The following is a 72,089-nucleotide window of genomic DNA, read 5'->3' as shown; positions in this document are numbered from 1 at the left end:
AATAGCAAAATATCAAGATTTGCAAGTTAAAGATTTTGAAAGAAAAAGCCAACTATAATATCAATAGTAATCAAAGATCTTGCAACCACACCGAAGGGATTTACCAAATATTTGGAAGTTGTCATTTTACTGGACTTGATATCACTGACTTTGCAAATACTCATCTGAGTTTGGTGTATTGGTTCAGGGTACTGAATTAAAAACCTATAGGCTATGAATTTCTAATTTTCTCTTGAGCATGAAGGCCAGGTGTCTAATGTTGAGTCAATCACCTTCTCTCAGTCCAATTCATCTCAGGTTGTTGTGGGGAAAATAGAAGGCAGGGATACATGTATGTGTTATTGCACACTGCCCAGATTCATGTGGGCAGCTATATAAATATTATAAATTAATTAATTAATTAATACCAACTTGAGTAGATACCGTCATGAGATGGGCAGTTATATAAATGGTATAAACAAATATCACCTTGAGTTGATTAAAACAAAGCTGGGATGAAAAGAAACAAACTTCTTGCTTGTTTTTGGGGGGACTTCTAACTTTTGCCACAAAGTTATCGTGGTTCCTAAGCTAAGTTAGAATTCAGATCTTAGAAAATAAGTAGTTTAAAGACTGAATGAATAATAGCAGTAGTAATGAACATCATCCTTCATTTTCAAGCAATGTAGGTAAAGAAAAACCAAACCTCTAAAATTTCTCAGAAAAATGTATTGTTTTAGATTGGTTATAATTTTAATTACAATTAACTTATTTACAGGTTACTTAAATCTTTCCCAATGGGATGACATTGCAATATTACATTAACCACTGGGCTTTTGCCTGCGTGCCATCTATTTATGCCTCTCAATCAATCAATCAAAATTATTGGTAGAAAAACACATCAGAACACCCAATTACTTCATTATGCTATCTGATATTGCAAATTTGAAAGATATACTCCATATACAAAGGGTTGTTTTTTTTAAAGAAAAAAAATATCTTGCTTTCACATTTCACAATACATCTTTTGAACACAATGTGTATAACGCTCTCATTTGTGACTCACCCATCTCTGGATTTTGAATAGGTAAGATCTCTGTGCTATCGGGTATTTGCAGGAGAAAGCAGATTCAGCTGGCAAAAGTGGCTTACGGATCATCCCAATCTCTTGTAGCTGTCACAGGTTTTTAGAGTACTTCTTTATGTTAGTATCTCCTGGGCTGTGGACCAAGAAAGGAAAGTTGAGGCTGAGACAGAAATCTTGTTGAGGCTATCTTATGAGTTCTTGGTAGATGCAGGATACCAAGGGGCTTGTGTAGCTGAGCCGCTGCACTGTATCAGCTGAAGCCCAGTCCAGTCTCTGGATCTATGATGTTGCAGTAGCTTCAGAAAAGGGAAAGGACAGGCAGTACCAAATCTTTAAATTATCGGAGGTGATGGGATTTTCATCTGTCTAAAACCGTGTCTGTTCTGTTTCTCCATCCTTCTTAATAGGTTACTTAAGGCAAATGCCATTTCAGGAAGTTCCATGGAAACATTTATATGACTGATTGCCCTTACTGAATAATTGAATTCCTCCTATTTTTTTTTAAAAAAATCCTTATTACATCTGTGATGAATTTTTATGAATTTCCCTCAACAGCATAAAAACAGAGGACAAATGGGAATCAAATATATAAATCACATAGTTTTCATATGACCGTGCAATTTGTTGGCATCGTGAATCAGTGAGTAATGCAAGAGGAAGAACAAGTGTTTCATTTAATGTATTGAGCAACATGTTATATCACATATATAGTGAAGCTACAATTATCACTTTTGAGGTTGTTTGAGGAACACTAACCTGAATGGTGCTGCTCTCTGGTGGTTTATCAGTGGAATGACACCAAGTAAGAAAACTAGATTCCCCCCACCCCCCACTAGCTTCTCTGCTTTGATAAGCTTATCTTTTTTAAAAAGATGCCACTTCATTTATGCACATCCATTTGTCTTTGTGAATTGTATTTCATCAACATCTAAATCTATGTTTGAAGAAGCTATAAGATATGTGGACTTCAACTCCCATAATTCCCCAGCCAGCTTGAATTCTGGGAGTTGAAGTCCACATATTTTGAAGTTGCCAAGGTTGAAAAACATTGATCTAGATCAAGGGTGTCAAACTGGATTTCTTCAAGGGATGGATCAGCATTGTAGTTCTCCATGGGCTGGCTGGACGGGAGGGGTGAGATGGGACAGAGATTGCACCTTGCTGGCCAAAACAGGGTACAGCCTCCCCTCTCTGTTTTCAGACTGGACCACCTCCTTTAGTACTTTTCCAGCCAAAACAGGGCATGGGGGAGCAGATCCAGCCCACGGGCCTTTATTTTGACACCCCTGATCTAGATTGTTGCAGGCTGCTTAATTGATGTGCACCTTCCTGGACCTCAGGGAGCAGTAGACAGAGCAGCTCATCTCCCAGAGATTGTAATGGGAAGAAGGAACCACCTTGAGGAAAGGAGGAAGAGTTGTAACCAAGACAATGATTAGATAAAAGAAATCTGAATCTGAATCTGAATCTGAACCAGAACCAGAACTGTAATCTGTAACCTGAGACTCAGGCAAGACTCTCCCTAGTTGTCATGAAGATAAAGGCAGAGAGGACTGGAGGTTATTCAGACTTGCAAAAATCTGTTACTATAACCTAAAAATACAAATAGTATTAGTATGTATTACATTGATTTCCTAATCACGTCTACCTGGAAGGACTGACAGATATTAACAGATGGGCATAATCATATACAAGTAAATAGAACGTGGCATCATAGTTCAAAGGCCTCAATTCTTTGGCGCTCAGCCTTTCTTATGGTCCAACTTTCATAGCCATACATTGCAATTGGGAAAACCATAGCCTTGACTATATGCACTTTTGTTGGCAGGGTGCTTTTTAATATGCTGTCTATATTTGCCATAGCTTTCTTCCCCAGGAGCAAGAGTCTTTTAATTTCTTGGCTGCAGTCCCTATCTGTGGTGATCTCGGAATTCAGGAAAATAAAATCTGTCACTATCTCCATTTCTTCCCCATCTATTTGCCAGAAATTGAGAGGGCCGGATGCCATGATCTTATTTTTCTTAATGTTGAGTTTCAAGCCAACTTTTGCACTCTCCTTCTTCATCTGCATCAAGAGGCTCTTTAGTTCCTCTTCACTTTCTGCCATTAAAGTGGTATCAATCCTAGAAGAGATCGACCCTGACTGCTCTTTAGAAGGCCAGATTCTGAAGTTGAAACTCAAATACTTTGGCCACCTAATGAGAACGAAGGACTCACTGGAGAAGAACCTATCGCTGGGAAAGATTGAGGGCAATAGAAGAAGGGGACGACAGAATGAGGTGGCTAGATGGAGTCACTGAAGCAGTAGGTGTGAACTTAAATGGACTCCAGACGATGGTAGAGGACAGGAAGGCCTGGAGGAATGTTGTCCATGGGGTTGCAATCAGAGGTGGTATTCAGCAGGTTCTGACCAGTTCTGGAGAACTGGTAGCAGAAATTTTGAATAGTTTGGAGAACTGGCAAATGCCACCTCTGACTGGAGATTTTACTGTACCCTTGCCACACCCACCAAGCCACGCCCACAGAACCGGTAGTAAAAAAATTTGAACCCCACCACTGGTAGCGATGGGTCGGGCACGACTTCGCAACTAACAAAAAAAATAGAACAGATGCAGAATTCTTGTTGGAAATGCTGAGTTGTCTCCTTTTCTATGTTATGCTATGAATGGAGGGACCTCTAGTTTAGTAAATATGAGATATAAACTCAAAATCTAAAATTGATGGAAATAGGCAGAAGCAGTCAGAAGGCCTGGGGAACTGATTTGAACATCTCTGGCAATTAGAGATGGCATATTCTCATCAACTACAGAATATTCCAGTTTAGACAAAATTGCTGAGGAAGTTACCTGCTCAGAAAAAATTATTGAGAATCTTCTACTTTCATGGGACATAGTCCAGCAAGGGAGATATTTATCCAGGATTTCTTGATTGCTGACCATTAGACCAGGCTGGCTCTTTTTATACTGCACTGCTATGGTGTAAACAAAAAACTAGTACTGAAATTACATGTTGTTTCTAATTATATGAATACTATGCCAGGGGTCTTTCTGAGTTTCACAGAAGACCAAGCACTCTTTCATGATCATAGAGGGCATTCATTTGTGAAGATCATATTTGGTTATAGGATGCAGACAGGAAAGGATCAGCTTCTTAAGAGTTTCAGAATAAGCAAAGATACCATAAGCTCTTTAATTTTAACTGCAATCATATTATTTATGTTTCATTACAGTTTGGTTTACTCTTATAATTGCAGGAAGTATATCATTATAAATTGATGAATCTACAGAGACAGGCATACAAAAAAAAAAAAAATAAGGAGATTGTCAGCTAGTGCTCCATTCAAAATCCAAGAAAGAATACTTAGACTCCATTACTTAGAGAAAATATATCTTTTACTGGAAATCAAGTGATAGCAACAAAAGAATTCTGAATCTGAAAAAATGGGTGCGTAAATCACATATACAAAGTAATGGCAATGTTCCCACCCCCAATAGTTCAATTGGCTCATCCAATTAAAAGTTGTGTATATCATCATGTGGGCATCTCCAGGTGGTGATGAGGCCTCTGTCTGTTGACCTTGACATATTTTGGTAAAGAGTTGGAGCTGCGCATAGCATAGGATAGAAGCCTCAGCAAGAATCTACCCCCCAACTGTTTTGTAACACCTCCAGCTCACTTCCCATAACCATATTTATTTATTTATTTATTTGATTTGTCAATTGCTTACAAGATATTAGGTATAAGTATATACATAGTTATGAATACATGAAATGGGTACAAAAATAAAAATAAAAGAAACAATAGGACAGGGACGGTAGGCATGTTGGTGCACTTATGCATGCCCCCTACAGACCTCTTAGGAAAGGGGTGAGGTCAATAGTAGACAGTCTAAGGTTAAAGTTTTGAGGGTTTGGGGAAGAAAGTACAGAGTCAGGTAGAGTATTCCAGACATTGACCAAGAAGTAGGCACATATTTCATCCGGTCCAATAGATAGAGATGGTTTTAGATTGTGTAGTGCTTTTTCAACATTGTCTTCTGTAAAATCAATATGTATTAGATCATTGTAGTTGTCAGTGGTTTGGCTAGGAAATACTGGGCATGATCCATTGCTGTTTACAAATACAGAGCTGAAGAATGTGTTAAAGATGTTGGGTTTAATGGTGTCGTCGTTGCAGTCTTTACCATGAGGTCCTATCAGGGGTGGGATGGACCTTGAGTCTTTTAGTTTGTTGTTTACAAAATTGTAAAATTTTTATAAACAGGTGGAATTGGTGCATAGAAGGTTTTCATCTTATTTAATGTGATAATTGGTGCATTCAGTCTTTATCTGGTGGCATAAATTTTTGTATCGGCTTTTGAAATTGGCAACGTGACCAGATTTGTTTTTCTGCCAGTTTTTCCCCCTCTTCCCCCCGTTACTTATGACAGCCGAAAGATGCAAAGCAAAGGGAGAAAATCTTGAAGGCTGACATTCGGTCCTCCTGCAAAAGAGACGTTAGTCCTATAAAAGATAAAAATAGAAGGTAACAGAAAATATACATAATACTATTTTTTAGGGTTTATCAGGATATTTAGTATGAAATGTCTTGATAAGCTTAGGAACTCTAACGTCCTTCTTATTCACCCATTCAGATTGGGAAGGAGGAAAATGTTTCCAAATAATCAAATATTGGAGTCGACCCCTTTGTTTTTGAGAATCCAAAATATCTTTAACTTCAAAATGTTGTTCACCTTCAATTAGCAATGGCACAGGGGGATCGACTTGAGTTGGTCTCATGTCGGAGGTTCAGGTTTCATGTTGGAGGTTCAGGTTTTAATAAACTAATATGGAAAACAGGGTGGATCCGTCAGAGGATTTTAGGTAATTTCAGTTGGACTGCCACAGGGTTCACAATTCGTTCAATTGAGAAAGGTCCAACATACTTAGGTCCAAGCTTTTTTGACTTTTGTGTGGTCTGCAAATATCTGGTGGATAAAAAGACCTTGTCACCAACTTGATATGGTTTTTGTGGAGTTCTCTTTTTATCTGCAATTTTTTTATGGGCTTGATGAGCATCATCTAATGCTTTACGGGTAACCGGCCCGGTAAGCTGGAGCTGTGTTATCCATTCATCTAATGACTGAATGTTAGGTTTCTCCTGTGGAAGCTCGGGTATGGGTACAAAGTCTTGTCCCAAAGCCACTTTAAATGGAGTAAACCCAGTACTACTATGTACCGAATTGTTATATGCCACCGCAGCGAATGGCAATAGGTCAGCCCAATTATCTTGCTGATAATTTATATAACATCGAAGATACTGGTCCAATACCGAGGTAGTTCTCTCACAAGCCCCATTGGTTTGTGAGTGGTGGGCGAAGCTGAAGCCCTGGGCGGAGCCCAATAACTTCAGGAACTCCTTCCAAAAGTTTGAGGTAAACTGGACACCCCTGTCTGAGATTATGCATTCAGGAACCCCATGTAACCTGTAGATATGTAAAATAAACAGTTTAGCCAATGTTTTTGCAGATGGGATTTTCGGACAAGGTATGAAATGTACCTGTTTGGAAAACAAATCAGTTACTACCCAAATAACTGTATTCCCCCCACTTTCAGATAATTCCAATATAAAATCCATAGAAATTTCCTTCCATGGAGCAGTTGGTCTAGCCACATTTTGTAGTAAGCCTGCTGGTTTACCAGGAGGCCATTTGGTTGAGGCACAGATAGGACAGCTAGCCACATAAGTCTCAATGTCCTTTTTCAAGGTAGGCCACCCAAATTGCCTTTTAGCCAAGTGTAAGGTCTTCACAAATCCAAAATGTCCAGCAGCTTTAGAGTCATGAGCTTGCTGTAATAGTTGGTTTCTCAGCTTTTCTGGCACATATAATTTGGCCCCCCACCCATGCCAATCCATCTCTAACCGTACAGTTATTTGAGTGAGCAAGGAACCAATCATCAAGTTTTAGAGCTTCTTTTAATTGTGCAGTTAAATCATTTGATAAATCAACTTCCTTCTTTTTCTGGGCTCTGGTAACCACTGGAGCTGCCAACTGTTTGGTTGGGACAATTGGCCATACCACTTCTTGGCAAGCACTATTATATTGAGGTAATCTAGATAAAGCATCCGTCATGAAGTTCTCCCCCCCCGGAATGTACTTCAATGAAAAATTAAAGCGCTTAAAGTACTGCACCCAGCGAACTTGCTTGGGAGACAGCTTCCAAGGTGCTTTCAAAGCCTCCAAATTTTTATGATCCGTCCACACCTCAAATGGGTGTTTTGCCCATTCTAAGAAATGCCTCCAGGCTAACAGAGCCCAGTGAACTGCAAAAGCTTATTTTTCCCAGATGGCCCATCTTCTTTCGGTTTCAGTTAGTTTATGGGAAGTATATGCACACGGTTGCAGAGTCCCCATCTCGTTTGCTTGTAGTAACACCACCCCGACTGCTACGTCACTCGCATTGGCTTGGATTACAAAAGGAGTGTCCATGTCTGGGTGCTTGAGTACTGGTTCAGCAGCAAACAGTCGTTTCAGCTTCTCAAAAGCGGCTTGACATCCCATGGACCACTCGGCTTTGGTTTCACCTCCCCTTTGGTTTTTAGGAGATTTGTGATAGGCATTGCAATCTTCACAAAAGCCAGGATAAACTGACAGGAAAAATTAGCAAATCCCAAGAAACTTTGAAGTTGTTTCCTGGTGCGGGGAGGGGCCCATTCCAAAACAGCACGAACTTTCCCCAGATCCATTTCTATGCCATCATGTGATATGCGATAGCCTAAATAGTCATTTTTTTCCTGGTGGAATTCACACTTGGACAACTTTGTGTACAGCTCAGCAGCTCGAACTTTTTCCAGAACTGACTGCACTAGTTTCACATGTTCATCACGAGTCTCCATGTAGATAAGAATATCATCAAGATAAACCAACACCCCTTTGTATAAATGTTCATGCAACACCTGATTGATCATTTGCATGAATACTGCAGGGGCCCCCTGTAGGCCAAATGGAAGAACGTTGAATTGGAAACAGCCCATTGGACAGTTAAAAGCACTTTTCCATTCATCCCCTTCCTTAATTCAAAGTCGGTAGTATGCTTCTCTCAGGTCAAGTTTTGTAAAAAATTTCCCTTTGGCCATGTGGGCCAACATATCTTTCATCAAGGGGAGGGGGTACATGTTCTCCACCGAAAAAGCGTTGAGGTTTCTGTAATCCACACATAAACGAAGAGAGCCATCTTTCTTCTCATGGAACAATACTGGGGCTGCTACTTGGGGTCTAGCAGGTTGGATAAAACCACATTCCAAATGTTTATTGATAAATGACCACAGCTCTTCTAGCTCCCATGGTGTCATCGAGTACAGTTTCGGTTTTGGGAGTTTCACTCCTGGCAAAATTTCAATGCTGCAATCTGTTGAGCGATGGGGGAGAAGCTCGTCCGAGGCCTTTTCACTGAATACCTCCTTTAAGTCCCAATATTCCTCTGGAATTTTCTCCTCCCCCCTCAGGCTCTCAGTGCCAGTGGAGGCTAGCTCAGTGGGATTCTTGAGTTTCAGTTGAGATTGCCCCTCCCCTTCTGGGCAATGATCCCCTCCTCCAATCGACATGGGGGTTCCATTTCCAGACCCAGGGCAAACCCAGTATTAGGGGGCGCTCCATCCCAGGAGCCACAATAAAACACAAAGTCTCTCTATGCTTCCCCATTGTCATTTCTACTGGTTCTGTTAAGAAATGTGCAGGGCCGCCCCCAGCTACTGATCCATCCAGTTGGCAAAAGGCTATGGGCATTTTTAAAGTCTTTAGCCTTAAGCCCATTTTCTCTACTATCTCCGAGCTGATTACGCACCTTGTGTGCCCAGAGTCTAACAAGGCCAACATTTCCCCTTTGGCTCCCGACGTGGGTACCCTTAATCTCACTGGAATGGTCATAGGGCCCTTGTTTGGACTTACCAGTGAGTCGTCTTCTGATTCGGATTCACTCTCTTCAGAAAAGGTTGGAGTTCCCAGCTCCTCTCCTTTCAGAGGGGCGATCTCTACAACCTCCTCCGCTTTAAGCGCTGTTTCGCGAGGCTTTGCTGGGGTGTTTTTCAGGTTTATAATATATATGAATGATTTAAAAAGCATTTCAAAGGAAGGAGAGGAGAAATATATGCTATTGGGAAGCAATTAGTTATAACTCTGTTGAGTTCCATTTTATTTCTGAAAATCAGTTCTCTATCTTTCTTGTGTCTCTGTGAGATACATATACACCTTTTAAAGACTAAATAGATGAGAAAGGGTGAGATCATAATAAGGATATAAATAAGGGATGATTTGGAGGCATGATACTCTTGTTTTTTTCCCCAGAAAGTGAAAGATTAAGGCCAGATGGGGCCTCACGTCTATCTAAACTGATTTACTACCTAGCATCATAGTCAATCTCACCCTTCAGTTTCTGCATCAGCCCCAGATGTTCTGGCTAAACTACAATATGTGCATTAGGAAAGCATCCAGTTTTCCTTCACAGGCTTCAAGGGGGGAAAAATGGGCGGAGGAGAGCCCCAGAGTGACCCCATTGTCTGTCAGCTGCAAAGGGTCAGGGCTAATGCCATGCAACTGTTCCTTTAAACTCAGTCCAAAAGACATAAGCATGATGTCCATGGCTAGTCAAATCCTTGGGCTTTTCTTCTTTTATTTTCACTTGATGCCAGTCCATAAGAAGAGTTTCTGTTGCATCTTTTTGGCCATCTATTGGAAGAATCTGGTTCAGCTACAACAAAAGGAACATGGGAACAGAAACATAAAAATAAAGTATACTTATATTGAATTAAATATTGATCACATAATATCATCAACACCAACTGGCTGAGGTTTTCCAGAATTACAGCAAGGTGTTATTCCCCAGCCTTAATTAGAGATGCCATTGACTTTACATGAGTGAAATGTGTGTTCTGATCATTGAATTATTCAAGAAGTGTCAAGTTACAAATCTTAATGTTAACAGATCTATAGGTTTCTAAAACACAAAGCCATGGTACTAGGCTTCTTGTGGAAGCTGGATTTGAAACAGATACAAGGCATTCAGGGATACAAGAGTTTCTGATAAGCGTGTTTATTGTAAAAATGTAATTGTGAAAGCCACTGTGAAAAAAATTGCAATTGCTGCTGTATGTTAAATGTAATCCCTATTTATAGGAAAATCAAGGTTCAAAGTCTTACACTTCTTTCTCCCATTTGTGCAGGTAATCAGCTAGAAGGTATATCAAGAGAAATGAATTACATCTGCTTCTTGTCCTGGCAATGGCCTGATCTGGTTTAAGTCTGTTTGCTTATGACTATGTGAGGATTTTCTATCACATATGGGAAGAAAAATATTCTTCACCTATTGCTCTGGAAAGCACAATTAAAGACTACTTTCCAGACTTGCATGATAGCTATCAGTTCATACTTCTAGGTATGGGTAGCCACCAATTTTTACTTCTAAGCATGATCACTGAGCGGGCAAACATCACTGTTGAAACACATTGGCATCGACTTTCACAACTGGCATCAATGAACTGATCAGTGATGAGTTCTTGGGTTGAATGGCGATAGTGTACTTCTGAAGATGTCAGCCTCAGGTGCTGGCAAAAGAAGAAAACAAAACTAGAGCACAGCTATTTAGCTAAAAGCTCATCACTGAATCATTGATGAATCCTTCTAGAGGGTTACAAACAGGATAGTACAATTAATCATCTCTTAAGAAATAATGAACAAAGACTTCCTACATAATTCAATTCACACTTTAACTCCAAATTTACTCCCCCTTTTCAATGTACAATTCAGTTCAGGATTTGTATTTCTCCCAATTTTTGAACAATTAATATGATTTGTTTTTTAAAAAGGTACACATTAAGGATTTGTACAACTAAAATGTGTAGATTAATGGGGGAAGGTACATAAAAATTGCAAATAACATGGACAGATATTATCACATTCTTTCCTGCTACAATTTTCCTGCTACAATTTTGTTATAGTATAATATATAATAATAAAGTGTTCTTAATGGAGATTTCTACTGAATTCCAAGTAGTAGCCTCAGATATTTTTCTAAAACATTGTTAGAGTTTAAAAGATTATTAAAGGTAAAATTCTGTTAAAAAGATTAGCTAAACTTGATTTGGTCAACAGCATAGAGTATTTCTTTTTGTGTTGAACTAATGTTTTATATAACTGATTCCTTCTGGAGTAACAAATTCATATAATTTTCCCAAGTAGCATTAAAATTGAAAGTCTGCACTACAAAACATTGCTCAATTATCTAATATGAGATAGCATTTGAGGTTAAAGGAAAGTTCTGATGATGACTTGAAGCTATGACCAATTAAGAATAAAGATTATAAATTATTTTGAACAATGATCACTACAAAATTCAATCTAGTAAAATTATTATTTTATATATTTTTATTGAATGTTTGCCTGCTGCCTAGAATTGCCTTTGGTGAGATAGGTGGCATATAAGTATAAATAAAAAGGGTAATATAGATTTTTATACTGATCATACTACATGATGGTTGATGACTGCAAGTGAAAGAGTTAGTTCTGTTAGCTACAAGCTGAGGTAGAACTTGCAGTTATAAGATTATGGCATACCTACTCTCAAGTGGCTCCTATGCTGTGTTTATGCCATTTTGATTCAACAAAATCCTTTCCATTCGAAGTTATTTTGGCAACAGGTATTCAGTCCAGACAGCAGAATATCATATCATTTATCTGGATAATTCCCCTACACTTCTCACCTTTCTATTCCAGCAGAGCAATGGCCATTAGCTTTTCTCTCTGTAGGCATGCCTTATGAGGTGTTTATTTGTTTATGTGCATGCATGAAAAAGCATGCACATACAATAAGCTTTTTTTGTTTTTTTGTTTCTTTCTAAATTGCCATGTTAGTCCCCTGAAATTATCCGAAAAATAATGAAATTGTGCATGGCTGAATCTTTTCTTCTTTTATTAAGTATAGGGCGAAGTAGATAGTTCAAAGAAATAAAAGCACTTTAAAAAGTTCCTGGTGGACTTCAAGCCAGAAACTTTTTAAGTTTCCTACTTTTGTTTACTAGGAAGCTATTATAACCACTGTGTTACTATAACATTTCTGGTAAGGGGAGCTCTGTAATATATTGGAAACACTTTTCTTTTATTCCCAAAAGCACTGTAATGCAGACTAGGTTGTTATATCATGACTGCTTTAAAGTCACCGTGTGTCCACCTAACAAAGTAGACCAGACTAAAAAATAAATGCTGTATAGAGCAAGAGTACTTTTATTCTAACAGTAACAAACTCTTGCAAACCTGAATGTGCCCCCTCTCCCCCCGTTTATTTTTGTATGAACTAAGAAGGGACTGTCTGATGTGTTTATTCACACTAATTTCTTGGCCCAGATTCAAACCCTTCTTACCTGACCATTGGTACCATATCACCTTGGTAGTAGCTCTTTGTCCTGTCTTTCAAATCCATTCCCTCTGTTCTTTACACCAAGGGAGCCCAGGGGCTAACTAGTTGCTTGAGTCTCAGTCTCCTCATTTCCTATCTGATGCTTCAATCACAACACTACACAGATTTCTCTTCTAGCCACATCCTCTCAGTGTCCTTGGCACAGTATTTAGCATTCATTATTCAGTTTTTCCGGCTATGAAGTTAATAGGCATTTCCCCAAAGGTATGGAACTAAGATGCCCAGATACAATTACCTCTCTTTTTACATTCTAAACAAATATTCACTTCTGTTGTTTGTCTTGACTTTTCTTGTCTCTGTTGGCTTGCTTACCCTGACAATCAATACGACAGAAGAGAATCTTTATTTCACCCTATGTGCTTTTAGTACACTTGCTGTCACACTAAAGGATCATTAAGGAAAGTATAGGATAAGTTAGTAACTTAGCACAAGTAACTTTGCTTCTCTTGGCCCTGACAATGGTATGAGAAAGGGAGTTCATGCAGTACGTCCCCAAGTCTATATACAATGGCACTTTTTCTTTCCCTTACCTACACTATATCAGGTATTGATTGACACATCTGACCTATCTAATATATTGACAGGCTGTTGAGAATATCATTAATGGACAGCCATGTTAAGAGTGCATCTTAGAATAAATAAATAAGAAGTAAATAAGTAAGTAAGTAAGTAAGTAAGTAAGTAAGTAACTATCCTGTAATATAATTCAGAGGATATGTGGCATGGTTAATACTCATACACACATGTGTCTAATTCACGCTAAAGTCATTAACTTCTTTTGCTGATGCACATATGCAGACACACAATCTTAAACTTTGGCTGCCCTTACCTAGAGTTCTTGCAACCTTTCCTGTTTGAAAACAGGAATGGTCCTCCATCTGTCATCTCCCCGAATCATTTTTTTCCATCTGTTCAAAAGTGTGTGGTTAAGGCATATGCAAAGTCACATTTTTTTTCAAGAGCGTCATTTTCCAACTGCATTTAGCTTCCACCTCCTGAGGATAGTCTTCTATCAACCCTCTCTGGAGTGGGAGGAAAAGAGGAGAGCCAAACAAAAGTGGAGTTTTAAAACATGTCTTCCTGGCAAACACTTCACTTGAGCAAATTCAACCTCATCCTTGCCATTGGTTTGTTCTTCAGAGAACAGATCAGATAAGGAAGAACAAGGAGTTGGATAGTGAAAAAAAAAACCTCTAGAAACCAAGTTGCTGAAAAAAATGAACAGGCCAGTTTTATAGAGTTGTAATCACTGAATCTAGTTCATAATATAGTTCAGAATGCAATTGTTAACAGAATTTATTTTCTTTCAGTGATTACAGCTACAGAGACAGAGTAAAGTATTCTTCCACATGTTACTGAACCACACCACTAGCATTTTTCAACAAGGGGTCCTGAAAAATGTAGTTTGCCAATATCTCACTACGAGTTCTCCATTCCTCAGTTATATACATTCCAAAAATTCAGCAATAGGGCTCCAGGATCTGGGTTGGAAGACTATCATTAGATTAGAACTAAATAAAAACTATGCAACATAAATACTAGGGCAATGACCACTAATCAGCCAGAAATTTGAAATTCAGAAATGGCAGGAAAGGGTTAAATCTACAAAAGGTTAAATAAGGCATCAAAAATACTACAACAAAAATCTCAAAGAGATTAAAATAATTAGTACCTTAAAAACTGAATGTGCAAAGCAAACCCATCATCTCTCCCCGCCCCTGCATCCAGCTTTGAAATACATGCTTGAAAGTTTTAGATCTGGAGAGAGGTTTTAAAGAATTAGCTTTGAGAAAAATGCCTTATTTGGATTTCTAGAAATAGAACATCTTATTGACCAAAACAAAAATAGTAGTGTTGCCTGAGTGAGGTCAAACATTTCCGACCTGTTGAATGAAGAAAAGCAGGTTGCAAATTTTTTCTTTAGTGCCTTTATTTGTACAAAATGCACAAGCTTTAGAAACCTAATTCTTGCAGCCTTTTGTATTTCATGCGGGTCATGTGGTTTAAGATATTATTTCAAGAAAGCATTTGGCAAGTGTTTGCCAAGTTTGATTGTTAAGGTACCAGGCTAGAAACCCGAAGACTGAATTCTATGCCTTTAAAAAAAATGAAAGCCAGCTGAGTGGCTATGGACCAGACACTCTCTCTTAGCCCAACTCATCTGACAAGGTTGTTATGGGGAATATAGTAAGAGAAGGAAGGATTATTAAGTATGCTTGCTATTCAGTGGAATGTGCAAACCAGAAAATGGCTTGCTTCAGTAACCAGGTTAAGTATGTTGTGGGAATATAGACTACAATACTTTTGATCTCAAATTTCTTTGCTTCAGAATAGCAACCATTGGACAGAAAAGGAAAACAGTGACAATCATAGTTAGTCCTATAAATCAGTGATTCTCAATCTCAGCAACTTAAAGATGTGTGAATGTCAATTCCCAGAATTCCCCAGGCAGCATGTTGTCTCATATATCTTAAAGTTGCTCTGGCTAAGAATCACTGCTATAGATACCTGGGAGTGAAATAAATACTTGAATATAATTTTATTCAGAATATAAATATGACTATGATGTATTTAATATATTCCTGAATAAACATAGTTCCATTATTAAAGAGTATAATTATTAAAAGATAAAACAAAACATGAAAAATTTTCAGTTGTGGCATCAGAGAAAAGTCATGGTCTAAGTTTGCTACTATTCATATAATGATAAAAAAAGTTTTTGACTATAAGTTCTGAGAGCTGCAAACATACCATAGAGCTATTTAGAGGAAAGCTGCAAGCAGCTTTTGTTATTGTTGTTTCTGTGTGTAATCAAGATAGCAAATGAAAAGTTCTCCCAAATCAACCCAAGGTCATCATGTGATGGTTAATTCAAGATCTATTTGGCAGCTAAAAGCAAATAACTTCCATTAAATACATCCAGCCCTACTAATGAGGCCAGCAGGAGACATCAAAGCCAGAATGAGCTTTCACTAGCCTCTTCTGAAATTCTTGAGGTAAATTAAATTAATAGACAATTTGAAAGGGGGAAAATTGTGGCGACTGGGGAAATCTTACACAACCTGTCCTTGAAATAAGAACACTTTAATGACAAAAGTGCTTTTGCTGAGCATCTTTAAACAACAAGCAATTATTTGAATTCATGCTGCATATTCTATATACCTTTTAGCTCAAAGTAAACACCATTTATCAAATTAAGATTTATAACTAAGTAACCAAATAAAAATTAGCACTATCTAAAAGGCTTTTGTAATTGTTACAATTTGAATTTTTTATATATAAAAGAAGATATATGTTGCTGTTCTTATTGCTTCATGGTCTAAATAGCCTCTTCCAGCTGTAATTCTGATTAATTGTTTTTTTTTAACTCAATGCTTAATGGTTTTATATAATAGTCTAGAAACAGTATTATTGACATAGTACTCATAAAATCACAAGAATCAGCTATTATCAGTGTTTCTCAACCTCAAGAACTTTAAGATGAATTCAAGTCCATTTGATCTGCTGTATAACAAAGAATAAACTTTTCATGATAGTTCTTTATGAATCAAGACAATTAGACAATTTTTAATAAGTTTTATATAACTTCTATTGGAGTCATACTGTGCTGTCCAGACAGTATATGGTTAATTAGGAATTGTCCTAATTAAGGGAATGTCCCCTTAAGGGAATGCCTCAGGGTAAATGCCTCATGGGAAATGTAGTCCATGTCATGTGATCACATCTGTAATCCTCATTGGTCACTGAACTGACCCTTGGTTGGGTTGGGAGAGTTTCCTTTATTCTTGCTTGGACCCCAGCATTGTACTGGTATCTTTCCCTTTGCTCCATCATTATGGGATGAAGATAACTATATTTTCACACCATGAAGATGACTGCAAAGATTGGACATTAGATGAATCTCTGTGAGTTATACCTTGAGGATGCCTATTTCAATCCAATAAAGAAACTTTGCATGGAAGCCTTTGTAGAGTTCATCTAACTGTCTTTATATTTAGCCAGAAAGTTAAGTTAAAGACAGAACACATACTAATCTGCCCCAATTGGATGGATACGAATAGGGATAGAGCTCTTTGCTAAAATGCAGGATTCTGTACTATCCTTAGGTTTGTTCTTTTCTTGAAGAAAAGCCTCATGTAGATAATACTGTAATCATATAAATTAAGGGTATCTAAGTATGAGTGACAGTTACAATTTTTGCTTTGAAGAAACAATAGTTGATATTGAAAGCTAATAAAATATTATTATTTTATATCCTCCTTTCTTGTAGAAGAAATCCCACCTCTATACAAAAGAGACTAGTGCAGACATATTCCTATTGTCATTGTAATTTGAAAAACTAAGGAGATCATTCTATCCATTTCCAGCATAGCTGACACTGTGGGGAATCACAGAGATCTGGAACTGTTTTTGAACAGAGACAAGATCTGGAGGCACCCATAGTGAGAATGTGGTACATAACAGGTTATTCCTATTGTATAGTGACAGTGGTTGGCATTAGAAAGGGCATGGTGTCAACTGGTAGGGCATCTATTCTGCATGCTAAATTCTCCAAGTTTAGTTTTAATATATTCATGTGGATTAGCAGAGCTGTTGATTCAATCCTGAGAAAGTCCTGATAGATCTCCATCATTGTTGGCTCTTGCTTGAATGCTAGGACAGCCAGTTCTTTGGGGAGATTTTCTTCCTTGAATCTAGTTCTGAGAAAGAAAAGAAAAACAAAAGGAAGAAAGGAAGTATTTGAATTTTCTGAACCAAAGAAAGTGAATAAACAATGCATTTGTAGAAAAGCAAATGTTAATGACAGAACTATGAATTATTCCAAAACACAGAGGCAAGATAGGTTTCAGATCCTTAAGAAACACAAAATACAAAAATGTCACTGTATTTGATGGGCACATATTTCAAGATGTGTATGCAGTCACTTATCCAAAGTCACTTTTTCCCCATTCAAAAGTGAATGTTCTATATCAGGGCTGTCAAACACCCAGCCCTTGGGCCAGATGTGTCACGTGCTGGCCCCGCCCACGCCTAGTTTAGCAAAGAAGAAAAAAGTCCCGATACGTCACATGATGCCGCCATGATGACGTGAGTTTGACACCCCTTCTATATGGTAAAACTTTTCATGCCATCTCCCATGCTACTTGCAAGATCTCTCAATTGTTTCTGACTGGTATTCTGTAACTGGAACAGAAGGATTAAGGCTATCACAAAGAGAATAAAGAGAACTCCATTTAAAGGATCTCTACATATAAACGTGAAAAGTCTCTGTGCTATTGTTTTATTCTCAAAATGTCCATGTCTTTGATTATGACCAAATTAGAGGATTTGAGAATAATACCACAGTGCTAGCTTTGTTTTTTCTAAAATTTTGATAACACTTGTCTTTCCCCTCCTATTGGGGATCAAGGTCAAACTTCACAGGAAAGCCCTTGATGAATTAAAATGTGAAAAATAATAACGATAATGTGCATTTCAAGAAATAATTGCCAAAATGCCCAGGCACTAGGAAATAAGACGGTAAGAAATGCAGTATCAGAAAGCTGAAGAATTAATGGCCATAGGTTTGTAGAAAGGTATAGCAGTAGCAATAGCACTTTGTTGTATATCCATAGAGCTATACAGCAGTGGTCCCCAACCTTTTTGTACCAGGGACCGGTTTCAAGCAGAAAATTTTTGCAAGGACCGGGTGGGGGAGAGAGAAGAGAAGGAGGCTTGGCTCTCTCTCGCTGCTCCACCAGCCCAGGAAGAAACTGCTTCAAAGAAGCGGGGGGGCTTTTCCTGTCGCAGCTATTCGGAAGCAATTGCTTTCACCCCACCATCCCACCGCCGCGCGCACGCGCCGCTCAATCCACAGTGTCCTGCGCTTGCCTGCCTGCCTGCCTGCCTTAGTTTCTGGTTGTTTGGGAGCAGCTTCGGGCCTGAGAATAATAACTATTCGCTCTTTTACTCAGCCGATAGCTGTTCCGATTCAACCATTAACGAAGGCAGGCAGGCAGGCAGAACGGAGCACTGGTTGAACCCTGCACACACGGGCGGGCGGGTGGACGGGGTGGGGTGGGGGAGAAACGGGCGCTTCGGAGGCACTGCGGCTACAGGAAAAGCCCCCCGCTTTTTGAAGAAGTTTCTTCCTGGGCTGGTGGAGGAGCGAGAGAGCGACTGAGAGAGCTGACCCAGAGAGAAGGACAGGCTTCGCTTGCTTCCTCCCTCCCCTTCTTTCATTTGTGTCCTTGATCCTCGATCCCAGCAGCATTCACCGAAGGTGAAGAAAGCCGCCATTTTTTTAAAAATTCTTTTGCGGCCCGGTAGAGAGTGCTCCACGGCTGCACCGGTCCGCGGCCCGGTGGTTGAGGACCCTGCTATACAGCACTCTCTGAGTGGTTTAAAAATGTCAGCATATTGACCCCAACAATTGAAGTTCTCATTTTACCAACCTCGAACGGATGGAAGCTGAGTCAATCTTGAGTTGGACAGGATTGTACTCCAGGCTGTGGGCAGAATTATCCTGCAATATGCATTCCAACCACTGTGTCACCATGGTGCCAATGTGCCATATTATAAGCATCATTTAGACAAAACTGTTCAGGAAAACCAACCAATTAAACTATTCACAAGATGTGGCCATCTAGCCTCTTTTTAACAGCCTTCAGAGATGGAGCACCCGCAATTTCTATAGGGAGACTGTTTCACTGTTACACATATCTTTACTAAGTTTTTTTCTTATATTTAAGTGAAATTTATGCAGCAGCAATTTATACTTCTGTTCATTGTTACTGTAGTCATGGAAAAATATTGACAATCTTCCCTGTAGCCTCCCTTTATGTACCTGCACACAACTATCTTGTCTCCTCAGGATTCTTTCTTCTGGCATGGTATTCTCAGATCCTAGCTAAAAATGAAGTTTCTGAAGTCATAAATTCTGAAACTAAGCCCATCCTCAATCAACTTAATTAGAAGCCTAGTATTGTTCTGCCAAAAACACCCCACACATAAGTTCCATGTCTGCTATAATAGTTGAGGAATAGGGTGGCTGAGAACACACTGGACAAATTTGTTGAACCTGATGCCTTTATAATGGCTGGAAATGATAGGGGTTTATGTTCCAAAGTATTTGGAGAACACCAGGTTAATACATGCTTATGTAAAGAATTAAGGTCCAACAGATTTAAAGAAAAAGTCTAAATGCGGTGGCAGGACAATGATAGATAGATAGATAGATAGATAGATAGATAGATAGATAGATAGATAGATAGATAGATAGATAGATAGATAGATAGATAGATAGATCTTGTAGATCCAGTAAGTCTATGCTTAAAGAGAGACACTTCTCCAAAATAACAATTGATCTGAGGGCAGGACAAGAAGCAATGAGTAGAAACTAATCAAGGAGAGAAGCAACTTACTGTAGAACTAAGGAGAAATTTCCTGACAGGACAATTAATGAGTGGAACAACCTGCTTCCAGAACAGGGGTGGGATGCTACCGGTTCTGCCCGGTTCTATAGAACTGGTACCTCTGAAGAGCAGCAGACACCAAACCGGTTCTGTGTTTGCTGCTGTTTGGCCCACCTGCCCGCCCGGTCTGTCCTTTATTTCCTGCTTTTTCAACCTCAGCTGCTTTTGAGCTAAAAGCAGCATAGCTGAGGTTGAAAAAGCAAGAAAAAAGAGGCTTTTCAAACACTGCGCACCTGTGCACAGTGCTTTTCAGCTGTCCGGATGGCATAGTTGATGTGTTTTTTACACGCACACATGCACGCGAAGTGTGGTCACCAAACCAGTAGTAACACCGGTTGAATCCCACCCCTGCTCCAGAAGTTGTAAATGCTCCAACACTGGAAGTTTTTAAGAAGAGATTGGACAACCATTTGTCTGAAATGGTGTAGGGTTTCCTGCCTAAGCAGGGGGTTGGACTAGAAGACCTCAAAGGGCCCTTCCAACTCTGCTATTCTATTCTATTCTATTCTATTCTATTCTATTCTATTCTATTCTATTCTACTCTATCTTCCTGACCAAGTCTTCATCATTCTCAGTTATATAAGTATTTATTTTAGTTATAACCACATGTAACAAAAAAAAAAATCCATTAAAATATCAAGCTCCATCACAGGGGACAGACACATTGGGTTATCTTCTAACAGCTCTGAAACAGAAGAAAGTGTTGCAAAGCACTCTAGATTTCTAGTACAAACCAAAAATCCTTAGAGGAAGCAAAAATAAGACTCAAATAACAAGAGTTTACATAATCTATTAAGTGCTTGAGTAATAATATAGAGGGGGAGTATGATTGCTTAATCCCATGAGCATCTGCAAAAACAATTATTGGAAAATACACAGCTTTGCTTTGTTGTCTTCTTGATTAGATAATATATACCCGAAATCTGTTTGTTTACAGCAATATGTATGCACAGAATTGAGTTGAATGAGATTTGACTCCCAAGTATGTCTACATAGGATTGCAGTCATAATGTAAGTAGAAAATAAAGGGCTTGTTATCAATAGGATTTGTTGAATCTTTCCAGCAGAAAAAGGGCTTCTTTGAATGGGCAGGTCTTATACCTGCACATCAACCAAGGATTGTGTTAATTGTGTGCCAGACCAGTCTTTGCTGGTATGAAGTGCCGGTTGTAATATCAGCATCTATGTAAACAACATTGCCCCCCCCCCCAAAAAAAAACAGTTCAAAAGTCTTCTCCAATTGATGTTTTTCTTTTTCTTTGTGAAGCATGTCAAATAGAGACTATAACCCAAGAAGGACCTGCTCCAAATATGCCTCTGTGCATTCTACTTTTCATCTTATAACTAGTTTCCTATTGATTAGTTAAAACATGGCATAATACTTTATTAATAATAAGTATGAACATATTATCAGTAGTTTTCAATGTTTGGTATCCTGTTCTAGCAAGTATATATCAGAGTCTGAGTCCCACCATGATAGAAGCAAAAGGCTACTTTTCCTTTATACTTTTACAGGTATTCTGCTTTATACTTATCATTTATAATAAGTTTCAAAACCTTAACGTTTCAATGATTTCCTCTGAGGGCCACTAGACTATTTCTGACACTTGACATGTGTACCACCACATGGGAATGACTGCATTAGATTATTCATTCTGTGTGTTTTTTTTTTAAGTCCTACACTAATCAAATTAAAGTCTGATTTCTGAATTATTTAGTCAGTTATTGCACGCCTACTAGTAATAAAAGAGGAGGAAAGGGCAATACTTTTCAGCACAAAATCTCACTGTAGTACTAAAGCCAAAATAAAAGGGGTAGGAAGAAAAGAATAACACAGACTGTACAACTAAGATGTTTTAAGAAACAAGACAGATTAACAAAAAAATAGCAGTATTGGTAAAACGTAGTGCCTTGAGACAAGATTGTGCATTATTGTATTGGAAGAGAAAATGAAGGACTTAAAAAGAAAAGTCTTGGAATTGAATTGATTGGAGAGAATAAATCTGGGAAGATTATATATGTATGTGTGTGTGTTTATACTATATCGTATAAATATGTATTTGTGTGTGTGTATGTGTAGATATATGATGCAAAGTGAGTCTCAGACCATTACATTTTAAACAGTCCTGCTCAAAGAAAAAAGAAGTAATAAAAATCAGACTTGAGCCAAATATCACATAAAATTCTAATCAGCATCCTGTCCTAGTGTAGCTGTATTATGGTCTGTGTTATGATTAGAAGTGACACCTGTCAGTCATTCAGTCTCCATTTTGTATTGTTTTGCACATCTTTAAAAAAAACAAAACCAAAGTAATACTCTTTTTCAGACAAGAATTCTGTTCAGTTTTATACCTAAAATGTACCTCATATGAATGCTCTGGATGATTCCTCTGTTCCCAATTTCATTCTGACAATGCTATAATGAAGTCGGGTTACTGGAGGCATTACATATTCAGCGTGACAGTCTGCAGAACTCCTGCTGAGAATTGTCCTGAACACATGTTGACTGCAGAAAGCCAGGATCATTTGATGGATGTCAGCAGGAGGCACTATTTAATTGGAGCGCTCATATGGTGAATATTCTGAGTACAACAATGCTACACCGTGACAAAACACCAAATAGCTTATGAACTTTTGAAAACTCCACATTGAATTCTGATCAGTGCAGAATCTGCTTCACTTCAGAAAGTTCCTGGATTCAAAATTTAGCCATATCTAACATAGATGGCTATTCTTAATTATTTTATGCCTTTTTCAAAGGGAAGTCATAATTGAGCAGCAAGATAAGAAGGTAAAAATTCCATAACACATTTTGGAATTATCATTCACATACTGAATGATCAAAAGTGAGAAAAATCATGTTTGCCAAACTGTCATCCATTGTGTTACCTCTTCCTATGTCCTTCAACTGTACATTCTCTCCAATCTCTAAGAAATGTGGATGGGCTGGAAAAACAGAGATGCTGTTCCTGCTTCACAGGTTGATTGGCTTCTATATTTATTGGACAGAAAGTGAAGCCACTGGAACAAAAGTGGGGCTCACTTTTTGTTCCAGTGAGAATCAGTGGTGGGATTCAATTTTTTTTTTACTACCGGTTCTATGGGCGTGGCTTGGTGGGCGTGGCAGGGGAAGGATATTGTAAAATCTCCAGTCAGAGGTGGTATTTGCAGGTTCTCCAAACTACTCAAAATTTTCACTACCGGTTCTCCAGAACTGGTCAGAACCTGCTGAATACCACCTCTGGTGATGATATAAACAATCTTTTCAGTTTACCTGAAGGACATTAATCAAAAAGCTTGACCAAGAACTTAACTCTTAATTCTGATAACAATGTTTCTTAAGAATACCTTGCTTTTAGAACTGGGCATAGCTGGGACTCTCTGGTATCCTTCAGTGGAAATGAAATTGGCGTGAGTGGCAGGCTATGTGAAGCAGTCCAAACTTTTAGCAGTCATCCAAAAGAAAACTGTAGGCAAGCTACATAATATCTAGGGAGCTTCCAATTTACAGTGTATCCTTTGCAATAATACTCTGAATAAAAATCCAAAGCATAGCCTTCTATCAGCCTCATTAACAGAAAATACTTCCTATTAGCTTCATTTCAGGATTTTGCCTATATTATCCTTCAGCCCAAACCCATAGCTCATGTTCCAGCTATTAACATTGAACAATATCCTTGGGACTATATCTGAATATAGCTGTTCATGGTCTGGATAGTTACTGGTTTCTTTGTTTATTATACTTATATACCTCTTGAGGGCTAGCTGTTCCAAAAATTGGGGTTATCAGAGACAAACACAGTTCTTATCTTTTGTATGTGGGGACATTTAACATCTGCAATCTGGCAAGCAAGTGAATACTACTAGGAGGAACAGTCTGGTTGGATTCCTGGTGCTTAAGCCATGCAGGACTTTAAAAGTCAAATATGGAAATGTAGTGGATGCTAATGCAGTACCTGAAATATAGAGGCCACATGGCTGTAGCAAGTATTTCCTGCCAACATGGGAGCAGATTTTATACCAATCACTGTTTCTGAGACGTCTTCAAAGGCAACCCTATGTCAAGGGGGTACATTGTACAAGTGTAGACTAGTGGTGATGAGGGCATAAATTATTGTTGCCAGGGCTTTCCTCTCAAGGTTGAAATTGATCAAAATCAATGGCCACCACCTGCAACTTCAGCAACAGCTGTGAGTTCCTTCTGAGAAGTGTTAGTCCATCTAGATATAAAACTGGAGCTTGAGATAATCACTATTTCTGGCTTGTTAGTGCTTAACCTTATCCTGTTTTGTTCCATCCAGGCTCCAGTAACCTTCAAGTTTTCCACAACATTTCTGATTCAGCCTTGAATGATGATTTACAACTGGAAGTCAAGGATGGATACTTGTGTGGCCCTATTAGAATGTATACCAGACTAACGTCTCTTTCTTCACTATCATGACTGATATTAGCTACTTATGAAGAATTGGAACCATTGTAAACAATGCCTGAATTCTTAATCCTCCAGCAGCTGCTATGTTTAGCCAGTGGAGAGCAACTTATGTCCAGCTCTTTCTACTTTAGCAGAGCAACACTATTCAACAGAACTGGATTGTTGTTGTGTAAATGTCTCTTATGCTATGATTGTGTTGAGTATGTGCATTCCTCTTAATCAGCAAAAAAGTACAGTGGTGGTTGGTGAACTCTTTTTCCAGGAATTAATTCTGTTCACGCATAAAGCCCATTCGTTTTGTATGATGAGGGAAGATAAGAAAGCATTTTTATGGGAAGACAAGTGATATTTTGCTAGACACGTCAAAGTGGAGAGTGTTTTGAAAATAACAGAAGTGTTATGGAGATAAGAGAAGCTTCATAATTTTCAAAACTTTAAAGCTTTGGGCATGAGAAATTGGTGTTGTGTTATTGTAGAAGACATTATAACAAGGTCCAAGTTTGATGTTTTCCATTAGCAGGGGGGGAGGAACAGAAAAAGCTGATAGATGCCAGATGGCATAGAGAGCTTTAAAATTGGTCAAACACATTTGTAGTTTTTCTAAATTTATAGCAGATATGTGACCTGCACATAAGTGAAACCTTCAGTAACAGTATCTGGGCTGTTTTAATAAATATGGATGACTGTAGAAAATTGAATGCTACTTATGAGCCTTCTCAACATGGATTTCATTATCTGGTATAGAATGATGTGTGTGTGTGTGTGTGTGTGTGTGTGTGTGTGCATATATGTATGTATATATGTACTTGTCTACAGAGGTGGTATTCAACTGGTTCAGACCAGTTCGGGAAAACCTGTAGCAGAAATTTTGACCAGTTCAGAGAGTTGGCAAAAACCACCTCTGACTGGCCTTGCCCACCTGCCCCAATCCTTTCCTGTCCTATATTCCCTTGATTTTTAACTCAGCTGATTCGCACGGCAGAGCGGATTGCCACGCCTCAGCTGATCTAAAAAACAGCTCACCTCACTGAGGGCAATCTTTGAGTTCTGTGTGCATGCGCAAAGTGATCTGTGAGTGCTGTGCGTGGGCGGGAAGTGGCCTTTGAGTTCTGTGTGCATACACAAAGTGATCTTTAAGTGCTGCGTACGCAGGGGAAGTGAACTTAGAGTGCAGCAACTGTGCGCAAAGCACATAGAACCGGTAGCATACAATTTGGAATCCCACCACTGCATGTCTATATATACATATGTATATATGTGTGTATGTGTGTGTATATACACTGCTCAAAAAAATAAAGGGAACACAAAAATAAGACATCCTAGATCTGAATGAATGAAATATTCTTATTAAATAATTTGTTCATTACATAGTTGAATGTGCTGACAACAAAATCACATAAAAATTATCAATGGAAATCAAATTTAGCAGCCCATGGAGGTCTGGCTTTGGAGTTACACTCAAAATTAAAGTGGAAAAAAACACTACAGGCTGATCCAACTTTGATGTAATGTCCTTAAAACAAGTCAAAATGAGGCTAGGTAGTGTGTGTGGCCTCCACGTGCCTGTATGACCTCCCTACAATGCCTGAGCATGCTCCTGATGAGGTGGTGGATGGTCTCCTGAGGGATCTCCTCACACACCTGGACTAAAGCATCCCCCAACTCCTGGACAGTCTGTGGTGCAACGTGGCATTGCTGGATGGAACGAGACATGATGTCCCAATTGTGCTCAATTGGATTCAAGCCTGGGGAATGGGCAGGCCAGTCCATAGCATCAATGCCTTTGTCTTGCAGGAACTGCTGTCACACTCCAGCCACATGAGGTCCAGCATTGTCGTGCATTTGGAGGAACCCAGGACCAACCGCACCAGCATATGGTCTCACAAGGGGTCTGATGATCTCATCTCGGTACCTAATGGCAGCCAGGCTACCTCTGGCAAGCACACAGAGGGTTGTCCAGCCCCCTAAAGAAATGCCACCCCACACCATTACTGACCCACTGCCAAACCGGTCATGCTGGAGGATGTTGCAGGCAGCAGAACATTCTCCATGGCGTCTCCAGACCCTGTCACGTCTGTCACATGTGCTCAGTGTGAACCTGCTTTCATCTGTGAAGAGCACAAGGCACCAGTGGTGAATTTGCCAATCCTGGTGTTCTCTGGCAAATGCCAAACATCCTGCATGGTGTTGGGCTGTAAGCACCTGTGGACGTCGGGCCCTCATACCACCCTCATGGAGTCTGTTTCTGACCATTTGAACAGCCACATGCACATTTGTGGCCTGCTGGAGGTCATTTTGCAGGGCTCTGGCAGTGCTTCTCCTGTCCCTCCTTGCACAAAGGCGGAGGTAGTGATCCTGATGCTGGGTTGTTGCCCTCCTACGGCCTCCTCCACATCTCCTGATGTATTGGCCTGTCTCCTGGTAGCACCTCCATGCTCTAGACACTACGTTGACAGACACAGCAAACCTTCTTGCCACAGCTTGCATTGATGTGCCATCCTGCATGAGCTGCACTACCTGAGCCACTTGTGTGGGTTGTAGACTCCGTCTCATGCTACCACTAGAGTGACAGCACCGCCAGCATTCAAAAGTGACCAAACCATCAGCCAGAAAGCATAGGAACTGAGGAATGGTCTGTGGTCACCACCTGCAGAACCACTCCTTTATTGGGGATATCTTGCTAACTGCCTATGCTTTCCACCTGTTGTCTATTCCATTTGCACAACTGCATGTGAAATTGATTGTCAATCAGTGTTGCTACCTAAGTGGACAGTTTGATTTCACAGAAGTGTGATTGACTTGGAGTTACATTGTGCTCTTTAAGTTTTCCCTTTATTTTATTTTTGAGCAGTGTGTGTGTGTGTGTGTGTGTGTGTGTGTATGTATGTATGTATGTATGTATGTATGTATGTATGTATGGTATTCGGCTTGGTTCGTTCCTTAGTAGAGCCATGCTTCAAATTAACATTTCATCAAAGCACAGCAGCCACTAAACGTATCCTGAAAAGAACTGAAATGGCTCTACTAAGGAACGAGCTCCACAGTAAGAGATTCCGATTAGATCAGTTAAACAAAGATTTGCTAGCACTACACCTGGAACTGAGCAGCAAAATCCACCCTCTACTTTGGGACAAGATAAAACAACTTACAACTTGGAGAGCTGATTCTGAAGGCACTTACAAAGAGGAAAAATTATTGAAAAAATTAAAGAAATTAGAACATGACAAGAAAACCCCCAACAACTCACAACAACACCTGAAACAATTAGTGCACAACGTTTCCAACAGAGAACTCACCAAAACAGAAACAGATGTCCTAACCAAAGGATTCAATTATGCTATAGCACCCCAAAAAATCCCCACAGAATCCATCATATGTGCAGCCTAACTAAACTAAATACAGATGAAGCTGATAAAATAAGACACCAAGTTACCAACATCCTATGCACAAGCAAACCACCCAAAAGCAACTTGCAGAAAAATGAAATTAAAGCGCTACAAACCCTGAAAAGAGATAGCAGCATAATCATCCTCCCAGCAGACAAAGGGAATGCCACTGTAGTAATGGACAGAAAAGACTACGAAACAAAATTGACAGACCTACTCCAAGACTCCATATACAAACCCATAAACACAGACCCAACCACATATCTGGAAAAATTAACCAAGAAGAAAATTATAACCAGCCACATGAGCAAAGAGATCCAACAGATGATCATCCCAAGAGAAAAATCTTCCAGATGCCCCAAACTATACGGCCTCCCAAAAATACACAAAGAAGGCATACCTCTCAGACCCATAGTCAGCTCCAGATGAGCACCACTACAAAACCTAGCTAAACACTTAGCAAAACAGCTACAGCCCCATGCTAAAACAGCAGCTTCACATGTACAAAACTCATACCACTTCTTGGAAATGATCAAAGATCTACATGTGGAGCAAGAAGATCTGCTTGTAAGTTTCGACGTGGTTTCACTATTCACTCAAGTCCCGATAAAAGAGACCCTTGAAATCATCAAAATAAATACCAACCAGCTAAACATCTCATGGAACTAACAGAACACTGCTTAACCAACACATATTTCATATACAAAGGACAAAGATACAAACAAATTGAAGGAGCCCCTATGGGATCACCACTGTCACCCGTCATTGCAAACCTGTTCATGGAAGAATTTGAATCCAGAGCCCTGGCCAATGCCATCCACAAACCCAAACTATGGTTAAGATACATCGATGACACATTTGTGATTTGGCCCCATGGAAAAGAAAACCTAAACAATTTCCTAACACACCTAAACAGCACACACCCCAAAATCAAGTTCACCATGGAAACGGAAACAAACAAACAACTACCATTCCTAGATGTACTAATCTACAAAAAAACAGATGGCACACTAGGACACACCATATACCAGAAGAAAACACACACTAACCGCTACCTCAACGCCCAATCCCACCACCACCCAGCACAGATAAACTCCGTGGCTAAAACACTAATTACCAGAACCAAACGCCTGGCAGACAAGACACACATTAAGACTGAACTATGCGCCTTGACTAAAGTACTGACAGCCAACGGCTTCCACAAAAGCAAAATCACCAGCTTGATCCACAGAAACACACTGAAACATAATAGAAACCCAGAAGATGAACAGACCTATGGAACAGCTGTCCTGCCCTACATAAGAGGTACTACAGACAAAAATAGTAAGGTACTACACAGACATCACATCAGGACTGCCTTCAAAACAGACAGAAAAATAGCAGCCATCCTTAGCAACCCCAAAGATAAAATTGACCTGGAAAACCAAGGCATATATGAAGTCCCCTGTGCATCATGCCCAGCCACATACATTGGACAGACCAATAGAAGAATAAGTACCCACCTGGATGAACACAAAAATGCAGTCAAAAAGCTGGAACACACTTCCTCACTAGTCCAACACATGGAAGCCACAGGTCATAGCATCAACTTCAATGGCACCAAAACCCTAGCCACAGAATCATCAGAGAAGCCATAGAGATTGAAAAAAGACCAGAAAGCATGAATAGAAGAGATGATTCCACCAGGCTGTCAATCATTTGGAAGCCTGCACTCACAAACAAAAAAATCTCCACACCACAAGCCAGGCAAACACCTGGGCACAAACAGATCCCCCTGATACCTCCAGCTCAAACACACCCCAACCAAGCACCCAGATGAAACCCAGCTTCCTAACTAATGATAGCTGTCCATTTACCCGAAGCCAAGCTGCACTAAAGGCCTCCAATAAAGTAACACAATGCTGCCAGCCAATCAAGATACAAAAGAGCCAAAAACAGACAGAAGATATTAGAGACACCAATCAAGCAGAACACAGCAAACTCCGAGACCAATAAACACAGACCAAGACTCCCAACCAATCAGGATGAAGAAAAAAACATTCTGGCACAGCAATAGGCTGCCCCAAATTTAAATCTGAAACCACTGTAAAAGTCTGACCCACAGACGGACACAATACAGAAGCCTGATGATGGCAGATGAGATTCTGCTGAAACGTTGCTACAACTTTAAAAGAACAACTACAATGACGTGGGAAAATACCCGAACCAAGCCGAATACCATACATGTAAGTACCCGCGAAAACTTAAGAAAACATATATATGTATGTATGTATGTATGTATATATATGTGTGTATGTATGTATGTATGTATGTATGTATGTATGTATGTATGTATATATATATGAGTTTTGTTGTGGAGATATCCTGGATCTTGTGTTGTAATCTCCTAATCTCCTGGGTCATTTGTTTTGTAGAAGACACCACAAGAACTCAAGAGGTTGCAACACAGCAAACGACCCAGGATATCACAGCACAAGACCAAGGATACCACAGCAATAAAACTCACAAGGTCATCACACAACCCATTACCCAAGCCGTTACAACACAGGAGGCTAATGGAAAAGAGATCAAAACACAAACGACCCAGGAGATTACAACGCAGGACCCAGGATACCACAACAAAAGAACTGGCAAGGCCATCACACAACCCATTACCCAAGCCATTAAAACACCCTTCCCCACGACAACACATGAAACAAACAGTACACAACATATCAGAAAGAACCTTCACCATAGCAGAAACCAATGTCCTTTCCAAAGGATTCAATTTTGCAGTCTCCCCCAAACGCATCCCCACTGAAAACATTATATGCGGAGTTAAAGCTAGCCTAACCAAAATCAACCCAGATGCAGCCAACAAAATCAGACTTGAAGTCACCAACGTCCTCTGCTCCAGCAACCCACCCAGAAGCAACCTACACAGAGAAGAACAAAAAGCACTCACCAACCTGAGGAAAGACAGCAACATAGTCATTCTCCCAGCAGACAAAGGCAACACCACAGTCATAATGAACACATCAGACTACCACTCAAAACTATCCAATCTACTCCAAGACCCCACTTACAAACCTCTGAATACTGACCCCACCACCTACCTAGAAAAAAACAGCAAATCCAAAATAAAAGCATCTCCCATCAGTGAAGAGATCCAGCAGAGAATCATCCCCAGAGAAAAATCATCCAGATGCCCTAAGCTCTATGGACTCCCCAAGATACACAAAGAAGGAATACCACTCAGACCCATAGTCAGCTCCATAGGCTCACCTCTACAGGATCTTGCCAAATTTCTCGCCAAACAACTCCAACCTTACACAGGATTCATCACCTCACACGTACAAAACTCCTTCCACTTCATAGAAACAATAAAGAAACAAAACCTACAACCCAGCGACCTACTCGTGAGCTTCGATGTCATATCCCTCTTCACCCAAATACCCATCAAAGAAGCCTTGACAGCCATCCAAAATAAATACAACCCCCCCAAACACATCCTAGATGTGACCAACCTAACCAACACATACTTCATTCACAATGGACAAAGATACAAACAGATAGAAGGAGCACCCATGGGATCACCCCTCTCACCCGTCATCGCTAACCTATACATGGAACACTTTGAAACCAATGCTCTAGACAAATCCGAACACAAACCCAAACTCTGGCTCAGATATGTAGATGACACTTTTGTAATTTGGCCACACGGGAAAGAAAAAGTGGACAACTTCCTCACACATCTTAACAACCTACACCCCAAAATACAATTCACCATGGAAACAGAAACCAACAACCAACTTCCCTTCCTGGATGTCCTAATTTACAAAAAACCCAATGGCTCCCTAGGACACACCATCTACCGAAAAACAACAACACACCAACCGCTACCTAAATGCACAATCCCATCACCACCCTGTACAGATCAACTCTGTAGCCAAGACCCTCAACTCCAGAACCAATTGCCTATCTGACAAAGACCACCTGAGAACAGAACTACACATCCTCACTAATGTATTAATTTCCAATGGATTCCAAAGAAACACAATCACCAACCTAATCCAAAAAAAAAGAGATACCCCCAAAAAACCAAGACACAGAACAAGACAACGGTATCGCACTCCTCACAAACTCAATATCAGGACAGCCTTCGGCACTAACCAAAAAATAGCCAACATCCTAAGAAACCCCAAAGACAAGATCCAGCTAGAAAACCAAGGAGTTTATGAAATACCATGCAACAATTGCCCAGCCACATACATTGGACAAACCAACAGGAGAATAAATGCACGTATTGCAGAACACGAAAACACAGTCAGAAGAGAAGAAAATACTTCCTCCCTCTTCCAGCACCTTAAAGCCACAGGACATGAAATTAATTTTGAAGGAACCAAATTAATATCCAACACTGAACACTCCAGCAAGAGAATAATCAGGGAAGCAATCGAGATAGAGAAACACCCCCATAACATGAATAGACAGGACGACACCTCCCGCCTACCAGACATCTGGAAGCTAGCCCTCACCAACAAATGAGTCCCAGCCACGAAAACCAACACCAGACCTGAAACAACACGGGACACCACCGCCAATCCACCTCATCAGACCCAGGCCCAAGCCCATCATATAAACGAAGGACAACCACCATCCAGAAACCAGACCACAGCTGCTTCGCCAACTGTCACACACCCCAACTCCAAAACCAAACAAGCTGACACACGCCAAGAACACAGACCCAGACCCCAAACTCGAAGCCAGACTAAAGCCCAGAATGCTATATCACGGCCACCCGCTCAGGATATCACATCAGAAAACTCAGGAAATTACACCACAAGAACTCAAGAAGTTGCAACACAGCAAATGATCCAGGAAATCACAGCACAAGACCAAGGATACCACAGCAATAAATCTCACAAGGTCATCACACAACTCATTACCCAAGCCGTTACAACACAGGAGGCTAATGGAAAAGAGATCAAAACACAAATGACCCAGGATATTACAACGCAGGACCCAGGATACCATAACAAAAGAACTCGCAAGGCCATCACACAACCCATTACCCAAGCCGTTAAAACATAAGAGGCTAATGGAAAAAAGATCACTACAAAACAAACGACCCAGGAGATTACAGCACAAGATCCAGGATATTTATTTTATTTATTTATTTTATTTATTTATTTATTTATTTGATTTGCCAATTGTTTACAAGATAATAAGTATAAATGTATACATAGTTGTGAATACATGAAATGGTTACATATAAGAAAAATAAAAGAATACGAGAAACAATAGGACAGGGACGGTAGGCACGTTGGTGCGCTTATGCACGCCCCCTACAGACCTCTTAGGAAAGGGGTGAGGTCAATAGTAGACAGTCTAAGGTTAAAGTTTTTGGGGTTTGGGGAGGAAACTACAGAGTCGGGTAGAGTATTCCAGACATTGACGACTCTATTGCTGAAGTCGTATTTCCTGCAATCAAGTTTGGTGCGGTTTACTTTGAGTTTGTATCTATTGTGTGCTCTTGTGTTGTTATGGTTGAAGCTGAAGTATTCATTGACAGGTAGGACATTGCAATGTATGATTTTGTATACCATGCTTAAGTCAGACCGAAGACGGCGTAATTCAAGGTTTTCTAGTTCTAGAATTTCAAGTCTGGTGGCATAAGGTATTCTACAGCGAGTAGAGGAGTGGAGAACTCTTCTTGTGAAATATTTCTGGACTTTCTCAATTGTGCTAATATCAGATACGTAGTGTGGATTCCAGACTGATGAACTGTATTCGAGTATTGGTCTAGCAAATGTTTTGTATGCTCTGGTTAGTAGTGTGATATTACCAGAGAAAAAGCTACGTAGGATTAGGTTAACAACTCTTAATGCCTTTTTGGCTATGTAATTGCAGTGTGCTCTAGCACTTAGATCATTAGAGGTGAGTATTCCAAGGTCCTTTACAGAGCTTGGGTCATCAACAAGATCTTGACTATTCAGCTTGTATTTTATTTTCTGATTTTTTTTGCCAATATGTAAGACAGAGCATTTATTTGTTGAGATTTGAAGTTGCCATTTGTTTGACCATTCGGATACATAGTCAAGATCTTTTTGTAGGGTAGCAGTATTGTCTGTGGTGTTGAACAGCTTTACATCATCAGCGAAGAGAACGCAATTGCTCTTAATATGATCACAGAGGTCGCTTATGTAGAGTATGAAGAGAGTTGGTCCTAGAACACTGCCTTGGGGAACACCACTATTGACAGGTACTGGATTTGATAGGACGCTCCCGATTTTGACCATTTGTTGTCTGTTTGACAGGAATGCTTCTATCCAGTTATTCAGTTGTCCAGAGATACCATAGGATTTTATTTTTAGGAGTAGTTTGTCGTGTACCACTGAATCAAAGGCTTTACAGAAGTCTATGTAGATTTAGTCTATTGTTTTGCCCTGGTCGAGTTGTGTCGTCCATATGTTTTTGCAGTGTAAGAGTTGCAGATTACAGGATAGTTTTTTCCTGAAACCAAATTGTTTATTGGAGAGTAGGTTATTTGTCTCTAAGTGAAGGATGATGGATTGGTTAATAATTGATTCCATGACTTTACAGGTGACGCAGCATAAGGAGATTGGCCTGTAGTTTTCAACTAGGCTTGGGTCTCCCTTTTGAAGATGGGGATGACTGTGGCTTGTGACCATAGGTTAGGCAAGGAGCTGGTTCTGAAAGATTTTTCAAAGATTATGCTTAGAGGTTTGGCTATGGCAGAGGATAGCTTTCTTAAGAAGTAGGCACATATTCCATCCGGTCCAATAGATAGAGATGGTTTTAGGTTGCGTATTGCTTTTTCAACATTGTCTTCTGTGAAATCGATATGTATTAGATCATTGTTGTTATCTGTGGTACGGCTAGGAAATATTGGGCATGATCCATTGCTGTTTACAAATACTGAGCCAAGAATGTGTTAAAGATGTTGGCTTTAATGGTGTTGTCGTTGCAGTCTTTACCATCAGGTCCTATCAAGGGAGGGATGGACCTTGAGTCTTTTAGTTTGTTGTTTACAAAATTGTAAAAAGCACGGGTGGAATTGGTGCTTAGAAGGTTTTCCTCTTGTTTAATGTGATAATTGGTGCATTCGGTCTTTATCTGGTGGCATAGATTTTTGTATCGGTTTTTGAAATTGGCAACGTGACCAGATTTGTTTTTCCGCCAGAGTGATCTCTTTTTGGATTGAAGTTTCCTTATTGATATGGGTAATCTGCTTTTTTGTTTTGTTTTGGGAGTTGTTGTTGGTACATATAGTTTGATGACTCTTTTGACTTCAAGTAAAAATATGTTATAATGGTCTTCAACAGTATTGCATCCAGTGAATAGAGATTGCCAATCAAGGGATGAGAGATCGTTGTCTATAAGATCATAGTTGCCTTTTTGAAGTTACAATAGGGGATTACATCATTGTGGTGATTTTTGTGTGGATGTATGTTGAGACAAAAGTCGATCATATTGTGGTCACTACTGGAAAAGGGTTCTTTAGATTGTATTCCGTAGATTAGGTTCAAACTGTTGCAGAAGATGAGATCGAGGCAGTTGTTTAGTCTAGTGTTGTTGGTTACTAGTTGTTCCAGTCCCAGATTTGTAATAGCATTGTAGAAGGTTGTGTGTATGATTTCAGTTGTACAATCATTTAGGGTCCAGTTAATATGAGGTAGATTGAAATCACCAAGAAGGATAAAAGGGTATGGGCAGGATGCAGCCCATGTTAGTAATGTATTTAGCTTGTTTACATGTTCGATGTCATAATCAGGTGCTCTGTAACATAGTAAGAATCGAATTGTGATATTTGAGGATAGTTCACAGATGATGGTTTCAGGAAGGGCAAACTCCTGGGTAACTTGGATATTTTTTAGATGTAAGGATTTTTTATAGAATATAGCAACTCCACCTCCTCGACGATTTTCACGATCTGATCTGTAAACATGATATCTCCACAACAAAACTCACAAAGCCATCACACAGCCCATTATACTAACATCAACTCCATCAACCAATCAAGAGGCAGCAGCGGAGCCAACCAGTCCAGCACACCAGCCCCCACCACCAGTATATATAAAGAGACGGCAGCTCTGCACTGCTTGCACTGGCACGAAGCCGAAAGCGCCAGCCTGAGGATGGTGAGTGGGACCTCGCTGAAACGTCACCAAGATATTCTTAATCTTACATGAAAAAAGACCCAAACAATACCTAGACCTACATACCTGTACCCGTGAATATATATATATATATATATATATATATATATATATATATATATATATATATATATATATATATATATGGCATTCAGCTTTGTTCGGGTATTTTCCCACGTCATAGTAGTGGTGCTTTTAAAGTTGTAGCAACGTTTCAGCAGAATCTCATCTGCCATCATCATCTGCCAACAAAGCTGAATGCCATACATGTAAGTATCCGCGAAAACTTAAGAAAACATATATATATGGATCTTTGGTTATTCGGGTTTTCTCCCGCGTAAGATTGGAAGTATCTAGGCAACGTTTCGATGAAGTCTCATTCATCATCTTCAGGCTTCTGTCTTCAGCTCTGTGCTTCTCAGATATATGTATGGCATTCAGCTTTGTTCGGGTATTTTCCCACGTCATTGTAGTTGTGCTTTTAAAGTTGTAGTGACATTTTGGCAGAATCTCATCTGCCATCATCATTCTGTATAGCTTCTGTATCACTATACAGAAGCCTGATGATGGCAGATGAGATTCTGCCGAAACGTCGCTACAACTTTAAAAAGCACAACTACAATGACGTGGGAAAATACCCGAACAAAGCTAAATGCCATATATATATATATATATATATATATATATATATATATATATATATATATATATATATATATATATATATATATGTGTGTGTGTGTGTGTGTGTGTGTGTGTGTGTGTGTGTGTGTGTGTTTTTCTGAGGTTTTCATGGGTATTTGTATGTGGATCTTTGGTTATTTGGGTTTTCTCCCGTGTAAAATTGGAAGTATCTTGGCGACGTTTTGACGAAATCTCATTCGTCATCTTCAGGCTTGTGTCTTCGGCTTTGTGCTTCTCGGAGTAATGTGAGCTTGCAGTTGCTTCTTCCTTTTAACTGCTAGTGGGGGTGTGACTTGATTGGGTGGGGGCTTGGCTTTATTCTGATTGGGTGGGGGTGTGTTCTCATTGGTTGGGGGGTTTGGCTGTGTTCTGATTGGCTGGGGGTGTGTTCTGTTCAGGTGGGGGCTTGGTTGTGCTCTGGTTAGTCTTAGTTGCTGGGAGATTTGAGCTGGTGAGCTGTGAACCTGTTGTTTGGCTTCGCGTTCGTGGTCATGCCACATCTTCATGGTGGGCGTCCGTTTGCTTCATGTATGGGTCAGAGGGGTTTGAAGTGGGTAGTGATGTAGCTACAGTACGGCTTCTGGTCCGTGGTCGTGTCTCATCATCTGTATGGGTGTGAGTCTGCTTTCTACGTGGAAGTGTGGTGGTAGCATCTTGTGTGACCCACACCCACGAAGATGTGGAACAACCACGAATGCGAAGCCAAACAATACAAATAAAATATACTTGAAATAGAGAAATGGCTTGGCTCCTGGTTTCTTCAGCTTTTCTTCTTAATTTTTGATTTTCATGTCTTTTTGTACAGAATTGTATATAAATAGTTGTGTACATTTCTCCTCTAGCATTTGCAATTTTGAGTAACTTTTTGCCAGAAAAAAAAAACATAACATGTTGGTTCACAATCAAGCATTCTTCTCCAGGTTGCCTTTGATATTCCACGTATCAAGGGCAGAACCCACTAAAATGTTGCCCATTTTTGAAGGACAGAAAATCACCTCTCCAAGGTGAATTGTTCTAGGCTCAAGCTATTGACTTCCCTCTTGGGATCAAGGGAAACATAAAGTGTTACTTTCTTCTTCCAGGAATTCAGCAGTTTCTTCTTAGTAAATATTCTTATCCTCTCACTCCAAAAAAGCTGTTAATTTATCAAAAAGTTTTCTTTAGAAATTGGACTCCTTAAGAATTTGGCACCATAAAGATGTTGTTTTATATGATATTGTGCACCATTTAAAAATACATTTTAGTTACAGATGTTGTTTAGTTCTATGATGAACATTAAAAGAGAGAGAAAAGCTTTCAACAGAAGGCTCATGGAAAGTTTTCCATGTTTCATTTCTGCCATCTAGTGGACACTAATAACCCATTTTTAAAAATTAGGATTAACAAAGAATATGAAGACTGCAGAAACTGAAATGTTAGAAAAGAATTAATACCTTTTTCCCTACATTTTCGGCCCAATATGGTTGCTCAACTTTATATAACTAATTTTTAAGTTTGCTAACTATTGTATTTACATCTGAAGGAGCCAGTAAATTGGAGGCTGTGCAATTAAAAAAAAAAACTCCATTTTTACAATTTATAATCCAGGGGTGTCAAACTCAAGGCCCGCGGTCTGGATCCGGCCCACGGGGTGTTTAGATCTGGCCTATGGGGCTGGCCTGGAAATAACAAATGTCCATGGTGACTCTGCCAGCCAAAATGTGGTGTGGGGGGATTCACACAGCACCCCGTGCCCTGTTTTCAGCCTGGATGGTCTGCAGCACTCTGCCAGCCAAAACGATCCCCCATACACAGCCCCCATGTGCCCCATTTTTCATTTAGCCAATGCTAAATGAAGTTTACATTGGCTTTAGCCAACTCTTTCTTGTGAGTCATAGGCTTGTGATTTCCTGTTAAAAAAACACTTTGTTAACCAACAGGAATTAGTTCTGCTTGTTGTCATTTATAGTTGAGAAAGTCATTCCATTTTCTTATCAATTATTCACAAATGTTAAGTTTTCTCAGCGTGGTAATTCATGGTTAGTCGAACAATGTCTTATTCAATTAATTCTATTAACTGGATTTTCAAAATAAATTAACCATGAGAGATGGTTAAACCACATAGCATAAAACCACATAGCATATTGGTTCTGTTCCACTACTGTGATGTCTAGTGTGTTGTATTCAAGATGTTGCTTCTTCTGAATTTGGAAATCCCATAATGTTTTAGTAATCAGCCTGGAGTAGTTTGTCAACTTGCATGAACTTTGGGGCATCAAGTTGATTTTTTCTACACAAATTCCAATGTATTGTTTTGCCACATAATATAATAACAGAGTTGGAAGACACCTTAAAGGTCTTTTAGTCCAATAGAAACCCTATAGTAGGGTTATATAGGGCCTATACCATTTTAGATAAATGGTCCAAATAGTCCAATCTCTTCTTAAAATGTTCCAGTGAGATGAATTGTTCTCACTGTCAGGAAATTTCTTCTTATTTCCAGGTTATTTCTCTTCTTAATTAGTTTCCATCCATTGCAACTTGTCCTGCCTTCTGCTACTTTGGAGTATAGGTTGACCTACTCTTCTTTGTGGCATATAATATAATCATATTACGTTTTTAATCTGGGCAATTTTGCTATAGCTGCTGATTCAACAGAATCATCTTTCTCTGCATAATCTACATTTCTAGTTGTTTCCTTTTTTAGTTTTTGTTTTTCTAGCATTTGTTGTTAGGGCTTGTTCTTGTGCTACCTTCTTGATGGATTCTTTCAGAAACCATTGCCAACTTTTGTTACTATTCACCTTGCCTTCAATTTCTTTCAGGTGTTGAGCATGCAGAAGTATATATTGTGATCTAAATCCGCAGTGTCCAGTGAATGAAAATACCTTGTACAGTATTACAGAAACAGCCCAGATATTAATGGCTTTGATTGTATTACACTGTGCAGCTTTAGTTTTAGAACTTTTCTACCATACATTATTTTACATTTTTGGTGCTGATTTTATTTTTCATTTGGACATTCAAAGTATCATTTTCTTCTCTAAAGTGCTAGAATATAATTTGCCCCTTATTGCCTATAAAACTTAGTTATTGCCCCCCTTTGCTCTTTTTGGCAGTAGCAATGGCAAGATCTACCTGGGTTGTTAATTTCCTAGAAGCCTGCAATACTATGCCCATGTATTTAAAACAAATGATCTGCTTTAATTCATAGGAATCAATTGTTCACCTGTGTCTTTGTCTTTTGCTAGAAAAAAAAATAAAACTTTAGATTTATCAATATTGATTAATTGTTCCTCATATTAATAGGGGTAGAGTTCTTAGTGCCCACTTCATGCCCACAGAGGACAAAGGGAGAAGAACTGCATCATCAGCATTGAGTAGAATTGGGTGATGTCTATTGGCTAATTTAGGGCATGGATACAAACTCTCAAGAGTTTAAATTGGAGAGTTGATATATGTTAAAAAGCAATGGTGATAAAGTATATCTTGACAGTTTAAATAAAGTCATAAAGAGCCTGCCTCCCAATTTTACTCTAGGGCTGTTTTTATCATGTAGTTTATGAATTAGGAAAAAGAATCTTTTGTCTATGGAGGATCTTGTCTGAATGTCTCAGTCTTACCCTTGAGATATTGTCAAAAGCTGCCTTGAAATCAATAAAGGCTGCATATAGATTCAAGTCAGAGAGATTTGTATGTCGTCTGCGAGATGTTGAAGCACTAGGCTTAGGTTTGAGGGTAATGACAACATGTTTTGAAGTGCGTATAGTATGGGGGAGGCTGCACTAGGCAAGATGACAGATGAAACATAACATGCAAGACCCACCTCTTTTAGATATGCATGCAACACTGATGTACATATAAAGGAGGCAGAGCTGGCATCATGATGTCACATGCACCATCTTGCTTGTTTTGACCTGTCAATGTTAGGGATAACATTGTTTTACCCTAACTGTTTTGGGTAAAGATAATAAAATGATGAATCATGGTTTGTCAGATAAAGTGTATGTGACTTTAAGCTAAAGGAATGTAATTAAGGGTGCAGCTGTAAAAGTACTATATAAGCAGCAAGGCACTCTCTGGCTCTTACTGGCTGGCTTATTGAAGAGTGCGTTCTTGCTGGATCGGGAGGAGGAGAAGAAGTGTTGGATTACTTTGAAGATATTTCTCAATGGAGAGAAGATAAGTTTTGGACAGATTTATTATATGTGTACTGACACTGGCTATTCGACACGGACTTTGCAATTAGAGTATCCTCGACAAGACTTGACTGAATTTGGTATATGACTAATGGACTGTTTATAATGACTATGCTATAATTCTTAAATGGAATAAATTATAATTTTGATAGCACAAGCGTATCTGTATTTTACTGCGTGTTAACGAAGGCTTATCTCACACATTTACCTGTCTTCCTATCTGACTTAGCTGCACGTTCTGTTTAGTTTGTTTTCCTTAACACCCGTTGGGGAATCCAGGCTTAACAGTCCCCACACAAATATCACTAAGGTAAAAGGATTACAAACTAAAATGAAGCTTCAAGGCTTTGCTATGTTCACCATCACCCTGAAATATTGATTCCAGTTGCTCTAGTCATACTTTGGAAATCATCTAGAGATTCCAAAATGGGTGCTAAGAGACTAACAGTGGTTTACATCCTGTGGTTGTTCGCAGTTTAGGCTCACCCCTGGCCTAACCCCTTCCTTAGTTATACAGATATAAATTTCTTGTTTTAACTACTGTGTTTCTCACATAATAAGGCTGGGCCTTATTTTTTTTTGACCCCCGAAAAAACGGCTAGGCTCGGGAGATTAGCCTCCCCATGTGGGGTTGGGCTGCCCTCTCAGGCAGGGGAGGCTTTTGTAAAATAATTCGCTTTACCTTCGAAAGCAAAGGGAAGACGGGAACGCCTGAAGCCAAGTGTCTCCTCAGGGCTCCGGTTGCAGGGAGGAGCCCTGACTGGCCGCACGTGGCTGCGCCAAATGCCTAACGCCGTGGCAGCAAGGGAGAAGGGAAAGCAATGGTGGAAGGTCTCCCGATATGAAGTGCCCCACCAAACGCAGGCAGCACCATATCGGGGCATGCAACAAAAGTACTTCCTAAGGGCACCCCTCGCCATATTCCCCCCCATTTCGCATGTTTAATATGGGCCTTAATTTGGGGGGAGGGGCTTAATTTGATTTTATGCCAATAAAACATGGTGGGGCTTCCTATTGGTGGAGGCTGTATTGTTGGAGAAACACGGTATATATGTTGTCTAAAAGGATTTAGGGAGGGTGAGATGGCCAACTGTCATCTCATATAATTCAGAACTCTGAAACATAATAGATTTTCCATATTTAATAAACATTTTAATACATGTAACTTGAATACAAACTTTTGTTGGGCCAAAGATAATTAAGGGTCTTCAGTTTTACACTGCATTATGAAAATATTCCTGTCCAATGTTATATTCTAAGAGTATTTGTTTTGACAATATGGATTGTTGGCAGCTTTATTCTCTACAACCAGAGTGAAATTCTGGGCTTTAATCTACATGTAGATTGAAATACTATTTTTTGGGGTTGAACATTTTAGACATATGCAACAATGCACTGGCAGTTTCCCCATTCCATATAATTACTTCTCCAGACTATCCTCTTGAATTGGATGTCATCACTGTCTGAATTAAAAACTCATTTTTGAAATATATAGAATGAAGAAGCATAAATTTTGTGAGATATATGGTCAGAACATCGCATGTGTATAAACAGAACAGCTTAGAGGGATCTTTTGTGTTGATTTATTTCTTCCATATCCACCACCATTACCCCACCCCATAACACACAGAATTTCAGGAACCAATATATGTCCATTGGAGGGAGGGTGGGAGAGAGAGGGGAAAGGGGATGAAAAGAGAGGGAGGGAGGGAGGGAGGGAGAGAGAGAGATGGTGACCATTAATATAGCAAAAGGCCATATGAAACTAATCTAAATACAATAGAATATTTTTTGTGCAATTACAATTTATGGGAATGGCTTTCAAAAGGCAAGAGAAGATTTATTTCAGTTAAAAAAGGATTTTGACAGGGGTAAGTGAGGCCTTAATTCTTTATTCTCAGTTAGTGACTATAGTTTAGTATCATGCAAACACAAAGATTTGAAGACTTTTTACTTCTTATCTCTCTGTCAGAATCCCAGTCCAGATTGGTTTTATGTTATCTGACATCTACTGTTAAAAGCCATTCACACACTCAGATATTTAAAACATTGACACAGAATTGTTGGGAGTCAGGTGACATATACATTTTATCACCATTATTGTTATTATCATTGATAATGGGGTAAATTAATTCAAATCTATTTTTATTGCAGCAAAAATAATTGCATCTGATGAAGTACAGTAGACTTTTGTTTTCAAACATATTGATCTTAAAAGTGTCCTAGTTTTGTTATAGATTTCAGCATACATAAATCTCCCCGTGAATTCAGTAAGGACTATGATCATGTAGCATGTTGGGTCCTTCTATATCTTGATGGCAAGTAAAAACCACTAAGTGACTAAATTTGGGGGAAATCCAACTAACAGTTCTCTTATTCCTCAAATGCACCAATGCTAAGAGATTTAAGTATCCCATTTTATTACCTCACCTCTGCTCTGAACCAGCTAATTTGCCTTTAAAAATCCATTCTTCCTTCACCATCGTTTCTTCATCGCATCCATGGAGGGTAATCACACTGATCTATTTAGCTTAGTTTTACTTTATTTTGTCCCACTTTACCTCAGAGCTTAAGTACATGGGGATTAACTTCATTTTTTACCTCAGTAACAACTTTGTGAGATACCTTGGATGGCAAAATAGCTATGGCCTAGATTCACCCATCCAGATATATAGTTGAGCATAGACCCAAACTCATGCACTAACTACTGGGCCATGGTTTTATTGCAGGGGATGTAGTGGGATAACTTTGAAAGTACCATATATCTGTAGTCTTATCATTACTGGTCATTGCATCTTTTTATTTGGAGAGTAGTATGCTACTGAATAATCACCTGCCAGGGAACAATAATTGAAGAGATATCAGCTTTGAATTCAACATCTAATTAACCTGAGGTTGGCTACTGGTTGACCACTGAGGTCAATAGAATGTTAACTTTCAAGACGTGCGGACTTCAACTCCCAGAATTCCTTAGCCAACAAGGCTGGCTGGGAAATTCTGGGAGTTGAAATCTATCCATTTTAGAATTGTCAGAGTTGAGAAACATTGCTCTGATTTATCAAAAACTCCTAGCCATATGTCTGAGGATATGGACATTATTTTCTCACTGTTTGAACTGGAAAATATTGTGCCCAGATTGAGGAAAATGTATAAATTAGAATTATCAAAAGAAAACAATTACTCTTACAGGTAGCCCTTAATAACTATTTATTCAAAATAAGCATTAGAAATTCATTCAGAAATATCACAGTTGCCAAACATAGCACATAATATGGCAATAGCTATCTTAATTAAGAATATTGTATTGACTTTTTATTTACAATAACAATAATTCAATGGTGCATGTGTCTGTTCAGAAGCAAACCCCACAAAGTATATTGGAACTTACTTTCAGTATATAATATAGGATTATAACCTAAATTAAGTGTAATAGGTTTGTAAGCATTGGCACATAATATTCCTTTCTTCAGAGCCCTGGTGTGATCTTCAGAGCCCCTAAAAAAAGTTGCTGCTGAATTTAAAATGTTAGAGAATGGAAAAGATATTAAATGCATGAGGACTAATTATAATTAATTAACTAAATAAACTAAAACTTACATTATTTTTTTCAAAGTAGGCCAGGCTCTTCTGTTTTGCATTCCTAGCTTTCCACTCAAGGGCTAAATATAGCTTTCAGTCCCCAAAAGTTTATGCAGCCCTGGTTCACAAAACAATTTAACTAGAAAACATGTTTGGGAAATGAGTATTTCTCTGGCAAAAGCAGAGCATCTTTCTTCTTTGTCAACTGGTCCAAAGCCCAAATTTTTGTCACAGGTAAAAATAAAAATGGACCTATCTCTCTGACACATATGGAGCTTGAGGTGTCCTTGCTAAATAAAAGGATTGAGATACACAGACTATTCATTACCCTGATTAATCTTCTCAGGAAATATTATATTCACAGAAACATTTTCATCATCATTTGCTTTTAGAAAGCAATCCCTCTCCTTGTGCAGTAAATGGCTGTATCTGGCATTGGATAGCCATACTTCGAATTTAGAAAAAAATATAATCCCAGTTGTACCCAAAACAACAAGACATGTAAGAAAGCTTAGGACCATGAAGCAGATCACCTGACTCTTAGTGAGCAAGGACTGCCTGTTTTCAATTGTCTCTTTTATGGTCAGTATTTCCTTCTCTTGCAGCTGAGCTGATTTAAGGTGCCCTCTCAAATGCAGGTGGCGATTCTGATTCTGTCTTTGTTTAATCACCGCATTCACGCTTGTGTTTCTAGTGGAAAAACTACAGGTGGGCCCAGCAAAGTATGGTTTGCAAATACACATGAAGCCTCTGCCACGGTGTCCATGACATGTCCCACCATTTTCACAAGGGCTACTATCGCAAGCTGGGATGCGGTTACGGCACAGCACACCTCCATAGCCAATCGGACAAGAGCAGTGGAAGCTCTTGCCAATATCTGTGCACGTGCCTCCATTTTCACATGGGTTTGGTTCACAGTCATCCATGTCAAGCTCACAAAACTGTCCAGTAAATCCTGGAGAGCACACACAAGACGCGTAAGGTGCAAACCCATCATCGTCCAAACAACTTCCTCCATTTTGACAAGGTGAGCTGCAGTTCAAAAGAAGAGGAAAAAGAAATAGATGAACAAAAGGTGATGACTTATAACAGGGGTCCCCAACAGCCGGGCTGCAGCTCACTTGTTCAGAACTGGACCACGCAAGTGGTAGGTGAGTGTAAGCATGCGTGCAGAGCTCCGCTTGTGGGCCACCACTTGTGCAAATGGAGCTGTGCGTATGCATGCCTAGAGCTCACACTGAACCATCCCCTCTTCCACCCACCAGGCTGCCAAGTCAGAAAGGTTGGGGACCGTTGATTTATAATTCACGTCAATAACAGTTCTGTTTCCTTACATTTCTCCCCTCCTTTTTTTTTTTTTTCTTTAAAAGAACTCATATGCATAAAATGAAATGTTTTAAGTTTGGGGCAAAACACCACCACTAGAAGTGTTTTACTAGAACATTTCAAACTCAATCCATTTGAATTGTTCTGAGTGTTAGACTACAGACAACATAGCAAACTCAAAGTAAGATGTAGGTCCTAGATGAATCTAGGTCCACAAAGGCCACTGTTTCACTGTTGTGAAAAGGGGTTGACATTTAACTGCCTGGGATCACTGGCAACTCTTTGGAAAAGCTGCAATTTGCTTTGGAAAGGCTTCATCCATATCTTCTTCCTGGTTGGGCGTAGACAATAGAGTAGACAATGGTTTATTGCTTTTATTTATTCATTTACTTTAACCCAGATGTATTCTATAGCAGGGGTCACCAACCTTTTGGACCTCCAAACTCATAATTTTAAATCCTGCGGACCACTAATATGAATTTTGACTGACAGTGGCTTGCAGAAAGCAGCAGACACCCTGGGAAAATCCCCCAAAAATTCTGCAGGAAAATTCCCCACCCCGTTTTCCTACCAATCGATCATTCTTTATTTTGGATTGCAGGATACAGTCTCCAGCTCTGTATTTTCGGGGGAGGGGGGAGAGAGTGACTTTTGGCTTCATGCAAGTTCCCCCCTGCCCTTTCACCCCTCCCCTCACTACCTCGTGTTGTTTGCAACGCAAGCCTTGTGTTCCTGTGGGCGGTGCAGCCTTGTGTTCCCGTGCAGCCTGGATTAATTGCTTTGGGGGGTGCTTTGGGGTGACATTTCTCTGCGGACCACCAAAATTTTCTTGCGGACCATCAGTGCTCCCTGGCCCACTGATTGGTGACCACTGTTCTATAGTATTGCAAAGTCCATTCGTTCTGAACAAATCTTTTTTAAATACAGTAGTTCTCTTCTTCCTTTTCTCTGCTTTTGTTCCTTTTTGAAGAAATTGTATCCTTCAGTTGCTGCATTCCAAGAGAATCATCATACCATATATCTGCCATATTTATTAAATTATTTTATACCAAGAGCTCAGACTCATCTTATTTCCCATGGTCTTAATATTAGTTTATAACTAATGAAAGTCATAAATTTTCTGAGCCAATATTCTGATTTTTTTTTGGTGTGCTTTCAGAATCTCATTTCAACAACTTCTACAGTGCACAAGTCTTTATGAGGTCTTATTGCATTTTCACCACTCATTGGTTTGTATTTAAAGTCTTCCTGATCAACATATTTTTATTAGGTCCTGCAAGATACATCCCATCTTGTGCCAGAAACCTATCTACAAAATTCAGACCATGATTCTGGAAACCAAATCTCTTCCTTTGAAAGCAAGTCAGATATTAAGTCTCTGATACTTGTACTTAAATACCACAAAAACCTAGGAAATGATCCATTGATGGGTTTCCAAATTTTTTCCTACCGGTTCTGTGTGTGTGCACGTGACATATTAATTTGTTTTACTGCTCGAGGACAAACACATTTGTAGCAAAACAGTCTCCTTTTAATGGCAAAAAGGCCAAATCTCCTTCTTCAGATTTTTGCTTTTTTATCTGTTAGCCAAAAGTGAGTAGGGCTGATGAGTAGCACACCAAAAACAAATGAATATATCAAACTTATCTAAATAATGAATTTGCTTTCCCATTTACAAGTTACATTCTTTCCCCAGTTTCCATTTTACAAGGGCAGAGAGCAGGCACAGAAATAAAAAGACAGACATTGAGGGGCTGTGATCTTGAGAATTCCTTTCAACAATTTTCACTGAGAATTCCTGCAGCTGCCACCTGGAAATTGTCAAACTGAAGAAGATTGTATTAGTTACCAAAGTCAAGTGTAAATCAACAAACATGATCCATATTTACCCATTAACAATACAGGGTCCCCTTTTCATGTGACAGTTTTTTCCCATATAGCCTTGAGCGCACAAGCAAGTGTATCCACCATTTCCAGTCTCAACGCAATTCTTTGAGTAATTTGAACAAGGCTTGGAAGAACAAGGATGAACAACTGTGTTAAAACAGAAAAAAAGAGAAACATACTTTTCTTATGATCATGATGATCTTTCTCTAACAATAACTAATGTTTGCCTATTTACATGAAAGGAAAATATACAAAATCAGAAATATTCTGTTTTATCCCATTAAAACAGCTCTTTAGAATCTGAACTAAATATCTTATTTATATGTTGTGATTTCTGTGGCGCTCCAATAATAAGACTGGGTAGTTTGTATACATAAAACAATAAAACACCAGAATATTAAAATCATTAAAAGATTTCCTGGTTCCTTGGAGCAAGCAATCATGAAAATCCCTAGTATCCAAACACCAAAAACTTTATAATAATCAACACTTTGAATTGTACTTGGAAACTTACAGCTACCCAGTTGGAGTGACCAAAATTATTTTGCTGAATCAGCTTTTGGCCTATCCCAATTATCGTTCCTCCAAATAGCCTTCAAAGGCAATGTAAGATGCTGATACTTCAGCCACAAGAGAATGAGGGCACACCTGCCAAAATTGGACACAATCTCTCCTGGATACAACTTCCAGGAGGATCTGTGTATACAAAAGGATCCCTAGACAGAGATCTGGGGGAGTGGGAGAAGGGCAAGTGACAAAATGTGTGTCACAATTTGAATTACTTCCCTTGCACATTTTCATGCAATACTCCAGAACAAATCTGGAAAAGTAAAGCCTACATCATAACAACACAATGCACAAAACACAGGAATTGATCCTTTTGTTCCTAGATCATGGCCCTGCTCTTTTAAAGATAGCACAGATACCCACAGCCAAAGTTGCAGCCATATGGTTCTAGAGTGAACAGCCATTCCCCCTTGCTGTGTGAACTGGTCTGACAGCTTGGCCACTAAATCTCCTGCTTGGCAGAGGACAGAGATGTATAACTGGGAATTGTTAGCCTACTGATGATTTCTGATTCTGAACTGATATATGACCTCTTCTAATGCTAGATAAGATAAGGTAGAGGACCAATCCCTGGATTTTTATATTGTACTGGCCAAGATCTTGATTTCTCTTTTCCATCACTACTGATTTGAACTGCTTCATTAGGAAGGAATGTAATCTCTAATAAAATATTATTTCTGGGTTCCAGCCCTCACATACATTCCCAAAAAACATGACTGATGTTCTTTAATCTAGAGCCTATTGGAGATCATAAGTACTATAAAAGAAGTTTTTGCCCCATGCTAAACCCTGAAATGAGTGACAAGGATTCAAATAAACCACTTCTTCCTAGAACCACTGCAACTGGGACCTAATCATGTTTTGAAGATGGAGGATAATAAGTTGAGCTATACAGTTAGGGGGCCACTTCAGAGGAGGGTGTGTTACCTTCTCCTTCAAAATGCCTGACACTACCTTCCCCTTCATAGAGGCATTCCTAATCCAGCTTCTTAGCCCCTTCTTTGGCAGGTCAAACAAGCTAGGAAGGGCAGAGATCCAGCCCATAAGTATCAAAGCTTACATAACAGGAGACTGTATTTATTAGTATCCATAAAATAAAATGAATTGGAGATGATCTTGCAGATGTTCTTCCAGTCACTTGATCAAGCCTTCAGCAAGTATGAGCAATTTTATCTTTGACTCTTTCTAAACTAAATTTAGCAAGAATTGAAGCCAGGTGTTTTTACAGCAACTCTGCGAAGAAAACAACCAAGTTCAGAAAGCACTAAGGATCTACCATTCCATCTCCTTTTTATTATTATAGTGCCATTGTGTGTGTGTATTTTAAATGGGTATGTTTTATATGGTATCTTTTTCTATATTAACCAAGGTTTGTTGCTGCATAGCAATATGTTAAATAAATAAATAGGATATCTCCAACACCAGATGGAGCTCCAACTGTTTTCATTAGGATGTTCATTTAACAGAAAAGGAAATTATCCCCAAACCTGTGTCACAGCGGCTACCAATCCATCCTTCTTCACACATGCACTGGCCTGGCTTCACACATGTCCCATGCAAACAGCCAGGGAAAGGAACACACCGATCACAGAGAGGGCCTTGCCAACCAGGTCGACATCTAGCAAAATCACAATATGAGAAAGCAAATTAAATAAGATATTTTGGCAAATATAATTAAGAAGCTAGATACTGTAGATAAAATAATGGTAATAAGATTCCTTATTCTGATTGTTATGGAAATAAAATTCCTTATTCTGATTAAAAGCAACTACAGAATACTGGCGTGGTTTTCTTAGCAAAAGTTCCATGATAATCACCTCATTAACACACTTTTCATCACATAGACAATCCATACTGCATGGCCATGTGCAGTCTCAGTGCTTTTTTGCATCTCCCACAGTTACCCAAGATTTTGATGTTGAAATCTGCTGGCAAGTAGCAGCTTTATGATTTTCCATTTTCTTTTAAAAATAAACACTAAAATAAAGTCCAATGCTCTGAACACACATATTTTAGTTAAAGTTTTCCAATAAATGAAGGGCAGGGGGAGATTTGTCAGTGAACTGATTATTGTCACTGTATCCTGGGCATTATTTCAGTATGTATTTATAAATGCATCAAATATAGATGATGCTAACTAACACCACCAATGGCAGAATACATGAATTATGTATAATCACATTAATGAGTCATGTATTAGCATATTACCGCCACTATCATAACATCAATTATTATATAATACTACAATATAACAGCTAGTAGTTTTATGCCATTTATTTGTACGAATGGACATGTATGAAAAATCGAGTGTGGGAAATTTACTCATAGCAGGATAAAAAAGCAGAAATGTAACTCAGGAAAATGTCAACTTAATGCAGCATGTTATAAATTCATATCAGATTGAAGAATTTAAAGAAGACACCACAAACTAAGTTTCCAGAGAAATAGATAACTCTTAAAAGAACTGAATGAGGCTAAGTCACTAAGTTAGAAAAGTGTCATCAAGAGTGAGAAAAGAACTGAAATATTTGATTGTAAATGTTTTAACAGCAGCTAGAATTGTATTTGCGAAGAACTGGAAAAATGACAAAATACCTATGCAGGAGGAAGTTATCAAAAAAATTATGGACTGTGCTGAAATGAGTAAACTGACATTTGAAATTAGAGAACAAGAAGATAAGCAATTTTATATGATATGGGATTTGTTTTATCAATGGTTGGATAAAAAGGCATGGTAATATAATAGACTAGATAATTTTGTGATAGAAATCTAATAGATTGATATAAAACATAATATAGATATATATAACCACTGGTTGAAAGTATAACATAAATTTTAAGATAAAACTTGGAACATCTCATATAAAACGATGGAATAAATGGTTTAGTCATAGATGATTAATAACTGATAAATATATAAACATATGTTAGTTTGACAATGTGAAGACTGATATAAATTGTGAGTAAATGACTACAAAAGTATAGCACAAAAGATACGTAACCAACTGACACACTGTGTGTATATAAAATGGAAGAGGATTGTATGTTTTCATGTTTTTGTGTGTGTATGTTTGTGTTTAAAAATAAAAAACTTTATTAAAAAAAAAAAGAGTGAGAAAAGGGCCAAGAAAGATTACCCAAGTGTTTAATGACTGATCCATTAAAATTTTGCTTTATAAAACCTTAGTAAGACCTCACCTGGAATACTGCATCCAGTTTTGGTCACCACATTACAAAAAAGATGTTGAGACTTTGGAAGTGCAGAGAAGAGCAACTAGAATGATGAAAGGCCTGGAGCCTAAAACATATAAAGAAGGATTGCAGGAACTGGGTATGGCTGGTCTAGAGAAAAGGATTGAGATGACACGATAGCAGTATTCCAGTATTTGAGGGGCTGCCACAGAGAAGAGGCGGTCAACTTGTTTCCCAAAGCACCAGATGGAAAGACAAGAAACAATGGATGGAAACTAATCAAGAAGAGAAACAACCTGGAATTCAAGAGAAACTTCCTAACAGTGAGAACAATTTGCTTGCCTCCAGAAATTGTGGGTGCTTCATCACTAGTTTTTAAGAAGATACTGAACTGCCACTTGTCTAAAATGGTATAGATCTCCTGCTTGAGCAAGGGGTTGGACCGGAAAACCTCCAAGATCCCTTCCAACTCTATTCTGAATTGAAAATTGGTCAAGCCTAGTTAGAAACTATGAAAATGCATATGAATCATATTTTTCAGAAGCCATCAAACTCATCGTATGTCTATGTAGTGTCCTGTCTTGATTCTTTTGGATCTCAAATATGGACTGCCTAGGAAGACTTGAGTTGAAAAGATATGCATTGATGTGTGAGTGAATGGAGCTTTTAAGTCTAATAGTGAATAAGAAAAACTAAATCAGTTTTTTTCCCCTATATATTTATTATTGTTGAGCAGACTTCCCTTTCCTTTACATCATAATGCATCCAAGAGGCCTCTCATTCTTCTGGAGCAAATTTCAGAGGAAATCTTTGATCTGCCCATTCTTTTTTGTTCTGCTGGTTTGAAAAACCTTTTTTTCCCCCCTTGAATGGCTGTTGTATATTGTTGTTCTTTAAAATGATTGCTAAGAGTTTAAGTCAAGTATGAAGAATACTCTGATTAAAATATTTGGTACGGAATTGCATTTTACATAAATGATTCTTTAAAAAACCATAAAGTATCAATAGTGCTTAATTAAATAATATGTGTCCCTTGTTTTTTTTCCTCTGGCAAACGTGCCGTCAATTAACTTACCTGCATTCACTAGAAACTTCACAAAATCCATTCACTGGATGACAACCGGGTTGGCAATCAGCTCCTAAAAAAGGGAATTGCTATATAACATTTCAGAAATTCTTGCAAACATGTTTGCAATGACTTTAGAATAGTAAACTTATCAACACAATAGTATGATTTCATTTTGGATATCCCTAAAATTTGGCACCGCAGGACAGTGCCTATTCAGCCTTAGCAATACAATGTTTCACTGAAAAATGTAGACATAATTTAAAAACCTGTAGTTACTTTGTATTTTTATATTCTCCCTTTTTGACATTTGGACTGTGAATACGCTTTCTTGTGGAGCCAGATCAACAATTACAGTACAACTGTTGGGAGAAGCAATTAGGGGCAAGAGGAAATGATATTGAATGGCATAAATTCTGACCAATTGCACTTCATACTGCTAGAGTCTGTCTTCCTATTAGAATTTTACAATAGAATATAAACTTTTCAGCCATGAACATGAATCTGCCATTTAAAGTCATACTAAATAATCCTTGTGGGATGAATCTCAGCTCACTTCACACCTGAATTCTGGTTTATATGCTTTCAGTTGAAAGTACAATATGGAAATAAAACACTGTGTTTCAGGTGCTTGCATTTGTTCAGTAAGAAAAGATCAAAGAAAAGGCACTACTAACTCCAAAATGATTTGACTTTTGGTTTAAGCCACAACACCAATATTAAATAAACCCAACATTCCTCAGTTTGATATTAAATAATTGAGAAAAGCAAAAAAATAAGCATAGGAATTACAAGTTCATTATATTGCCACAACGATAGAATATAACTCCTACAACAATTTAGTTCTCCCAGAACAGGGTGAAAAAGGCAATCCTGCACACGTATCTCTGTGAATGGCCTTCAATGAATTTCAGAGAATAACCTTAATTGATCTTGAACTGTATTGCAATCAATAGGACTTCTAAAAAAATTATACAAGATGTAGCTGTTTGATATTGCCACAGCATATCTAGTTAAAACTAGAACATCAACTAACATTATTAGCACATAGAACATATAATTGATTCAAAGGACGAGACCTTTAAAGGCCTAGGATAACTTATGATCTGACATGATAAACTGGGTGCCATGACTGCAGAGTTCTATGATTTTACCTGACATTCACATGTGATTTTGTGCAAGATCTATAACAGAATTGAACATGCTCTCTTTTTTGTCAAATTTTGTAAAAAAATAAATAAATAAATCTACAAATCAGAATGTACATAACCGTGTTTCTCATATAATAAGGCCGGGTTTTTTTTGTTTTTTTTTTTGAGCCCCGAAAAAATGGCTAGGCCGTCTTTTCGGGGGTGACTTAATTCTCCCCCCCCCCTGCATCTTCGGGCGGGCAGGTGGCGATGGCTTGGATGTTGACCTCAGCGTTGGTGGGGCACTTCGTATCTAGGTCAATGCAGGTAGCACCATATCCGGGTGTGCAACAAAAGTACTTCCTAATGGCAAGCTCCCCCCCCATTCCCCCCCCCATTTCGCATGTTTTAATATAGGCCTTAATTTGAGGGGAGGGGCTTAATTTCATTTCATGCCTATAAAACATGCTGGGACATATTGGGGGAGGCCGTATTTGTTGGAGAAACAGGGTAGGTTGCAATGCTATTGATAGCTTTAATTGATTTGGAATCTGGCTGGGTCAAGGAGCATATAAATTGCAATAAATAAATGATAATTGTGGTAGGTAGTCCATAAAACTTAAATTCTCATTGAATTCATAGATCATGCTTAAGCAAGCTAGATTTAATGTGCAAGGTTTCAGTCTATCAGATGTGCACATATATGTTTCACACAACATGATTCAAAGAAAAATCACATTTGGCGGTTTCATATTTATCAATTTCTCACTGATGATGTCCATTATATGAGATGAAAAATACAAATGATTGAAACTCAGATACATTGGAAAAAAACACAAGCAAGTGTACTTCAGTGTAAGAAAAGATAAGGGCATTTCTGGTTCTAAGTTAAAATGAAAATAAATGTCACAGAAAGTTTGTCATATCTTTGCAGCTGGGACTCATTGCATTAATTAACGGATCTGAACACATTAAATTCCTAACTCCTTTTCAGTTCCTAAAAAGGGTTGAAAAATTAAAAAAAAGTCTATCTAAAACAAGCTTATTATTGATGTCTAAAACTGTTACCCTATAATAAAGGAAATAAACAGTTTAAAATAGCTTTCTCTCCTTCTCCCTCCCTCCCTCTCTCCCTCCCTCCCTCTCTCCTATCTATCTATCTATCTATCTATCTATCTATCTATCTATCTATCTATCTATCTATCTATCCTATCCTATCCTATCCTATCCTATCCTATCCTATCCTATCCTATCCTATCCTATCCTATCCTATCAATCACCCCTCTCTCTCTCTCTCTCTCTCTCTCTCTCTCTCTCACACACACACACACACACACACACACATTTTCCCACTGATGTACCAGCCTACATTTCTAGAACAGCCAAACTGGCTGTAGATAAGAAGGATTATAAAGTCGAGAGCATCGGATTGAGGACAGATAAGTTAGCCACATCCCTTTCCACCATCCCGAGCTTTCACAAACCCGACGGGCACATTCAAATAAATAAAAAATAAAAAAATCTGAAGACGATCAAAACTGTCCACAAAACGCATTTTCTTGAAAAGAGCCTCGCACCGAAGAAAGTGGTCCGGCCCGGCTCTTCTAAACAGTTTTGGAAACGTCACGTGAAACCCTCGGGGCTTACTTCCGAGGGGAGCAGGGTTTAAACCCGCTACAAGCCCTTTTGCGGCTCTGAAGCCCTTCCAGCTGCTCAATCCTAGCGCCGGACGGCGAGCTAGCTAGCGCCCATTCGCCCAGCAACCTACCTTCCCGAACCCCGCAGAAGCCAAGACGGGCGCGGGCGCGCGCGCTTCAAGCCATCCCGGGACTCCCTTCTTACCTTGGGCCAGCGGCAGACAGACGACCAGCGCCCAGAAAAAGCAGCCCAGGTATTTGGCGGTGTAGGAATCCATCGCCAAACGCGCCCGGCGAAGGGGCTCATGCCCTACTTCGAATGCCTACGATGGAAAAGAGGACCGAGGCCGCCTCCGCTGCACGCGGGAGGGGGATTCCCTCCGCCCAAGAAGTGCCCCCAGTTGCCTTCGCCTACAGGCGAGATTTCATGGCGATTTATATATGTATATATATATAAATATATTTGTATGTTTGGTCATTTGCTTTCCTTTCTTTTTTTCCAGGAAGGAAAGGGAGGGGAACTTTCTGCCGCAGCAGCAGGAGGAGGAGGAGGAATGGTTCTCGCTGTAAGAAATCCAAGCCCCACCTAAACTGGGGCGAAGCTCTTCTCTCCTGACCAAGGAAAAGGGGCCAAGGCATTCTCACGTTCGCGCTCTCACTTTGCCGGGAATCTGCCTGGGAGGGGGAAACAAAGAAAGAAAGAAAGAAAAAAGAAAGAAAGAAAAGGGGGAAAAAAAGAACAGGCGTAGGAATAGCAAAGAGGCGGAGAAAAGAAGGGAGGAAATACAATACTAAAAAAAAAAAAAAGGCGGTCAGGATTGCACTTCAGCTAGTTGGGTCTTTTGGCTGCCATCCTGACGTGTGTATGTACTGCTCCTCCCCGGTTCCACTTGTTGCTCAATAATCCGCATCCCAACCATCTTCCCTGCGCCGAGATGAAGGAAAGCGAGATGAATTTGACTCCTTCTCCACTCTCTCAAAACAGGCCCCGTCCTTTAGATTAGAAGTGAAGCGGTCAAGATTTCCGCGCATCGGCGTTTAAGGAGTAGCGGATCGCGCAAACAGGACGCCTGGCTATTCTTTCCCGTGCTTGGCTAGGGTTGCTCCGCTAGATGCCGGAACGTTTGCTAGAGAGAGATTGGATTTGGCTAAACAGCAGTTGCTTGATTTCACAAAAACACCGTTTAAACGCAATCTTAATCCAATCGCTTTGACAGCCCTGTGGGGCAGCTTCCTTTGGAAGCTACCTGCAAAGATATAACAGAAAGTTAAATGGAAAAAGGCCTCCCACAAATTTGTACGATAATGAGATCCATAGAATATAAAATCATAGGGCTGAAAGGGACCTCAGAGATCTTCTAGTCCAACCCTTTGCTCAAGGAAGGAGATTATACCATCCTGGTCAAATGGTTGTCTAGGACATGGGTCTCCAACCTTGGCAACTTTAAGACTTGTGGACTTCAACTCCCCAAGTTCCTCAGCCAGTATGGCTAGCAGAAGAACTCTGGGAGTTGAAGTGCACAAGTCTTAAAGTTGCCAAGGCTGGAGACCCCTCTATTTTTTAAAAAAACTTTCAGTGAACTTACTGCTCACCATATATCTCTCTTGACAACTTTGACCTTCAGAACCCACTGGTGGGAATTTTTTTTGTATGTGTTGTATTAAAAAAAATAAAAGTCCACTTGTCTGTCAGATGGTTGAATCAGATCAAGTCAGTGGTATTTGACCAAGATTTATTTGACTTTATGATCAGGTGACATCCACCTAGCTTGCGTGGTACAGGGAAAAAAGGCTAACATTTATCCAGGTTTTATGGTCTCCCTCTGAAGTAGCCTGAAGATACCTTTAGATCAAGGGTCTTCAAACTTGGCAAGTTTAAGAGTTGTGGACTTCAACTCCCAGAATTCCTGAGCTAACATGACTGGAGGAGGAATTCTGGGAGTTGAAGTCCACAACTCTTAAAGCTGTCAAGTTTGAAGACCCCTGCTTTTAGATGGATTGTTGCAGACGCAGTGTTTTTCCTCTTATTCCAAGCAAAGGCTTTCTGCTCAGACATCCATGGTGAATTTGAAGTGACATGGTCAGAGGCAGCAAGTTTGGTTGGTCTCGGTATGGCAGATTTGCTGTGGAATTGCTCCTTCCACCCAGTCTTTGGAACCAGCACCCGTACAGTACTTCCGTGCTGATTTGACTGCAAGGCAAACCAGAAGCCCAGCTTTTGCAGTCATTTAGTTTCCCCCTTTTAAATAAAACTCTGAAATTGATCAGTCTCTGCTTCATGCATGTAACTGAAATGATTTACCTTTTTTATGGCCTATATGACATGGAATTCCCTTACCCGAACGCTGCTGCCAAGGGTTCCCTGGCTCCTAGCATCTTAGGGTAATTTACAGTTCCTGCCCAGGCAGGAGTGGGCTTCAAAAATTTTAGCAACGGGTTCTCTGCCCGGTTGCTGGGTGGGGACATGGTGGGCGTGGCCTAGTTGGCCTCTTGCACCACGGTGGGGGGAGGGGTGTTTTTGCCATCCCTGGGCTCTGGAGTCTCTCTGAAAGCTGGAAATGGGCCCATTTCTGGCCTTCCCAAACTTCTGGGAGGCCCATTTTTCACCCTCCCCGAGCCTCTGTGTGTGCCCTGCACTTACCTGCATCCGAAACTGGCCGTGTGGGGATCAGGGGAGGGGAGGGGTGGGCAGGGCAGGGCGAGCCAGGAGTGGGATTTGGGGGCTCTTCGAACTGCTAAGAATCTTAGCTAGGGGCTCTCCCTGCAAACCTAGCCCAACCCTGTGCTCAGGACTTTAACACTTACTGATTGTCTACCTCTACACAAATCCAAACAACCACTAGATGGAAGCTAAGAGATACATCCAACTCCAACCCTCTATTGCCATAAAGTGATCAAAAAGTCAATGCATGGAACCATTTAAGGAACCATAAAATGGTTCACTCAGTTGACGATATGATAAAAAAAAATGCAACAAAAAAGGCATTGCATGAAATAACCCCAATATTGTGCCATTTGGAGGAGGCTTTTCACATGATCAACAAATGAGATTGGATAGAACTGCAATTTCAGCTGAAGGAACCACTTCCAAATGGCCTTACAATATGTATTAAAGTTGTATAGATGGCAGCAGAGACCAAACCTATTCTGGGTGCTCAGAAAAAGGCATGTTGAAAGGTCAACGAAATGTAGTGTGGCATGTATCACTTTCCTTTATTAAAAACTGAAGAGAGGTTGTGATTTCTGACATTAACATGAGTTTGAACCCATGGAGTTTGATCCCCTCATTCAATTCCTGTTATCAAAGCTTTTTAAGGAGAATATTGTTTTAAGGTTTTTTTTTTAATTTTCTCTACACTCAATTTCTTTACTCTGCCCAACCATAAACATTTGGGGCGGGGGAGGGCACCAACAGAGTGTTCAACTATTGGTTGTGTCAACTGGCCCAAAGTCACCCAGCTGGACTTCATGTCTAAAGTGAGACTAGAATTCACTGGTTTCCAACCTGGTTTGTGATCATTTTGCCAATTGGCAAAGAAGAGCTTTAAGGCACAACGTTCTATGAAAGTTTGAATAAATATGTGATTGGCAAGATCTGTCAAAATGTAAGAGCCTAAGAAACTGATTTGGGTTTCTCCAGATCACAGTATAATAGCAGAAAATAATAATAGCCTTGAGTATTTTAAAATGGAAACAATATAGCACATTCTCTCTTGTCAACTTTGCAGCAATTGCTAAAGGAGGAGAGAGAGAAAGAGAAATTAATCATATTGCTTTGTTTGTTTATCTTACACTGCTGCCTTACTTAGCCTGGTGCCTTCTGTTGTGTTAGGTCATGATCCTTATCTGCTCCAGGAGTATGTGCAAAAAATTATTAAAACAAAACACTGTTCAAAGAAATCAGAGCTAGTACAACAATGTCTTTCTGCGAGATATACTCCAGGTAAAAATATGTCTCCTTTCAGATCTTAAAATTAACAAATTTCTGCTTGTAGAAACACAATAGAAAATTGTACTGCCTGCGGAGATTATGTTTTCTGTCATTTGAGGACATTCCCCTCCGGATTCCTCCCTCTTTCCCTCCCCATAAGTAGATAAAATCAGATTTCACCTTCCTTCTCCAACCTCAAGATTCTTTCCAGTGGCCTGACTTCACTTCCTCACCATTGTTCTTGTTATAAAATGCCTTCCTGGTGTTCAACCTAAGTCTTTCCTTTGTAGCCTAAAACCATTTCCTTCTTGCTGACAAACCCGCCCCCCCACTCCCCAGAACAATAGACTGCTCAGAGCATAAAATGAAGGGGCAGAGGGAGCTGCATGTTCACATCTGTCACAGTTCTTTTATTTTGAACAGTAAAGTGCAATCCTAGGAGTCACACATTTAATCAAGTCCATCCATGTACCAAAGGTACTAAAGGGATACTAAACCTTTCTCTCTCTCCCCCTCCCCAACATTGTCTTTCCTAAATCCTTTGCCCATTAAAAATACCCTGAATTGTCATGTCCCCGTTGGAGCCTGAATCTGCAGAGGAGGACTAGCCGGAGCTGGAGCCAACAGAGATCAAGGAGGAGGTGGTTTTGTTGGCTTTGGAGGAATGTGGGGAAGGGCAGGCTGAGGCAGCCCAGGGCAGGGAGGAATGGGGCAGAATGACTGAGAGAGGGCAAGCAGTAGAAATGAGGAGCGACAGATGATGAGCAAGGACCGCCCCTTCCTGATCCCCAAGCACAGAGAGTGAAGAGAAGGTGGAAACAGCGCAGGCTGACCCTACAACTCGGGAGGAGAGCACCCCGCCCCTCTTCACAAGGCACACCTAGGGACTGAGGTTTAAGGAAACACTGTGGGGCGGGCCATTTGTCAGGAACAAACGCTGAATTTGTAGAGCTTTGTGTGTGCCATTGAAGACATTTGGAGTTTGCAGGACTGCTTGCTTCTTCCTTGCTTCGTGGACTCAGAGCCCTTGTTCCTGGCTTTGTGGACTCATTGTTTGTTCCTTGGTTCATGGACTCATTGTTTGTTCATTGTTTCGTGGACCCATTTCCCTGTTCTTTTGTTTTGCTGGACTGGGTGCAGCCAGAGGCTGCTATGTATGTGTGCGTGGACTTTGCTCTGGGACTTGCCAAGAATGTGGGAGCATTTGGGGAGAAATTTGGAGCATTAAAGGGGTGTTTGAACTCTCAGCTGGCTGTGTGACCTTCATGCCTTGTCCCAGGTCATCCCAAGAAGTATCTATTTATATATTCTCATTTAGCATTACACTTTTATTCTACTTTCATCCAGGAGCTCAAAGTAAGACAAAGTTACCTGGCAGGTTTCCCCTGTCCAGTTATGTCCACCTCTAGGAGAGTGGTGCTCATCTTTGTTTCCTAGCTGAGGGAGCCAGCATTATGCAAAGACATTTTTTGTCATCATTTGGCCAGCATGACTAAACTGGGGCTCATGGAATGCTGCTCCCTTGTGGTACCTTATTGAAGTGGTACCTATTTCTCTACTCTCATTTGCATGCTTTCAAACTGCTAGATGGGCAGGAGCTGGGGCAAGGAATAGGAGCTCACTCCATCGCATGACACTCGGGACTCAAGTCTGAGCTATCAGCTTTCTGCCTAACTCCTGGCAGTTGAATAGTAGAAAAGAGTTTCTAATGGTACAAAGTGCTACAAAGTGGTATAGTTCACACATTTGTGGTATAAAAGTTCAATCCTGACTGGTTCAAGTTTGACTCAGCCTTCCATCCTTCCCCAGGTTGGTAAAATGAGGACCCAGATGGTTGAGGGCAATATGCTGATTCCATAAACCACTTAGAGGTGGCTGTAAAGCACCATGAAGCAGCATGTAAGTCTAAGCACTATTGCTATTGCTATTGAGAGTGAGGCTCCAAAGTTGTATTAAGTTTTGAAATATTTGGATATTGTTCCAAGATGTGCTTCAAAATTTCCCATCAAACTGAAAAACAGGGGTAAATTAATTATTTATAGCTTGAGTTATACTAATTGTTGTTTTGACTCCGTGCTTTGGACTACAGTTTTAGTACACCAGGGTGGATTTGGTTCTCCCAAAGGTACATAGTAGAGCAATCTGCCCAGAAAAGTATTAAGATTTTTTAAAATTATTTTTTCAGACGAGAGATGACTGATGATCAATCAAGGAATGCAATAGCAACACATTTCCTGTATCAGGTGTGCCTAAGACAATATGATCTTTGTGGTAAATTTTAGGATTTAAGATTTTTAAATTCTCTATATATATTCCTCAGAGAAGGAGATTTCCTAAGGCTGCAGATGCATTTTCTTCAGCAAAAGAAGCAGATTGTTGAGGAAGAAATGCCTGTCTTGGGAAACCCAATTTAAGAAAATCCTAGCTCCCCTTTTAAATAATGGGAAATTAAAGAAAAATCTTCCCTTACCACCATTCAACAATTCTCTCCAGTTATTTTTCACTCCTATGCATCTTTCCCTTGTGAAGAACTCTGTGCTTTATGCATTGGGAATGAAGGGTCTATTTGCATGCCAAAATAAGTGATAATGAATTAGCTGCTTAAGTCAGTGTTTCTGCTGCTACTGCTCTGAAGATGAGAGATCTGCTAATTTACATTTCATCTCCCCTCTGGGTAGAAGTGGTGTTATTCTGCTAGCATTCTTTTTCTAGTCTTAACCTAGTGCTTCCCAAACTTTTGCCTTCAGCACCCCAAACTTATCAGAGAGCCCTTTTTATGGAAGCTATTCATTCATTCATTCATTCATTCATTCATTCATTCATTCATTCATTCATTATCAAGCTTGGATGCTGCCCATCTCACCAAAGGCCGCTTACAGACAGTGAATAAAATGCATTATAACACATTACAATGATAAACAAGAATCATAAATTTCAAAGTGTATTAAAATAAAGCTAACCAGGATGGAGACGAAGGGGGCAAAGTGTTCACATGGAGGAGACCAGTAGTAGTATTCAATTTTTTTTTTACTACTGCTTCTGTGGGCGTGGCTTGGTGGGCTTGGTGGGTGTGATGTGGCTTGGTGGGCATGGCTTGGTGGATGTAGCAGAGGAAGGATACTGTAAAATCCCCATTCCCTACCCACCCCACTAACCTGGTTTCCAGCTCCATTCTCCTGTGTAAGGCAAAAAGAGAAGACCCAGCTGGGACTCTGATCAGCTGGGACTCAGGAGGCAGCAAATAGATGGGAGCGGAGCCAATCAGAGGTGGTATTTACTGGTTCTCCAAACTACCCAAAATTTCCACTACTGGTTCTCCAGAACCTGTCAGAACTGGCTGAATAGCACCCCTGGAGGAGATGGGATGCCACCTCCAAAGTGCCACATACCCCATTGGGACCCCAGGCTAGTTAGCACAGCCATGTCTTCAAGACTTTTCAGAAAGGGTACCAAAAGGGTAGGAAAGGGTCTGACCTTGAGAAGCAAGATGTTCCAGAGGGCATGAGCCATGGCAGAAAAGGCTCTTTTTCTGGACCTCACCAGCTGGAATTCCACAGCATTCCCTTTCTGCAAGATGGGTGGTGCAGGCTAATCCCATTGGGCGAACTAGTTACACAGATAGTCTGGACCCATGTCATGGAAGGCTTTAAAGGTGATAACCAACAACTTGAATTGGGCCTGAAAGCAAATTGGCAGCCAGTCCTTGCGGAGCAGCGATGTAACATAGGCCAGTGGCCCCCAACCTTTTTCGAACCAGGGACCGGTTTCACGATTATTTATTCTTCCACGGACTGGTACCTGAGTAACGTGAGACTCCACCGCCATCGGGACGGCTCTTTGTTCGAAGCCGCCCCCCCCTTCAACGAAACTAAGGCGCGAGCACCCAAATGCCGCTTTCCAACTGAAAAACCAGAAGCACTTTCCAACCAAAAACCCGGAAGCAACCGAAAACCCAGAAGCACTGTCGAAACAAGATGGCGGCGCCCAAGCTTTGTGGCCCGGTAAAAAATGATCCACGGACCAGTACCAGTTCAGGGACCGGTGGTTGGGGACCCCTGACATAGGCCACCCTAGGGCCCTCCAAAACTGCCTATGCAGCTGCGTTCTGCACCTGCTGAAACTTCCAGATATTCTTCAAGTGTAGCCACATGCATTGGTGGGCTGCAATCGGTTTAACAACTGGTTTGGTGAATGCGCACTCAGCGTTAAAAAAACCCACCCATTTTAAGCTTAAAAACTTACCTTCTATGTCAGCACTGGTGAGTAAAACAGCTGAGGCGCAGCAATCTGCTGTGCAGTGTGAATCAGCTGAGCTAAAAAAAAACAGGGAAATACAGGACAGGAAAGGGCAGGGGCGGGTGGGCGGGGCCAACCGCTCACTGGAACTATCGGTTCACTAGAACTGGTTCAAACTGGTAGCAGCCCATCACTGGCCCCATGTAGAGGCATTGCACTAGTCCAAATGGGGTGATAAGGACTTGAGTTACTGAACGCAGGGACCCCCAATCCAAGAAAGGGTACAACTGATGCACAACATGCACATCTGGGGATTTTGCTGGACTTGCGATTCATGCTTAATCAGCAGGAAGCAGTAATGGTTAGGAGAGATTCTGTTAGGAATCTGTCCACCAATTAGTTGGGTTGGCAATATATAAACCAACAATGTCTGTTTGTAGCTTTAAGACAAAATCACTGTATTGATTTATACTATATTCCGATTGGTTGATTATATTGCAAATTACCATAAGAGGGAGCTAGAGATCATAGCTTGCTCTCTCTGACATTCTGTCTCTCTGACATTCTGTTGCTATCTAAGGTTCTCTGTTGTATTTATGCTGTGTTTATACTTTGATATTTTTGTTTACTGTAAATGACAAAAGCAACTGGTAAGAAGACTTTGTAATTGGATATTCTTTGGATTGTTAAACGTATATTACCTGGACCGTTTATTGGACTGTGCTATTTCTTAAAGTAAACTTTAACTCAATTTAGTGTATCTGTGTGTGGCTGGATAATTATTCATAACTACTCTCATAAACGTTTCCATGTGCATATCCTTGTTACTCAAGGGTTATTCTGTACATATCATAACAGACTCCTAGCCATTACTGCTTCTGGCTCATTGCACCCTGGGTCTGTCTGGGGAAGTGCCACCTCATCCAGAACAAAAGACGTTAAAGTCCTCCAAGTAGAAGCTCTAAGGACCCAAAAACACTTGGTCTTACCCATAGGTGGTATTCAGCAGGTTCTGACCAGTTCTGGAGAACCAGTAGCAGAAAATTTGAGTAGTTCGGAGAACTGGCAAACACCACCTCTGACTGGAGATTTTACAGTATCCTTCCCCTGCCATGCCCACCAAGCCACGCCCACAGAACTGGTAATAAAAAAATTTGAATCCCACCACTGGTCTTACCAGAGCTCAGTTGAAGTCCATTATCCCCCATCCAGATCCCCACAATCTCAAGGCATTGTGGGCCCTCTGAAGCTGCCAAGCAACCACCTACTCCACAATCTTTCCTAAAAAGGGAGATGGGAGTTTGGACGGATAGGGTCAAGATTGTTTTTTTAAAATAAGAATGTTTTTAACTTAGAAATATTTTATTAAATGTACCTGCTGTTATTTGGTAATAGGTTGTCACCTAAACAAAAAACACATTTACCCAATTTGGGATAATTTACCCAGATTTATGAAGCACGACTTTAACCCTTTATTGGCTGAATCCATGAACTCACAATGACTGCTGAACTGAGCTTCAAACATGTGAACAACCTGAAGGAAAAAAAGAGGTTATTTTCCCAGGAATTGGGAATCCTTAGTAAGATTTGCTTGTTTCTGAAGTGGGGGGTTGTTGATTTTCTGCACTTGCTTTTACATCTAGCAGCCTCATCCTACATTTCAGATGTGACTTTTGGTAATCAAATGTCCCCTGGGCAATTGTATTGTCACCGGCAAATCATTTAAATGCAGAAGCACCCTTCGGTTAGCTTTGTAAGTATTTCTGACATGAGTACAGGCAGTTGTCAGAGGAGAAATAATCCTTTCTTCCTGGGCAAAGGCTTTTCAGATATAGCCTTTGAACAAGTTACTACGTTTGACTGAAACAATGATTAAGGATACTTTTCCACAAGAATGCTATCCAGTTTTAAAGTAGTTTCAGACCTCCACCATTCCACCCTCTGGTAATACCTATAAGCTGAGCTGATTTAGTGCTGCCTCAGCTGCCATGTCCTCAAAGCCATAGTAAAACCCTTCTCTCTTTTTTTTACTTGAAATGCTATAGTTTTGGAGACTGCATGTGGTCAGTCTGTTTCATATTTGCAGGAGCTCTGTCTCACTATGCCTTTTGGGTGCTTCAGATCTTTTCACATAGGAACTATTGAGACCTGTTTGCATTTAACAAGACAAATATGCACAACCGGAAGACACGGTGGAGGTTGCACGTGCAATCTATTGCTTTTTGTGTGTAAAGTGAGGAAAGAGGAAAATTTTGTTACTGCAACACTTGCAGCAGCTTGGGCAAAGAGAGAGATTTTTGCTCCTTCTTCTTAACAGATTTGTGCATTATTTTCTGAAGGACCGGGAAATGTGAGTGGTGGTGCCCTATTTTTTCTTCATTTCCCCTTAAAATGGGATAAGGATGGTGTCAAGTTCATCAAAAACATTCGATCAAGGAACTACCAAGGTAGAAAACAACACCCCCTTCCCAGCAACACTGACAGGATAAGTTAGTATATATAAACAAACTCTACTCCCTTCTAACACTAAAGATGTTACCTGGTCTGGTAATGAAACATCTGCAAGCAAACAACCAACCTCAGTGTTAGATCGGGTACGAAAGAGACGCGAGACCAGTATACTTCAAGCTCTTTATTTTTTGTATAGATCTGTACAAGATCTTGGAGCCGCGGCAGCCCTTCATATAGGGATTGCTCGCGGCTCGCCGGCCAATGACAGGTCTTTGAATCTCCCGCGATCAGCTTGGCCAATCGCAGTTGATTCTTAGCGGGCCAATTCCGGCCGTTCAGTGGGCCAATCACAATGCCGTTTGTGTGGACCAATCAGAAATCAGTATTTGGAGTATGTTAATACAGAACACTCAGAGAGCACCAAGGACTCTGCAGTTCAACCTCGAGCAACAAATATTCTCATCTCTTGGTAACTGGAGTGTATGCCTGAACAAAAGACTTACAATGGAAGCAGATTCACTGATCAAGTGATTAGCTAATGGTAGAGTTGCATTCCTCTGTCCAAATCTCAATGCCAGTCTGCACTTTTTGGAGAGAGAGGCATTTAGGATTTTTCAGTTTTACTGAGTAAACAAGGGAATTTTGCTATGGAGTTGAATACAGGAACAGGACACAGACCTTCTACTTCTAGGAACTAAGTATCCAGTTTTAGATCTGACAAACCTTAAGGGGGAAAAAAAACCCAAGTTATTTAACTTCTATGAAATTAGAAGGCTAGAAAGGGATAGGATGTTTTCCAGTTTACTGTACCAAATATTCAATGCATTACTACTTGCCCACAAGCTATGCTTGGTGCAGTATGCTCCTGGCTGTCAGGGAACTAACCTATCCCATTGAAATTTGGGATGGGGTGGGGGAATGAGCTACAGATGCTTAGAGAAATGCATAGATGAGACTGCCTAGCACAAGATAGCTTTATCTCACTCCCAGCTTACTAGGGAGGCCTTGTGGAAAGAAGACATCACTTCGAGCAGTGGTGGGATTCAAATTTTTTTTACTACCCGTTCTGTGGGTGTGGCAAGAGAAGGATACTGTAAAATCTCCAGTCAGAGGTGGTATTTGCTGGTTTTCTGAACTACTCAAAATTTCCACTACCAGTTCTCCAGAACTGGTCAGAACCTACTGAATACCACCTCTGACTTTGAGGATAATGGAGATAGCCCTTTAGAAGTAGCCCAGTCCTCTGGTGGTAAACACATTTCATTGTATTAAAAGTGGATGAAGGGCTGGAAGATGGAGGGATTTTGGTTGTGGGTGATTTAGAGATCTATATGGGTATAAATTACATGTGACTTGCTCCATCTAAGTAAATCATATTTATCTAGATATGCTGTTCCATCTAGATAAACTGATTCTAGGTCTAATTATAGACATCCTGTTTCATCTAGATAAATAGTAAAGAGTAAGAGGTTATGGGCAACATTAAGAAACCTAATCAGCTAATCATGAAAGCCAACATTTAATTGCTAGGAAGCAGAATAAAGCCTAACTTTCTCTGAATATAGGAAGCTCAATGAAGGATCAGACAGTGATATTAGGTACAGGATATTTATTAGACACTAGAGAAATTTTTGGGAAAAGAAAAATGGGGTCTGTTGAAATTGGAGTGAAACAAAGCTATTGGCACATAATATGAAAAGGATGGCAGAGCAGCTATTAAACTGATCTATGGGGGGTAGTCAGCAGTTCTGAGCTATAACCACTATAAAATATTGTAGATTTTTTTTTTAGAAAACATTATGAAGGATGGAGCAAACATTGGAAGTGGAAATGAGACTTAGGGGAGGAAAAAGAGGAGAGGGAGAGATGAAACAAGCTAGTATAAAATTATCAGTATTTCTCAGCAAATGCTAGGAATCTCCAAATCAAGATGTGGAAATAATAAACTGGGTTAAAAAATTACAACATTTTTTAAAGTGGTGCAAAGTACTAAAGTTCCTCAAGGACAGCAGCATTGTTCTTTGGTATACTGCTTTTATAATGTCATTGATTGATTGATTGAGTGTGTGAGTGAGTGAGGGAGTGAGTGAGTGATTATATGTCATCAAGTTGATAATGACTCTTAGTTACTATATAGGTAGACTTCATTAGGATGGTGTGGTATTTATAATCATATAATATACACACTGCTCAAGATGCTTTTACTAGGGTATCATTTTATGGAAGACATAAATTAGAACATATCTACGTAAAGGAAAACAACACTGAACTTGGCTTCTTTCACACTATATTCATGGATGATAGATGGACTCAAATACATGCATGCAGACAATTTTATTTTATATTTATATTTATTTTTTTATTTTGTCACAAAGCAGAAGTAAACACCATTTTCTGGCAAAAAAAATATATCATAAATTCCGGTCATGTAACTGCAAGGCCCTGCAAATGGATCTAAATGCAGGTCAGTTGCCAAGCATCAAAATGTGATCATGTGACTACTGGGGTTTGGGCTGCAGCCATCAGAACTTCAAAACTGGATTGTAAGTAGCTCTGTAGAGAGATCTACCATAATTTCAAATGGTTATTATGCTATTGGTTGCCAGGCAAGGACTACCTGTAACTTGAAATCTGAAAATTAGCTTAAATTTCATAAACTTCAATCATGCTGTTTTTTTTAATTTGCAAACTTAACAATGCCATTTGAATTGCCATTTCCTACTTCATTTTAAAATTTGACACTAGAGATAGGAAACTGTAGGTCTATTGTACCAACAGGAACACATGGGCCTCCTAGTTACAAAAGCTTTCTGCTAGGAAAGTGCCTACATCGCTTACTTTTGATTTTTCAAAGACATAGTTAATGCACATTATAATTAAATCTGTCTTAACACTATTCAACTTATGCCTAAGCATAACATAATTATACCTTCATTATAGGGTTCTTGTTTGCAGTAGTTTTTCCAGCAGGAAGGCTACTGCACTGTCATCAAACTCCCAGATGGGAAATTAGGGTTAGCAAGTCCTTATTTTCATGTTAATTTGATTTTTAAAAAACTGAATATTCAGTAATGGTACCCACTCCTATCAAACAATAGACTATTAACTGCCTTGGAGAGGATAAAGATGTCCATACTGAGTGATAACTAATTAATATTTTTCTTCCAGTTGATCAGGCAAAATCTTCCAAAGACAGATTTTTTTTTTCAAATTTTTTCTTTTTTTCTTTTTAAAGAAAATCTTTCCACAAGAGGAGATTTCCAGAATAAGTTGGTGGCGTGGCCATCAAGTAAAGAAGTACAGAATGTCTTAAGAAGAGAATAATACACAATACAACACACAAATGATTTGTGAAGCTGCTTGTGGCTTGTCTTTTTATCACTCAGTTATTTTATTAGCCATTTTATTAGCAATATGCAAAAATAATACAGAATTTATATAGCTTTTGATTGATCATTTGCTTGTTAGTAACCCGAACAGGACTAATGTTTACTGAAGTGTTACCTACCAGTAATATTTGTTAGTGAGAATACAGTGATGTGTTTTTAGACACAGATGCATTCCCCTCCTGCATATGTAAGTTTGACTTCCTCTTAGCCAAAGGCCATGCTAAATGTTTAAAACATCTAGGTGTCTTGTTTAAGGACAATACAATGGTTCACATTATGTGAATTGAAAATGATGTTTTAAATATGACAGCTCCTCTAAGCACTAGAAAAAAAGATAATTAACAGAAGGAATTCTCTCCCTCTCCCCCTCCCCCCTCCCTCCCCCCCCCTCTCTTTCTCTCTCTCTCCAAATAGCACATATAATTTTTAAGAATCAGAGAGCTGAAAGACTAAGCATCTGAACAATGAAAGATTTTTCTCTGGGATTTTAACGCTGTGGTGGATTTTCTGATTTGAGGAAAGCCTATATTATTTGCTAATGAAGCAAACATGTGAAAATCACATATTTTTGGAAATCATTGAGAAGCTAAACAATGCACTTACTAAAAAGTATACAACACCATTCAAGTGAATGCCAGGATGCTATGATAAGCATAGAAGGACTCCATCTCCCCTTTAATAATTCAATTTCCAGGAGAGGAAAAACCCAGTATTTTTAGATTTAGATGCACATTACCCTTTGTTTTGGATTAAAATCTACAACATTTACCAATAAGCTTGCAATATTAATGCAGTGCACATGACATTAGATGTTAGTCACAGCACAGGGGATTGTAGCAGATCATTGGGCTGAGACCCTATGTTTATTTTTAAAAAGCTAATAGTAAGAGCTTTTTTTTTTTAATGCCTTGGTTCTCTAAGTGTAGCAAAGGGCTAAACTGTATAATCTTGAGAATAAAGAGATTAAAAGCCTTGATTGTTGCTGCTGAATTCCATTTCCCATTATTTGCCATCAATAGAATTTCTTCTGTAAAAAAATAGGTGTATAGGGAATAATAATTATATTATTAGATTTATGTTAATATGTCCTGCCCTCATTTTTGGGGCAAGTATGAGTTTCAATATACAATTCAAAGGCCAAATATGGTCCTTGACTTGAAAACGGTTGTACATTCCTCGTCCAAACTTTGAATGATGGCAATCAGGAATATTAGGAATTTATATCTCAATTTATCTACTTTGCTTGTTTATTTGATGAGATAAACTTTCTGGGTAATCATATGCCTCATCCTTGATTGGGACAGTGGAAGATCTAAAGTAATCACTGGGAAAAAGAAATCAAGACGAGTTCAGTTTTTGCTTTATATTAAAAGTGCTGGATGAAATGGCAGTTTATAAATAGCCCTTGCAGTAATAATAATTCAGTTAATTATTTTTCATTTTACTTCAGTTTGAATTAGAATGTGCATCACAGTTTCTTTTTGTCTTAACTTTCTTGTTCTGAAACATGACAGGTTCAATGAGAAATGAAAGCGCATTCTTTGATGTCTCTACCAAGCTACCTTTTAAAATGCTAACTCAAAACACGAGCATGGTACTTCTTTTCATCTCATTGATGCTCTTTTCCTTTTCAACTAGTGACGAAACAGTTCTAAATTAAGAAATATGTGCAAGGGAGGATGTGAGGAGCGGGAAGGAAGGAAAGAAGTATTCAAAACCTTAAGTGCTTTCCACTGCTTTCCATGTAACACAAATCTAAGGTGTACACTAAGGTTTCCTTCCCATATATTTACTTTAATTTAATTTAATTTAGAGAGAAGGAATTGGGATAATACTATGTTTCTGGTTTATATGGTTCTAATCTTTTAGTTTCGCATTTGTTCGTCCCCAAAACTTGCCAGCTAATCACTAGCATTTTCTGGAAAAACACTGCTGCATACAAACAGATAAACACAAATTGTATATACTTTCTGCTTAACTAGCACTAGTACTAGTACTCATCTCTAATGATCTTGGTGCTAGAGCCCACTGTAACTACATAGCCAAAAAGGCATTACGAGTTGTTAACCTAATCCTACGTAGCTTTTTCTCTGGTAATATCACACCACTAAACATTTGCTGGACCAATACTTGAATACAGCTCATCAGTCTGGAACCCGCATTACGTATCTGATATTAACACAGTTGAGAAAGTCCAGAAATATTTCACAAGAAGAGCTCTCCACTCCTCTACTCGTTGCAGAATACCTTATGCCACCAGATTTGAAATTCTAGACCTAGAAAACCTAGAACTATGCTGCCTTCGGTCCGATCTAAGTATAGTATATAAAATTATACATTGCAATGTCTTACCTGTCAATAATCACTTCAGCTTCAACCATAACAATACAAGAGCACACAATAGATACAAACTCAAGGTTAATCACACCAAACTTGATTGCAGGAAATACGACTTCAGCAACAGAGTGGTCAATGCCTGGAACACTCTACCTGACTCTGTGGTTTCTTCCCCAAACCCCAAAAACTTTAACCTTGGACTGTCTGCTATTGACCTCACCCCTTTCCTAAGAGGTCTGTAGCGCACCAACGTGCCTACTGTCCCTGTCCTATTGTTTCTTTTTATTTTTCTTATATGTATCCATTTCATGTATTCATAACTATGTTTATACTTATACCTGTTATCTTATAATCATTTGACAAATAAATAAATAAATAAACAAACAAACAAACAAATAAATAAATAAATAAATAAATATGGATAAGAGCCATGGTGGCGCAGTGGTTAGAATGGAGCACTGCAGGCTACATCTGCTGCCTGCTGGCTGCCTACAATTTGGCAGTTTGAATCTCAAGGTTGACTCAGCCTTCCATCGATTTTGCAATAGAGCA

At 39.5% G+C, this 72,089-nt stretch overlaps 1 protein-coding gene and 1 long non-coding RNA gene across 2 annotated transcripts in view; both read right to left on the bottom strand.

Annotated features, from left to right (window-relative positions):
- The window catches only part of LOC148133475 (uncharacterized), a 5,498-nt gene extending 4,006 nt beyond the window's left edge, over nucleotides 1–1,492 (bottom strand). The window contains exon 1 of the long non-coding RNA XR_015746843.1: nucleotides 1,046–1,492. This is a non-coding gene — a long non-coding RNA (uncharacterized LOC148133475). The remainder of the gene's footprint in view (nucleotides 1–1,045) is intronic.
- A 42,507-nt stretch (nucleotides 1,493–43,999) lies between these two features.
- DLK1 (delta like non-canonical Notch ligand 1) lies at nucleotides 44,000–55,658 on the bottom strand. The gene is made up of 5 exons (XM_026680220.2): nucleotides 55,399–55,658; nucleotides 52,436–52,499; nucleotides 49,656–49,786; nucleotides 47,604–47,748; nucleotides 44,000–45,420 (listed from the first exon to the last, which is right to left on the bottom strand). Exons 1-5 carry the CDS (start codon nucleotides 55,469–55,471, stop codon nucleotides 44,706–44,708), a joined length of 1,128 nt encoding a protein of 375 aa, XP_026536005.1. The 5' UTR covers nucleotides 55,472–55,658; the 3' UTR covers nucleotides 44,000–44,705.
- Nucleotides 55,659–72,089: the final 16,431 nt, after the last annotated feature.

The sequence above is a fragment of the Notechis scutatus genome, chromosome 1, assembly GCF_049901735.1.
Source record: "Notechis scutatus isolate UNSWTSFEM ecotype Mainland chromosome 1, rNotScu1.2, whole genome shotgun sequence".
Lineage (NCBI taxonomy): Eukaryota > Metazoa > Chordata > Lepidosauria > Squamata > Elapidae > Notechis > Notechis scutatus.
The sequence above is the reverse complement of the archived record's forward strand: the minus strand, read 5'-3'. Positions and strand labels throughout refer to the sequence as shown.

Bases quoted from the DNA above. Each gene is read 5' to 3' on its own strand.
- DLK1 (XM_026680220.2), bottom strand. From the start codon at position 55,471: ATGGATTCCTACACCGCCAAATACCTGGGCTGCTTTTTCTGGGCGCTG. The intron at 52,500-55,398 runs GTAAGAAGGGAG...TCCCTTTTTTAG, and splicing joins CTGTCTGCCGCTGGCCCAAG to GAGCTGATTGCCAACCCGGT. The intron at 49,787-52,435 runs GTAAGTTAATTG...TGATTTTGCTAG, and splicing joins GAAGTTTCTAGTGAATGCAG to ATGTCGACCTGGTTGGCAAG.